At 38.7% G+C, this 72,089-nt stretch overlaps 4 protein-coding genes and 1 pseudogene across 5 annotated transcripts; 3 read left to right on the top strand and 2 right to left on the bottom strand.

The window, feature by feature from the left end:
• The first annotated feature begins 7,541 nt into the window (after nucleotides 1-7,541).
• Nucleotides 7,542-9,017, top strand: LOC120111166. The gene is made up of 2 exons (XM_039127744.1): nucleotides 7,542-7,646; nucleotides 8,670-9,017. The coding sequence occupies exons 1-2, from the start codon at nucleotides 7,542-7,544 to the stop codon at nucleotides 9,015-9,017; spliced, it is 453 nt and encodes a 150-aa protein (XP_038983672.1).
• A 1,711-nt stretch (nucleotides 9,018-10,728) lies between these two features.
• Nucleotides 10,729-12,473, bottom strand: LOC103716468 (UDP-glucose:2-hydroxyflavanone C-glucosyltransferase-like). Its single transcript, XM_008804476.4, has one exon. It carries the CDS (start codon nucleotides 12,334-12,336, stop codon nucleotides 10,939-10,941), a length of 1,398 nt encoding a protein of 465 aa, XP_008802698.2. The 5' UTR covers nucleotides 12,337-12,473; the 3' UTR covers nucleotides 10,729-10,938.
• An 18,409-nt stretch (nucleotides 12,474-30,882) lies between these two features.
• Nucleotides 30,883-34,597, top strand: LOC103716469. The gene is made up of 3 exons (XM_008804477.3): nucleotides 30,883-31,223; nucleotides 33,331-33,519; nucleotides 33,942-34,597. The coding sequence occupies exons 1-3, from the start codon at nucleotides 30,984-30,986 to the stop codon at nucleotides 34,017-34,019; spliced, it is 507 nt and encodes a 168-aa protein (XP_008802699.2). The 5' UTR covers nucleotides 30,883-30,983; the 3' UTR covers nucleotides 34,020-34,597.
• A 3,624-nt stretch (nucleotides 34,598-38,221) lies between these two features.
• On the bottom strand, nucleotides 38,222-39,749 carry LOC120111147 (annotated as a pseudogene).
• A 3,439-nt stretch (nucleotides 39,750-43,188) lies between these two features.
• On the top strand, nucleotides 43,189-57,695 carry LOC103716470 (ribulose-1,5 bisphosphate carboxylase/oxygenase large subunit N-methyltransferase, chloroplastic). Of its 2 annotated transcripts, XM_008804479.4 has the most exons (13): nucleotides 43,190-43,640; nucleotides 45,406-45,569; nucleotides 45,699-45,782; nucleotides 45,868-45,925; nucleotides 46,233-46,286; nucleotides 46,516-46,587; nucleotides 46,991-47,071; nucleotides 53,624-53,796; nucleotides 54,428-54,530; nucleotides 56,150-56,281; nucleotides 56,630-56,752; nucleotides 57,007-57,104; nucleotides 57,236-57,695. In XM_008804479.4, the coding sequence occupies exons 1-12, from the start codon at nucleotides 43,266-43,268 to the stop codon at nucleotides 57,091-57,093; spliced, it is 1,506 nt and encodes a 501-aa protein (XP_008802701.2). In that variant the 5' UTR covers nucleotides 43,190-43,265; the 3' UTR covers nucleotides 57,094-57,104; nucleotides 57,236-57,695. The 2 variants fall into 2 exon arrangements, with proteins under 2 accessions (XP_008802702.2, XP_008802701.2); XM_008804480.4 differs by lacking the exon at nucleotides 46,233-46,286 and having other exon boundaries at nucleotides 43,189-43,640.
• The last annotated feature ends 14,394 nt before the right edge of the window (nucleotides 57,696-72,089 follow it).

Genomic DNA, 72,089 nt, shown 5'->3' with positions numbered 1-72,089 from the left:
CCTTTCCACCGAACAAGGTAACGTTGGTAACCACCACTCCTGGTTGAAATAACCTGCTCATCCAATATATGTTCTATTTGTTCTCTGCGTGCATGAACTTTGGGAAGTGGTGGCTCAACAGCAGGTAATTGGTCAGGGTGTCCAACATGGGTAGGTATATCAATAAAGGGGTCAGAAGGCATGAATATTATCTTTTTGTATGGGACCAAATCTTCAATATTAAATGTCGCACTAATCCCATAGTCATCAGGAAGATCCACAACATATGCATTCGAACTGATTTTCTTTAAGATTTTGAACGGTTCTGCACTACAAGTTTGCAATTTCTTAAACGTATCTGAAGAAAATCGTTCAAGCCTAATTCTTATCATGACGTAATCTTTTTTCACTTAACTCTTTATAACGTCTGTGTAAATCAGCAAGAAATTTATATTTTAAGTTATTAAAATGACTACAATTGCTGATTTCTTGATGCAATGAATGTGGATGTGAAGCAATTGATTGTGCAGACTCAAAGACTCTATACTGATGAGACATGAAAAACAGGTCTATGGGTTGCCTAGGTTTATAATCATGCACCACTTCGAATGGATTTATGCCTATGGACTTATGAACCGAACTATTATATGCAAACTCAACTGTCGGTAAAATTAAATCCCAAGTCCTAGCATATGCATTTGGGTTGAGCCTATGATGTGGAAGGTTGGGCAGAAATACTCCGGAAACTAGATCAATTGCGTGTTGGATATCACGCATCGGAGAAGTGCATCCGGAAGATCATCAGAGACTACATTATTAAGCTCCTCTAGAAGGGAAACTACTATAGGGGAATGTTCAAGATTGGACTCCACATGCGTATCTTTAGCTACAAGTGCCAATTCAGGTGACTGACTCTCAATATCTGTCACTATCTCTTCCACAGTAGTGATGTGAAATGACTTGGTTGTACTTAGATCAATAGTCTCCCTTTGGAAATCATTTTGGACAAAATCTAATTCTATAGGTTCGTCTTCAAAGTCTTCTTCATAGTCTTCTATATTTGGTTCATAGACTTCTTCGACATATTCGACCTCTTGGCTCCTAGCTTCTGGTTCAGTACTCAGGTAGGTTCTAATGGAAAATTGGGATGCTATGTGGTCGAATTGTTGACATCTTGAGCATTGGGTTTGGTGCCCAAGAACACGGGGAAGGATTACAGGTGGTGCAACCAAACCGATTTTAGGTTGGGCTGCAACAAGGATTGGCGGTGTAGGGGTCCTAGAATTTTGCATGAGCTCACGGATCTCTTGTGTGAATTCCTTGTATCCAGCCCGCATGGCAATGATCTGTTCCTTGATAGACCTCAAAATGTCGGAATTCATGGTAGTTACAGGGGTTTTGGGTTGACTGAAATAGTACTCCATATCACTACAGGTTGACTTGCAATGATGACACTAGGTGATGATGTGAAATGCAGTGTCACTAATGAAACCCTAATAACTATGATGTAGGACCAAATTTGATGCAGGACAACCTACTAATGCAATCTATTATGATTTTAGAAATCAGCAAGTCTTCACAATAATAACTTAAAATTTAAATGTTGCTGTTTTTTACTTCGGTTATTCAGAATTAAGGATTAAGATTATTCAATTTAAGAAATTAGATTGCAATCAAGTAGTACAGTTGTTCTGATCCTAAATCAATCTGATCGAATAATGTTGAGAAACGTCCTGTTACTAGGGTGTGCTAATTTAATGTCAAGATTTAAAGGGTAATAGGACGGGTGCGGAAGTGAAAGGTTCAATGTTCTGAATTATAACAGCAATATAAGTTTTCAAAATGTGGCTATCATGCAAGAGAACTAGAACATAATTAAATGAAAAAGCCCAAGAAAAGTGGAAACCTATCACCTGTCGTGAAGTAGTCGACCAAAATTGTGTGCTCGTGGGCTGGGATGACGATCGGTGCGCGGCTGCAGCTGATGGACCCTTCAATTGGCTTCAACTTAGTTCTGATCATAATAATTTGGCGGTCCGTGGGTGGGACTTCGAAGTAGTGGGCGGCTTGAAGGGTGCTGGGCCGCAAGTGGGTTGCTGTGGCGGACTAGTTGGGCCCTGCGGTGCGCGGATGTGGGCGCAGCCCATGGATTGGCGCGGGAGTGGGGAAGGGGAACGGGTAGATGGGAACGATGGGGCTCGGGTGAAGTCCGGAGCTCGGATGAGGTCTGGCGGTGGCGCAGATGGAGGATGGAGAAGGCGGCGCGGCTCGACGGTGGAGCTCGTTGGGGCTCGGCGGCTGTCGGCCGCGGGAAGGGAACGGTCGAAGGAGGTGGTGCACGGCGGGGAGGCCACGGAAAGAGATCGGCGCCCGGCGACGGTGGTGGCGGCGAAGCGGAGACAGTGCGATGGGGGGGGGAAGCTCGGCGGCATGGCGGAGGCGTGCGTAGGCGGTGCGGATCGGCGGGGAGGGCGTCGCCGGGGATCGGTGGCGATCGGCGTCGATCGTCTGCGGTCGACCGCAGGAAGGAGGCGCCCGAAGGAGGTGTCGCACGGCGGTGGACGTGGTGGCGCAGCTCGGCGGAGACGCGATGAGGGGCAGCCGATCGGGGAAGATGAACATGTAAGGTTTTTTTTTTTTTGCACGCACGTGCAGTCACGTGCAAAGATTTTTTCTTTTTTTTAGGGGGCACGTGCGGTCACGTGCGTCTTCTTTTTTTTTTGTTCTTTTTTTTTTCCTCTGGAACAGATCTAGGCTAGTGGGGCAGGCTAACGGGTCTGAGACTTACCCGTTGCCCCAACCTTCTTCAACCTCCCGACGGATTCGGGAGGGCGTCCCGTACTTCGCGGTGGCGGCGGCGGGGCGAGCTCCGATGGCCGTGGCGGAGAGCGGTGATTTCGGCTGCGGCTCCGTGGTCTGCGGCGACGGGCGGCGACCGGTGGCACGAGGGGTCTTCTCCGGCTGTGGACCGTGTGGTTGGAACCCTTGGCGGCGTTCCTCTCCCGTATCCGGCCACAGACGGTGGCGGCAGGTCGCGGCCGAAAGGGCTTTCCGTCGGACCAGGGGTGGCGGGTTTCCGTGGGGATATGGATCCTCCGACGGCGGGCTCGGGCCTTCACTAGATAGCGGCGGCGGCGAGGACGTCCGACAGTGGCTTGGCGCTGCTGGCGGCGACTGGTGGCGGCGGTGGGCGCAGGTGTGACGACAGGTGGGGTGGACCTGGCGAAGGGATTTAGGGCTTGTTCCTTGTGTGAGAACCGAGAGAGAGGAAGAATGTTGTTGGATCGGGGCTTTGGCAATAGAAGCAAAACCAACCTGGCTCTGATACCAAGTTGATGTAGCACTAGTGCGGGGAAAGAGGAGAAGAAGGAAGAACAAGAGAAAGAGAAGGAAGAAGAGGTTGTAGAGACGCAGGAAGAATAGAGGAGGAGAGGACAAAAAGAGAAGAAAGAATGTAGGGGGAAAGAAATTCCAAATCACTTCATTAACCCTAATCATGAGAATAGTCCCTTTTATATAGGGCCCAAATACACAATTTGCATAAACCCCCTTACACAATAATAAATCCTAATAAGCCCACAAATAACACAAGTAAACCACAAATAAGCCCTAAAATGCAAATAAAACCAGAAATAAAATAAACCACAAATAAATCCCTAAATGCAAATAAACTCAAAAATAAAATAAAATAAATATGCAAATAAAAGGGTCTGACTCAATCCGGGGGCTCAGGATCATCTGGATGAAGGGCTCTGATGTCCCCATCATCCACTCTTCACTGCTTTAAGGTCACACCCTTCTCCTTCCACGATCTCTTCATTGAGAAGGAATCCTCTCCTGGACCCTAACCCTAACCCCGACCCTAGCCATGGCATCGTCCCCAATCCCTCCTCCCCCATGCCTATTGTCCTCCCCCCCCTCTCTCTCCCCCCCGCATCCCCTTCCCACCATGCCCTCTTCCTCCGTTCCCATCTCAAGCCATCCTTCACCCTTGCCGACCTACTCCACCTCCTCCTCCACCGCCTCCGACACCACCTCGGCCTCGCCCCCTACATCCTCGACGTCTTCCTCTGGCCGCCGACGTCGACTCCTTCCATCACGATCACTCCACATATGAGTGGATTGTCTGCACCCTTGCCGCCACCGGTCGCCTCGACCCCCTCCTCCGCCTCCTCCACTCCCACCCCTGCCCCTGCGCCGACGGCGTCTTCGCCTACCCTTGCCTCGAGCCCATCTTCCACTTTGCCCTCCATACTTTTTGCCGTGTCGGCTGCTCAGCCGACGTCACTGCTGCCGTTGACGATGCTTGCTACTCCCTCAATGGCCGCCCCGCTGCCACCTTCTACGACATTCTCCTCCACGGATTCACTTGGTGGGGTGAGCACCAGAAAGCTCTTGACTTGTTCAACAAAAACAATACGATCCGAACCCGAACCGGATCCAAATTTTTTGGGTCGAGTCTGGGTTATACATGGATTTGACCTGACCTGAATGATCCGTTGGGTCAAAAATTATAGTCTTGGACTTGATCCGACTTGACCCGAATGATCCGTTGGGTCAAAACTTGTAGCCGTAGACCTGATCCGACCCGACTCGATCTTCTATTAGGTTGGGTCTGGGTCTAAAGTTAGGATTTGAACAAGGAGCCGAGTTGGGTCGGGGTCACTCATGACCCGACCCGAGCCATTTGCACCCCTATTCACCACCAATCCCCTCCCCTGCACTCTTTCTATATATTATTTATGTTTTTAAACCTAAAAATTGATGGTAAAGATTGGAAAATCTTATTCTGATGGACAATCGAGCGGGACCTTTTAAAAATATTTTTATTTGATGAATGATATATATTTAAGACATTAAGCTAATACAATTATTTTTATGCTCCGTGTTGTTACTTTTTCAGATCCATGACAGTTGAATAATTTGATTCTACTTTTTTCGAAAAATCAACATTTATAGTTTTATATTATATGTCCACTTTTGTAATGAATTTATATATAACATTTCTCAGCTCTAATATGCTTTCTTGTGATCGAGAGTTTAATCTTTGATTTTGTCATGTGGAAACACACCTAACAAATATTTTTATATTTCTTGGGCAGAAATTAGTATTTCTTCCTAAAAAATTTCTAGATTCTTCTTCTCTTTTTTTTTATGTTGATGCAGAATAGGAGATCATCGTTAATTGTTCGAATGAGATGAAGGCTCAAAAGACTTCGGAAGCACATGACAGTCCAAGAAAATTCGGAAGAGGATGAGGCTGAATAATTTCTATTTCTGTTAGTTGAATATTTGCTGAATATTTTCCGTTATCGTCTCATTTCAGAGTTCCTATTTAGTTTCTTTTTTTTTTTAGTTTGTTCCAGCTTCCTATTTCAGAGTTCTACTTTAGTTAGGACTCTAATTTAGCAAGGTATTTCTGTAAACCCTGTTAATAATGTTTAGAGTATGGAGTGGGGAAGTGTCAGGTTTTAGAGAGATCATCTTTCAACCGTCAATAAAATATGTTTCAGAGAGATTTTTGAAAACTTTGAGTTCTCTAAATTTTTATGGTTCAACATTGGTTGAATCCAATCTTTAACGCTTTCACTACGTCAATTGGTATCAAAGCAAGAATTTGTCTGGCTCAATGGCCAATAACGGAGGCAAAGGAAGCAACCCCAACGACATTGCTCGTGGGCAAGATACTATATGGGCGGCGATTGAAGAACAACGGTAGTTCATGGCGGAGCAATGTCAACAGATGGCGAAAATCCGTGAGTTGCTCGTCGGCATGGGACTCAACGCCAGTTGCAACCGATACAACCCTAGATTCGGAGCCGAACGTTTTGCCCGAGGCCATCAAGGAGGAAGGTATGAGAGGCGTGATGACGAACGCAATGCCCACTTTCAGCATCAGCGTCAGTATGAGGAAGACGAATCAGATGAAAAAGAAGAGATCGGTGAATGCGGCCAACAGGGCGAACGATATAGAAGGTACGATGACTACGGATCGAAGGTGGACATCCTAACTTTCAATGGGAATATGCACATTGAAGACTTCCTCGACTGTTTCTGAAGTAGAACGATTCTTTGAGATGATGGAAGTCCCTGAGGGGTGGATGGTGAAGCAAGTAGCCTTCAAACTCAAAAGCAGAGCAGTTGTTTGGTGGGATACCCTGCAGAGAAGCCGGCAACATCAAGGGAAAGCACTAGTTTGCACTTGGAGGAAGATGAAGCAGTTGCTGATGGAAAGGTTTTTGCCACCTGACTATGAGCAATACTTATTTCAGATGTACCAAAACTGTATCCAAAGAGGTAAGTCCGTTGCTAATTACATCGTTGAATTCTTCAGACTTTTTGCACGGAATAATCCGAGTGAAACGGAGACACAGAGGGTAGCATGATGTCTGAATAGCTTGAAACCGAAAATTCGTGAGAAGATTGGATTGCAGGTGCTTTAGTCGGTGGACGAAGCTCACAACATGGCGTTGAAGGCAGAACTAATGGAACGGACAGCGGGGAGGTTTCAGTTCACACCAAGAAACAATGCTGATGGCGGTAGTTTCACAGGAAGGGGAAAAATGCCAGAGTCTGCAAAGTTACACCAGCTGGACCCGAGAAGTGCACGGAGCAAGGATGGCAGTAGCAGTGGAGGTACCAGAGAAAAACAGTCCATCGGAACCAGCAGCAAGGAACCACCCAAGTCCTCGAACCCCTACGCAAAGGCCGCATTGGTGAAGTGCTACAGGTGTGGTAAACTTAGCCACCGTTCTAATGAGTGTCCAATGAGAAGACCTGTGAAACGGGTCGAACCCGAAGAAGAGTCGGAAGAAGAAGAAGGACAACTAGTCTATGACACTAGTGTGTATGAGGTTGGGAAAGAAACCCGGGGTGAGCAAATCAACTTGATTCTACAGAGGGTTCTGTGTTCAGCCAAGCAGGAAGTACTATCACAGCGGCACAACATATTTCATTCCTTATGTACTATCAACAATAAGATTTGTGACCTTATTGTTGATAACGACAACTGTGATAATTTTGTGGCAAGGAAGTTAGTAGATCATTTGAGGCTACCCACCGAGGCACACCCTTCACCGTATTCTATAGGTTGGGTAAAGAAGGGCCCAACAATTAGAGTAACTAAAATATGTAGAGTACCAATCTCCATCGAAAGGCATTACAGGGACGAGGTTGTTGGTGATGTGATCGATATGGATGCTAATCATGTTTTGTTGGGAAAGCCTTGGCAATATGAGATGGATGCAACCTATAAAGCTAGGGATAATGTGTACCTATTTACCTGGAAGGGCCATAACATCGTCATTATCCCCATAGCAAATTCTAACAGAATCTCCAAAGCCACTAGAATTGAAGGAAAGTCGTTCCTTACGCTGTCCAGAACTGAACAGAGTTTTGACTCAGAAGCAAAGGGATTACAGAAGATTCATGTAATGGTGGTCAAGGGTCTAGTTGATAGTTCAGAAATTTATGTAGTGAAGGCAAAGCCTAGAAAAGTTCAGCAACCATTTGAAGAATTTAAGGAGTTGGTGGCTGATGATTTTCCCAACTAATTGCCGCCAATGAGGGACATTCAGCACCATATAGACTTGATACCTGGGGCAAGCTTACCGAACCTTCCTCACTACCGCATGAGTCCAAAAGAGGATGAAATTTTGAGGCAAAAGGTGAAGTCACTGAGAAAGGGGTTTATTCTAGAAAGCATGAGTCCTTGTGCTGTTCCGGCCTTACTAACACCAAAGAAAGATGGGAGTTGACGGATGTATGTGGACAGCTGATCCATAAACAAAATCACAGTGAGGTATAGATTTTCCATACCTCGCTTGGATGATATGCTGGATATGTTGGTAGGATCTAAAGTCTTCTCCAAAATCGACTTGACGAGGGGATATCATCAAATCAGAATTCGGCCTGGCGATAAGCGGAAGGCCGCTTTTAAAATGAAGGAAGGGTTGTACGGGTAGCTAGTCATACCTTTTGGGTTGTCTAATGTATCGAGCACCTTCATACGGTTGATGAATTAGGTACTGTAGCCTTTCATTGGATGATTTGTTGTCGTCTATTTCGATGATATCTTGATTTATAGCTAAGATGAATTGGAACATTTGACCCACTTGAGGGAAGTATTGGAGGTGTTGGGAGAAAACAAGTTATTCATTAATTTAAAGAAGTGCAATTTTTTAACAACTAGGTTGCTGTTTTTGGGCTATGTGGTGAACTTTGATGGTATCCATATTGATGAAGAAAAGGTGAAAGCCATCTGCGACTGGCCTGCTCCCTAGACAGTGATGGAAGTACATAGCTTTTATGAGTTGGCCACCTTCTACAGAAGGTTTATCAAAAATTTCAGCATTATTGTTTCATCTATTACTGAATGTTTGAAGAAGGAAAAGATCAACTAGGGAGAAGAAGCAAAAAAGAGTTTCTCTTTGATCAAAGAGAAATTATGCAGTGCACCCATGTTGGCTTTGCCGAGTTTTGACAAACTTCTTGAGGTAGAATGTGATGCCAGGCGGAAGTGGTCCACATATGATTAGAAATTTTATGCGGTTGTGAGGGCTCTGAAACATTGGGAACATTACTTGGTACGGAGAGAATTTATCCTATATACTGATCACCAGGCATTGAAGTTTTTGAATAGCCAAAAGCATCTGAACAATATGCATGCTCGATGGTCCACATTTTTGCAGAAGTTCCCATTTGTTATTTGGCATAAATCAGGAACTTCAAACCTTGTAGCTGATGCATTGAGTCATATGGTTGCATTGCTTGTGACCGTGAGCCAAGCAGTAGTTGGGTTTGAGTGTCTGAAAGAATTGTATGCTGAAGATGACGATTTTAAGCAAGTATGGGCGGCATATTCAGCAAGACAACCAGCGGGTGATTATCATATTTTTGATGAGTATTTATTTAAGGGGAATCACCTATGTATTCCTAGAGTCTCTTTGAGGGAGAAACTCATTAGGGATCTGCATGGAGGTGGTCTCAGCGGCTATTTGGGAAGAGATAAGACCATGGCACTTCTTGAAGAGAGGTAAATCTGGCCTTAGCTGAAGAGGAATGTGGGAAATCTATTGAGAAAGTGCTATGTTTGTCAAACAGCAAAGGGGCAAGCACAAAATACAGGTCTCTACACTCTTTTACCTGTTCCTAATGATATTTAAGAGGATCTATCTATGGATTTTGTGCTCAGACTTCTGCATACACAACGAGGGGTCGACTCTGTGTTTGTGGTGGTCGATAGGTTCTTGAATATGGCCTATTTCAATCCTTGCAAGAAGACATCCGATGCATCCCATATTGCGAGATTGTTCTTCTGAGAGATTGTTCGGTTCATGGAGTTCCACTATCTATTACTTCTGATAGGGACTCAAAATTTCTAAGTCATTTTTGGATTACTCTATGAAGGATGTTTGACACCTCCTTAAAATTCAGCAGTATGACACACCCTCAAATGGACAGCCAGACGGAGGTGGTGAACAGGACACTTGAAAATTTAATTTTTAGCATATGTAGGGATAAGCTAAAACAATGGGATCATGCTCTACCCCAAGCCGAATTTGCATACAACAATGCCGTTCATAGTGCTACCGGTAGATCCCCTTTCTCACTGGTTTGTTTGAAACAACCTAGACATGCCGTTGATCTAGTATGTCTGCCTAAAAGTCTAGGACGGAATATGGCAGTGGAGAATAAGGCAGATCAGGTCCGATCTGTTCAGGCAGAAGTTAAACAGATATTGGAGGAGACTAACACTAAATATAAGGCAGCTGCAGACAAACACCGTCGGCATAGAGAGTTCCAAGAAGGGGATATGGTGATGGTGTTCTTATGCAAAGAAAGATTTCCAATTGGGACTTACAACAAGCTCAAATTGAAGAAATATGGTCCTTACAAAGTGTTGAAGAAAATCGGCAACAACACCTATGTCATTTATATGCCTGATGATATGAAAATTTTGAAGACTTTCAATGTTTCAGATCTGTATCAATATTACTGTCAGGAGGTGCCCTTGTATTCGAATACTAACTCGAGGGCGAGTTGCTCTCAAGTGGAGGGGACTAATGCAGAATAAAAGATCATCGCTGATCGTTCGAATGAGATGAAGGCTCAAAAGACTCCGAAAGTGCATGACAGTTTAAGAAAATTCGAAAGAGGATGAGGCTGTATAATTTCTATTTCTGTTAGCTGAATATTTTCTATTTCTGTCTTATTTTAGAGTTTCTATTTAGTTTCTGCCTTGTACTTTAAAGAAACACAACCCAAACAAATATAATCTTATGATATCCCCGCCCTTCATCAGTACCACCTCACTAATCTCCTTTGAAACCAATTAGCCAATAGAATTAAGCTCCTCACCTAACCCTTATAAATTTGTATTAAATTGTGACTCAAAAGTTCCACCTCGACTCAAAAGCCACTCACCTTAGCCTGAAGGCTAACCTGAACCCAACCAACCCGATACAAACCAAACCCAATCCAACTCGTTGCATAATTACATAAATAATTCACATCTATATTTTCAATTTGTATTTGTGCTTCCTATGAATTATTTATATGCTGATACTATTATATATTTAGTTGTATTAAATTACATATAGATATACTATTAAAATTAATTGATGAATGGATGAGACCTCTCCCGCTTTTTGTGAGCCCATGAGATTACAGGTCTCCCCAATCGTAGAGTGTAGCGGACAAAGCAAGATAGCATTTCAAGCATTCTCGACGGTTCAAAAACATCCCATCTATGCTTTTAACAGTTTAAAATTTAAACAAATATATATTGTTGCCGAGGCACGATGTGAATACAAGGGAGAACACCAGTTTGTCAAACACAAATAAGAAGCGACGCCAAATTCCAAATTAATGTTCTCAAACAAACAGCCACATTATTCAGAACAAAGACCGAGCATTCATCACACTATCGAACTTCCCCATGGAACTCCTCCTCCTCCTTCAAAGCTTGCCGATGAACTCTGCCAGCCCTTTACCGGAGCTCCCATCCACAGCCACAGCCTTCACAGCCTCCTTCCCCAGCCTCGCCGCCGACGCCCGCAAGCCCTCGTCCTCCATCAGCTCCCTCACGCGCTCGCCGATCTCCTCCCCTCTCACCACCTTCTCTTCGCCCTCCCAGCTCCACTCCTTCACCCAAATCCCAAGCCCACCCCTCGCCATAACGTCCGCATTCACCCTCTGGTCCCCTAACCTCGGCCACGCCAAGATCGGCACCCCGTGCAACGCCGCCTCGGTCACCGAGTTCCACCCACAGTGGCTAAGAAACCCACCGACGGCTACGTGCCCCAGGATCTCCTCTTGCTCCACCCACCCCTTCACCACCAACCCCCTCTCCCTCACTCTTTCCAGATACTCCTCTCCTAATAATTCCTCCAACTCCACCTCTTCCTCTCTGTCCACCACCTTACTCTTCACCACCCACAAGAACCTACACCCACTCCTCTCCAACCCAGTTCCCAGCTCCTTCATCTGCTCCGCCGACATGGCGGTCCGGCTCCCAAAGCTCACGTAGACCACCGACCGTGCCGGCTGGGCGTCGAGCCAGGGGAGCGGCGAGCCTCCTTCGCAACCTATCACCGGTTTCAGCGGTCCGATGGCAACCACCGGAGGAAGCCCGGCGGGCACCACCTTCCCCCCGTTCAGCGCGTCCAGCGCCTCCTGCTCCAAGGCATGGAATGTATTGATCAAGATGCCGCAGGCTTTCTGAAGTATTCGACCATTCTCGACGAATTGAGTGGTGAAGAGATTGTTCGGGTCGTGGAGCGGCAGCGGGATGGAGGACTTGGGCACTGTCCGCAGGCCGGGGATCTCGACGTCGCCGACGCCGGCGGTGGTTTTGGCGGCGATGTACGCTGGAAAGTGTGCACAGAGGGAAAGCATCGCGGCGGAGGCGGTGAAGAGAAGGTAGCACGGAAGGCCGACGCCGGCGAGGACGGGGAGGAAGGTGGAAACCAAGGAGATGTCGACGACGACGGCGGAGACCGGCGGGGAGGCGGCGGCGAGGAGAGCGGGGAGGAGGTGGGCGGAGCGGCGGATCGCCTCGAAGCGAAGGAAGAAGGGGTCTGTGGAGGCGAAGGCGGAGGGGTCGAAGTCGGCGAGGCGGAAATCGAGGGGGCGGAGGCGGGGGAAGGCAGCGAGGAGGGCGGCGACGCGGCGGGACTCGGCGGAGGAGACGGTGGGTTGGACGGTGATGAAGGAGACGTCGCAGCCGCTGTCGGAGAGGGCGACGGCGAGGCGGCAGAAGGGGGTTAGGTGGCCCATGCCAGCGCTGGGGAGGAGGGCGATGTGGGGGGCTCCCCGGCGGGAATCGCCGGAGGTTCGCATCTCCGGCGGAGGCATGGTAGAGGGGATTCGGGGGCTGGTTTGGGTTTTGTACAGCGAGTTGGGAAGGCGCGGAAGGGCAGATGGCTGCCCGAGGGTGAGGTAGCGACCGGATTTTATGAGATCGCGTCTCTTCTGCAGCTACCTACCTCCATTAAGTGGCATTTGGCTTTTATTGGATGCATGTGGATCCGCTGAAGGCCACGGATGGATTCGATGTTAGGTTTTTCTTTTTGTTATAGCTTGGTAAAACCATGAGCATTAGATTTACTCGATGGAATTAAAAGATCTCAGAACTAGAGAATATAAAGTGGTCTGTTATTCAGATCCTAATTTGAACTAAAACTAGTCGCAGACCCGTACATTGCACGGAATTTACTATGTGTATATATATAGAGAGAGAGTTTATAAATATCTATAAATTTTGATTGAATTGTATCTATGTGATTATAAAAAATAGCTTTTTACTGTAAATTATTAGTGTAACAATATTTTCATGTTGTATGAAGTCGTGTCATAAATTAATGCTTGAACAGCTACGGAGATGAATAATTGTAGTGTGTGGCTACAGTTGCAAACCTGAAAAAGCATGAAAAGTATAGCTAGCATCAATACTTTATTAAGATAATAAAGTCAAGAAAGCGAAATGTATCAGTTGCTTTCTAATGCAGTGAAATGAAGAATCATCGGCAGTATATAATTGATATCAATTATCGATGATTATTTCCACGATGGATCTGCAGAAACTTGAAGTTTGTTAATATATTTCATTTTAATTCAATAGAATAATTATAATATATATAGAACTTTATCTTATTGTATAATTCTTATGTCTTTGGGAGATTATTAAAAATCTCCTTGTACACTATAGTGCATCTAGGAAGTATATCATCATTATTATCTATCCAGATTTTAACTCCTTGAGATCTTGAGACAAAGTGGCATATAGTTGTCTATGATTGAAAACCAGTTTTCGCAAGTATAAGCCGACATGGTTTCATGTTTGGCCTCATCTTCTGTGTTAGAATTATACCCTCAGAAACTAATTTGTAAAACAATTTTGATAATTATTGAATTATTCATTTCTCCTTTTCACGTATATGTTTATTTGTTTATTGGGTATTTTATTATGACATGAGATGTTCACATGGTATATATGTTGAGTAACATTATAGAAGGACCACACCGATGATTATTGAATTATAGGCGCGGAGTGGTGGTTTTTCGGTTCCTTGTTAACTCATATTGTTCTAGGCCGAGCTATATATTTTAGGCCTACACTTGTTGTGCCGCTATATAAATAGGATGATAGGCTCTGTCATTGAGGTAGAGACCTTAAGCAGACGAATGGGTGCACTATAAGAATACATGTACTGAATTGGATCTAAATATGAATACCTTCTAGAAGTGATCACTGATGTTGAGAAAAGTATTCAGCACAATTAGTTTATATGTCATTTGACTTGAGAGGTCTATGCAGATATATTTGGTGTATTCTTGTCCTTTGATTGAGTCAATTATTGATGGTCTTCTCAAAGATCATATATACAGACAAAGTTAGGCTTTGAGTGCACTAGATAAATTTGTATAGATGCTCAATAAGAAATCCACTAACCTTAATTTGAGGTAGTATATTCAGTATGTCTGTATGAGGTTAGACCAAAAGAAAAACTGGCTAGTAAGATTGTTGCCCAAGAAGACAATCCAAGGGGGGGCGGGGGGGGGGGGGGGGGGGGGGTGAATTGGGTTTTAAGTAATAATTGCAAATTAAAACTTAATGAGTAACTAATTAATATTATTGCAGGCTGATTAATTAGATTACTAGTTGTAGTGAGTGGAGAGGATGGAAGAGACAATGAACCAATTACAAACACAAGAGGTTTTATAGTGGTTCGGAGCTAACCCTTGCTCCTACGTCTACTCCCCAAGCTTCACTTGGGAGTTTACTATAATCCCTAGAATTACAGCCGGTTGTTTTACAAGTTCACAACCCAACTTGTTGTTTTCACGAGATCACAACGAACTCAGTCGGTTTTCACAGACTCACCGACTAGAACCACCCGATTGTTTTTCCGGGATCACAATCGAATCCTTACACCGTTGGTTTTAACTTCGGCTCACCAACAAACCTCAACAGCCTTGATTCAATCCCCTGATTGAATCAAGTAACAAGAAAACAGTTTGTAAAGAGTACAGAAAAAGCTTCTTAAAAAGCAAATATGAACAATATAAATAATGTAGAGTTAGAAGCCCTCAAACAGATTTTGGAAGAAGAAGAAGGGGCTTCTCGAACTCTGAGTCTCCTCTTTGAATGCACTGATGATCTGATGTCAGAGGAGAGCCTTGAATGCGAGGAAGACGTTTGGAGGATGGACTTCAATGCACTTCTTCCTTCTTTCTCTTGTATTTACTCTTGAGAGGCTTTGGTAGGTGGAAATCCCTTTTGCTTTGAATGGAGTCTCTCTCTTGATGTCTATTACTGTTTACTCTGGCTATTTAAGCAATCCCCATCGAAAAATAGCCGTTAGACACACTTTTAGAGCCGTTCTGTACAGTCTGCAACTCCTGACATAGTGTCCGTTGGAATCGGAGTCGACTCGCTCGATCCGGAGTCGACTCGGCTGTTGCTGGAGTCGACTCATGCTTTACGGGAGACGACTCGCCCACTGTTCAAAATTTGAAATAAAGTGCTGTCCCGTTCTGGAGTCGACTCGGCCAAACTTGGAGTCAACTCGCCAATGTCTGGAGATGACTCGGCCCTTCGGAGACGACTCGTTCTCAGAGTTCCAGAGATTTGTTTTTCTGCATTTCTTTCTCGAGTCGACTCGGATCATCTTGGAGTCGACTCGGCTCTCAGAGCCCGAAAACTGATCCTCTGTGTTTGGAGTTGAACTGCCTCGGAGTCGACTCGCACTTTGTTGGAGTCGACTCGGCTCTCAGAATCCGAAAACCGATCCTCTGTGTTTTGGCTTGAACTGCCTTCTAGTCTTGCTTTCCTCTGAGAGTCGACTCGTACTTAACTAGGAGTCGACTCGCCAAACTTCGGAGTTGACTCGTAACCTTCTGGAGTCGACTCGGTTGCAGGGTCTGAAATACATTGTTCTGTCTTTCTTCTGTTACCCTTTGGAGTCGACTCGGAAACGTCGAGAGTCGACTCGAACCCTTCTGGAGTCGACTCGCTGACAGGGTCTGAAAATCAACTTTCTGTCTTTCTGTCAGTTCTCAGTCGGAGTCGACTCGTAGTGTACCGGAGTCGACTCGAGCATGTGCCAAAACTTCTGAAACACTTGGAGTCGACTCGTAACCTTCCGGAGTCGACTCGAGCTTCAGACTTTGGTTCAAATTGAGTTCCATACTTAGCCAAAATGTATTGAACCAAAGCTAGAGACACTTAAACATAAATTCACAAATATTTGGCTGAAACACTAGATTGAATTCATTAGTATAACATAAGATATACTCAAATGTTTTGAACTCATCAAAATCAAATAGGGTTATAATCAATCACTCCACAATCTCCCCCTTTTTGATGATGACAAAACATTGAGTATTTGTAAAGTGAATTGCTCAACCAAAAGAAGATTTATAATAAAGTTTTGAAATGAATTCAAGCGTCTAGTCATTTAATTTATCCAAAATTGAAAGGTGTGAAACAGTAAATCCTGAAGTTAAAGCTCCCCCTTTCATTTGGAATTATATAAGCCTTCATGTCATACAATCAATTGTTTGGCTTATATGTGTTTAATGAATTTGCTTTCTTAAGATTTCAGATTCTCCCCCTCAACATATGCATTCAATTTTATTTAGATTCTCTGAATTTTCTTTTAATGTCTTGAAGCTTTTGAGCTTAAATTTTTGGTTTTAGAGGAAAAATCTGACAATTTATTCTTGAGTATGATTCAACTAATCTCCGAATATCCCTTGAATAGATTTTGGAGATTACTCCTTTAGGAGCCCCAACAGAGAGATAATGAGCCTCGAGGTATCGAATCCACTTAGAACAAATTACTTTTTGCTTTAAAAATTTTCTTTTTAGTGATTCCCTTTATATTTCAATTCAATATATTTTCTCCCCCTTTTTGTCATCATAGCAAAAAGGCAGAAGGCACAGAAAAGTACAAGCACTCAAGAATGCACAATTTTGAAAGAAAATTTCTACTCATTGTATTAAATTCAAATTTGAGTACAAGTGTGATCACATATCAAAAGAAGTCCTCAAGGGACTGTACATCACAAAAACAGATAAAAAATACACTAATTCTTCTTTGTAGTGGAGGATGTGGCTCCCTTACTTAGTCTAGTGTGTTGGATGACCATGCTTAACCCCTCATTGATGTTCCCTAGTTGTTCGAGAATCTCCGAGGTGGTTCTAGACCGAGTCAAGGAAATATTGTTCACACTCTCCTGAAGTGTGTCCAACCTGGAGATCAAGGCCTAGGCTAACCTCTCTGCGCCCTGGCTCTGGCTGCCTAGCTCCTGTCGGATGCTGTCTCGCATCTTCTTCGTGTCGTCCTTGACGTCACTCATGTTCCAGTATTGAGCTTGGACCAGGCTGCGCACATTGGATATCTCCTCCCTCAGGTGCGCAATCATTTCGGCTACGGCTGCCAGGGAGGAAACTAGCTCGGTGGAGGGAGCACTCTGAGGACCTCGGAGCTCCCTCAGTAGATCATCTCTCAGTTCCCTCACTATCTCCTGCCGCAACTCTCGGAGCTGCTCAAAAGATATCCGAACCTCCAGGGGCTGCTGCTGAGAAGGTGGGGCAGTGGAGGTGGAGGGCTCAGTATAGGTAGGAGCAGAGGTGGAAGGAAAGGTGGGAGGAGCTATGTCATGGTCCTGATCATGATCGGGACTAGGTGAGTGATGAGTGGTAGGGTCAGAAGGTGTGGATGTGGATGTGGATGGTTTCCGTACCCAGACTTCCCCAACTCTATGGAAACCCATCCGATGGAAGGTCCCCTCACCCATGCGATCTGTAAAACGCAGTGAGCGAGAGGGTTCCCCCTCAGGAATAGGGACCTCTAACTCCCTAAATATAAAGGTAAATAGCATGCCATAAGGAAGGTAGAGCCTAGGTTTATCTAGGGGTTCACACATGTACTTGTAGATGAGCTTGGGAAAGTTGATGGGAGTGTCTTGGAGGAGATGGTACATCAGTGCTAGGTCTCTCTCTGAAATAAAGTCAAACCTACCCGTTTTGGGGAAGAGAGTCTTAGAGATGACACTTAGGAGAGGCCGCATTTCAGCCGAAAGCTGATTTGCGAACACCTCCTCTATGGGGGACAGAGGTGGACTCCCTAAGATGGTCGTAAGGGCCTCTGTCCTATCGGAGGGGTGTGTGGGAACAATCTCCTCACTCGAGAGATGGAGGACTCGAGCAATGAAGTCCTCCGAGATGAAAATAGGGACACCCATAACAGTTCCCTGGATACCCCCGCTAACCCGTGCGATAGTACCATAGAATTTCCTAACCAACCCTAGATAGGTAGGGAGGTCAAGTGTGCAGAAAAACTCTAAACCCTGGGCCCTAAGGTGATGCCCTAGGTTGAACCCTTCCTGGGAGAGGAAGTCAAAGTTGACTTGCCTCCCGGTAGAGACAACCTTCCCGGCGCATGAGCGCGAGGGAACCGGCCTAGGCGGGGAAGGAACCGGAGGTGGTGGCCTCGCCGGTTCGTTCCGAGCCTTGGACCGTCGCTCGGCCCCACTCGCGGAGATGGGTCTCTTTCGGCTCGGGACAATGACCTTCCTAGGCATTTTTGACTTAAAAACGGGGAAGGACACGGAAAATAGGGGGAAACCTCGACGGAGATGACCTAAAGTGGGTCGGAGACGGCTCTAGGATTTTTGAACAGTGGCGGCTGAAAATAGAAGTACAAAGAAAAACATTCCGCTTAGGGTTAAAAGTCAGATTTTCGATCTCGAGTCGACTCCGGTAAGTCGCGAGTCGACTCGACCCCGAGTCGACTCCCAAATATGCGCGAGTCGACTCCCCTATGAGCCGACTCTAAAATGTATCCGAGTCGACTCGAACTCTGGCACACAACCAAAAATCTTGTTATTTTCGTGCCAAATGAGAGAGTTATGGACTTATCTAGGATTTAAGAAATGATTTGATGATCATAGATAAGAAATCCTATGTCCAACATAAACTAATTCTCAAAATCAATTAACTAGAGAAGAGTATCACTAGAATGGATCAATCACTCCTAACCCTCTTCTAAGTATGCAAAATCGATCTTCACTCAAAGGTTTTGTGAAGATATCAGCTAGTTGATCATCAGTACAAACAAATTGAAGTGTCACATCACCATTCAGTACATGATCTCTTATGAAGTGATGTCTTATCTCAATGTGTTTAGTTCTTGAATGCTGAATTGAATTTTTAGTTAGATTAATGACACTTGTATTATCACAGTTAATGAGAATTTTATCTTGTTTAATGCCATAATCTTCAAGTTGTTGTTAATCCACAAGATTTGAGCACAACAACTTCCGACAGCAACATATTCGGCTTCAGCCGTAGATAGTGCAACCGAATTTTGTTTCTTGCTAAATCAGGAGATTAGATTTTCTCCTAAGAATTGACATGACCTGCTGGTGCTTTGTCTATCAAGTTTGCAACCAGCAAAGTCTGAATCAGTGTACCCTATTAAGTTTATGCTCGAATCTTTAGAGTACCATAAACCTATGATTTTTGTTCCTATTAAGTATTTAAAGATTCTCTTAACAGCAATTAAGTGTGATTCCTTAGGATTAGATTGATATCTAGCACACATGCATACACTAAACATGATATCAGGTCTACTTGCAGTAAGATATAATAAAGATCCTATCATACCTCTATACATCTTTTGATCTACTGATTTACCTGATTCATCTTTATCTAGTTTGCATGATGAACTCATGGGTGTGCTGATTGACTTGTTTCCTTCCATATCAAACTTCTTAAGCATCTCCTTGATGTATTTTGCTTGACAGATGAAGATGCCTTCTTTAGATTGTTTGATTTGGAGCCCAAGGAAATAGTTCAACTCTTCCATCATGCTCATTTCAAATTCACTCTGCATTAGATCAGCAAATTCTTCGCAGAGGCGATTGTTAGTAGAACCGAAAATAATATCATCTACATAAATCTGAACTACTAACATATCTTTGTTTTTCTTCTTTAAAAACAGTGTTGTATCAACGTTCCCTCTAGAGAATTCATGGTTTAACAGAAATTTGCTAAATCTTTCATACCATGCTCTAGGAGCTTGTTTCAAACCATAAAGTGCTTTGTTTAATTTATACACATGATTGGGGTATTGATGATTTTCAAAACCAGGAAGTTGTTCTACATACATCTTCTCATTAATATACCCATTCAAAAAGGCACTTTTTACATCCATTTGAAATAATTTAAAATCTTTAGAGCATGCAAATGCTAGTAACAATCTAATTGCTTCAAGTCTAGCTACAGGAGCAAAAGTTTCATCAAAGTCTATACCTTCTTCTTTATTATAGCTCTTTGCTACTAGTCTAGCCTTGTTCCCAATCACGATTCCGTTTTCATCAAGTTTATTTTTATATATCCATTTAGTTCCTATTATTGAGTATTCAGTGGGTCGTTCAACTAGGTTCCATACCTTGTTTCTAGTGAATTGGTTTAGCTCTTCTTGCATTGCATTTATCCAATTTACATCATTTTCAGCTTCTTCTATGTTTTTAGGTTTAAAGTGTGAGACAAATGCTAGATGATTATTTAAGTTCCTAAGAGATGCTCTAGTTCTAACAGGTTGAGAGGGATCATCTAAAATTAATTCTTTAGGATGACCATGAGCATACCTCCAAGCCTTAGTCAGCCCATGATCCACAATTACCTCTTGGCTTGTTGATGCTTCTTCAATTTGCTTTGGTTCATCTTCTTGTAATGTCATCTCATCAATCTTTTCTTCAAGAATTTCTGCATCATCATCAAGAGCTACTTTCTTGCTAGAAGAGATATCATTAGTATCATCAAAAACAACATGTATAGACTCTTCAATAACAAGGGTTCTTTTGTTAAAGACTATATAAGCTTTACTTGATGTAGAATATCCCAAAAAGATACCTTCATCAGATTTAGAGTCAAATTTACCTAAGTTATCTTTGCCATTATTATGAATTAAATACCTACATCCAAAAACATGAAAATAGTTTATTTTGGGCTTTCTATTTCTCCAAAGTTCATAAGGTGTTTTCTTTATAATAGGTCTCAATAAAACTCTATTTAAAATATGACATGATGTATTAATGGCTTCTTCCCAAAAGTACTTAGGGAGGTTACTTTCACACAACATGGTTCTAGCCATTTTCTCTAGAGTTCTATTCTTTCTTTCTACAACTCCATTTTGTTGTGGTGTCCTAGGTGCAGAGAAATTATGAGTTATCCCATTTTTACTACAAAATTCGTCAAATAGATGATTTTCAAATTCCGTTCCATGATCACTCCTAATAGCTATAACTGAAGCATTTCTTGAATTAGTAACTTCCTTATGAAATTTCTTAAATACTGAAAATGCTTCATCTTTATGAGCTAAGAACATGACCCATGTATAATCATCTACAATAACAAGACCATATTTGTTTCCACCAAGACTTGTGGTTCTAGTTGGTCCAAATAGATCCATGTGTTGTAGTTCAAGAGGTCTAGAGGTAGAGACACAATTTATGGATTTAAAAGAGCTCCTAGATTGTTTGCCATATTGACATGCTTCACAAATTTTATTTTTCTCAAATTTTAGTTTTGGCAAACCTATTACAGAATCTCTTTTAACTAACTTAGATATTGTATCCATACTTGCATGACCTAATTTACGGTGCCATAACCAACTTGCATCATCAACCTTAGTATCACTAGCTACTAAGCAAGGACTATTTTTAGCAAGGTCTTCAAGATCTACTACATAGACGTTACCACGTCTAATTCCTTTAAATACTAAGCCATTGTCAATTGAGTTGGTTATGATGCATAAAGATGGCTTAAACAAAACATCAAAATCTCTATCACATAATTGACTAACGCTAAGTAGGTTATGCTTAAGACCATCTATAAATCGTACATTATCAACGAAGGTTGAAGAGGTGATTTGTACTTTACCTATACCAACGATGTGACCTTGGTTATTGTCTCCAAATGTTACAGCACCTCCCTTCTTAGGCTCTAAGGTGAAGAATTGCTCCTTGTCACCCGTCATGTGTCTTGAGCAGCCACTATCCAAATACCAATAATTTTTGTCGACTTTGGCTGCAAGACACTCCTACACAAGAAAATCATACAATTTTAGGTACCCAAGTTTTCTTGGGTCCTTCAAGGTTAGTAATGTTGGTTCCTTTTGGAACCCAAACCTTTTTAATTTTTCTTTTAGCTTCTACTTTCCTATGGTCACACATATTTGATTTATGTCCTACTTTTCCACAGCAAAAATAGGTTATATTCTTAGTTTTACTTTTTCCTGCTTTCAGAAATAATTTTTTAAGGAGCTTTTGCTTATTATTAGGTTTATACCCTAAACCAGCTCTATTAAACACAGCTCGTTGGTTATTAAGTATCATTTCCAATTTTTCAGAACTATATGTAAACTTTTCAACTAAAGGTTTGTATTTATCAAGCTCTTTTGTTAGCTTTTGTTTTTTTATTTTTAGTATGTTTAAGTCTTTTGTGAGATTATCTCTTATAGTTTGTTTATCGTTTTTAAGTTCTGAAATTTTCTTGGTTAGTTTTTCGTTATCTTTAAATAAGGTATTAGTTTTTTGAATTAACATTTGGTTGCTTGTTTTAAGTTCTAAATTTTCTTTAATGATAAAATCTTTATCCTTAATTAATTTATCGTATTTATGGAAGTAAGATTGATTGGTTAGTTTTAGCTCTTTATTCTTAAGATTTATTGTCTTATATTCATCCATTAATTCATTAAACGCATCATACAATTCATCAAAGGTAAAATCTAAATGCGTTTCAGATGTTACCTCATTTTCATTCGCCATGAAGCAGAAGTTGGCCTTTTCCTCTTGTTCCTCATCCGATAATGATGATGATGAATCGGAGTCCGACAAAGTGGAGACGAGGACTTTCTTTTTCTTATATTTGCTGCCCTTCTTAAGCAAGGGACAGTCAACTCTGAAATGTTCTGGCTTCTTGCATTCATAGCATCCGATTCCTTCATTTTTTCTTTCCTTACCTTTATCCTTGTTGTAGGAACTTGAGGAACCTCTCCTCTAATGAAAGGACTTCTTTCGGTTGATGAATTTTCTGAACTTTCGCATGAGAAGAGCCTCATCATCATCTCCCTCATTATCTTCTTCTTCGCTGCTGCTACTGCAAGATAAATCCTTGTTAGAAGAAGTAGATTTGAGGGCTATTACCTTTTTCTTATGAGATGATTCTTCTTCGCTGTGTTGTTTCATTGTGAGCTCGTGCGTCATCAGGAATCCAAGAAGCTCCTCAAGTGGTAGCTTGTTCAAGTCCTTGGCTTCTTGGATTGCCGTTACCTTGGCCTCCCATGACCTTGGCAAACATCGGAGAATTTTTCTGACAAGGTCACTGTTAGTATAATTTTTGCCAAGGCTTTTTAGGCCATTGATAATATCAGTAAATCTAGTAAACATGCAAGTAATAGTTTCATTAGATTCCATCTTAAATAGTTCATATTTATGAACTAGTATGTTTATTTTAGATTCTTTTACTTGATTCGTGCCCTCGTGGGTCACTTCAAGTCTATCCCATATCTCTTTTGCAGAATTGCAAGTAGAGACTCTATTGAATTCATTACGGTCTAATGCACAATAGAGCACATTCATTGCTTTGACATTTAGTTGTGCCTTCCTAATATCATTGTCATCCCAATCTTTTTCAAGTTTGGGTATAGTAACACCCTCTACAAAAATTGATGGGATGTATGGTCCATTAACTATGGTGCTCCAAATCTCATAGTCTTGAGCTTGGATAAATATCCTCATCCTAGCCTTCCAATAGGAGTAGTCGGTTCCATTGAAGAATGGAGGTCTATGGGTGGATTGCCCCTCAATATGAGAAGATCCAAATGGGGTTGTCATTTTGATCTTTTACTCTTTTGATAGAAGAGTTCCGGCTCTGATACCACTTGTTGCCCAAGAAGACAACCCAGAAGAGGGGGGGGGGGTGAATTGGGTTTTAAGTAATAATTGCAAATTAAAACTTAATGAGTAACTAATTAATATTATTGCAGGCTGATTAATTAGATTACTAGTTGTAGTGAGTGGAGAGGATGGAAGAGACAATGAACCAATTACAAACACAAGAGGTTTTATAGTGGTTCGGAGCTAACCCTTGCTCCTACGTCCACTCCCCAAGCTTCACTTGGGAGTTTACTATAATCCCTAGAATTACAGCCGGTTGTTTTACAAGTTCACAACCCAACTTGTTGTTTTCACGAGATCACAACGAACTCAGTCGGTTTTCACAGACTCACCGACTAGAACCACCCGATTGTTTTTCCGGGATCACAATCGAATCCTTACACCGTTGGTTTTAACTTCGGCTCACCAACAAACCTCAACAGCCTTGATTCAATCCCCTGATTGAATCAAGTAACAAGAAAACAGTTTGTAAAGAGTACAGAAAAAGCTTCTTAAAAAGCAAATATGAACAATATAAATAATGTAGAGTTAGAAGCCCTCAAACAGATTTTGGAAGAAGAAGAAGGGGCTTCTCGAACTCTGAGTCTCCTCTTTGAATGCACTGATGATCTGATGTCAGAGGAGAGCCTTGAATGCGAGGAAGACGTTTGGAGGATGGACTTCAATGCACTTCTTCCTTCTTTCTCTTGTATTTACTCTTGAGAGGCTTTGGTAGGTGGAAATCCCTTTTGCTTTGAATGGAGTCTCTCTCTTGATGTCTATTACTGTTTACTCTGGCTATTTAAGCAATCCCCATCGAAAAATAGCCGTTAGACACACTTTTAGAGCCGTTCTGTACAGTCTGCAACTCCTGACATAGTGTCCGTTGGAATCGGAGTCGACTCGCTCGATCCGGAGTCGACTCGGCTGTTGCTGGAGTCGACTCATGCTTTACGGGAGACGACTCGCCCACTGTTCAAAATTTGAAATAAAGTGCTGTCCCGTTCTGGAGTCGACTCGGCCAAACTTGGAGTCGACTCGCCAATGTCTGGAGATGACTCGGCCCTTCAGAGACGACTCGTTCTCAGAGTTCCAGAGATTTGTTTTTCTGCATTTCTTTCTCGAGTCGACTCGGATCATCTTGGAGTCGACTCGGCTCTCAGAGCCCGAAAACTGATCCTCTGTGTTTGGAGTTGAACTGCCTCGGAGTCGACTCGCACTTTGTTGGAGTCGACTCGGCTCTCAGAATCCGAAAACCGATCCTCTGTGTTTTGGCTTGAACTGCCTTCTAGTCTTGCTTTCCTCTGAGAGTCGACTCGTACTTAACTAGGAGTCGACTCGCCAAACTTCGGAGTCGACTCGTAACCTTCTGGAGTCGACTCGGTTGCAGGGTCTGAAATACATTGTTCTGTCTTTCTTTTGTTACCCTTTGGAGTCGACTCGGAAACGTCGGGAGTCGACTCGGCAACCATCGGAGTCGACTCGAACCCTTCTGGAGTCGACTCGCTGACAGGGTCTGAAAATCAACTTTCTGTCTTTCTGTTAGTTCTCAGTCGGAGTCGACTCGTAGTGTACCGGAGTCGACTCGAGCATGTGCCAGAACTTCTGAAACACTTGGAGTCGACTCGTAACCTTCCGGAGTCGACTCGAGCTTCAGACTTTGGTTCAAATTGAGTTCCATACTTAGCCAAAATGTATTGAACCAAAGCTAGAGACACTTAAACATAAATTCACAAATATTTGGCTGAAACACTAGATTGAATTAATTAGTATAACATAAAATATACTCAAATGCTTTGAGCTCATCAAAATCAAATAGGGTTATAATCAATCACTCCACAAAGATTTATGAAAATTATTTTTATTTTATTTTATTATTACTATAAATAAAATATTTATTTGTGAAATTATTTTAGAAATAATTTTTGGGGTCTAATTGAATTACAGAATAAGAATTAAGAATTATATAAGCCAGCAATCTACTCAGTAATATTTTTTCGGTCTTATTGGCTTATGTGGAATATAGTATGGTAGAAGGATAAATACACAAATTTGTAAGCAAAGGGAATTTCACTAAATTTAATCTCCTTTTCTCAGGGGTCAATTGCAAAGTGTTGATGGACATTTTTGCAAATTGCAGAAGCCTATAAATTTGGAATTAAAAAAATATAAGGGGTTTTGTAAAAAAAATATTTTTTAGTGATCCTACGGCTAAGAATAGAGATCCCTAAGAATTTCATGCATATCATTGCCTAGGATTTTGTGATGGTTATAAATAGCCAGGGTTGGCCATCAGAACCATAAGTCACGTAAAAGTCGCGAGAGGCACAAAAACTCAGCGAGAGACAGTGAGCATGGGTCTCTGAGGAGGCAACCGTTTGGGTTGCTAGTGGTGAGATCTATGTTTCTATCATCCTGTTCGTTGTTTTGCAGGATTGTTTTCTTGATTTTCTTCTGCTGCGGGGAAAGAATCCTGAATTTTCAGAAAAATACATCCTTCATTCAGTTAGAATCACCTATTTTTTGGAATAAATTATCATTTTGATTATATAGAAGACAATATTATTCTTGGCATCAGAAACTTTGCTCCAATATTTGAACATGTGAATATGCCTTCCTCTACTATCAAGGTCTCTTAGTTTATGTATATCAATCTTGCGAGAGCCACAAAAACTCAGGAAGAGGTAGTGAGCATGGATCTCTTGGGAGGCAAGACGTTGGGGTTATTAGTGGTAAGATATGTATTTCTATCACTCTATTTGTTATTTTGCAAATTTTTCTCTTAATTTTTTTTCCGCTGCAGGGAAAGGATTTTGAATTTTTAGAAAAATACATCCTTCATTCAGTTGGAATCACCTATTTTTTCAGAATAAATTATCATTTTGATTATATAGAAGACAATATTATTCTTGGCATCAGAAACTTTACTCCAATATTTGAACATGTGATTATTCCTTCCTCTACTATCAAGGTCTCTTAGTGTTTGTATATCAATTTTGTGCCATTGCATATTTCCATGTTGGATTTAAATTTCTTAACAGACACACCTACTTTAAATCTAACTTATGATTTGGTATTTCTAGGAATTTAAGAGAGTTAAGAAACTCCACCGGATATAGCAAGTCTTGATCAGCAATAACAAATAAAGCTTTGCATACTGGGTCAGGGTTTATATATATGTGTATATATATATATTTATTTATTTATTTATCACATTGGAGCCATTGAAATATGTAGTATTTTATTTCATCAATCATATCATTCTTTGGTATCAGAATAGTTCTTTTCTTGAGATAATTTGTATTTCCTAGCATCTATTGAAAGGATGGGCGTGTGTTAGGTACTAATTTCTCTGCTCGATTTACGAAATCCTGAATAAGATATTGCCATGGTAATTAATTTAATCCATATTTTTTCTAAATCTCCATCTTTTGCTGCAACTTATGCAGTTCCATGTACGATATCCAAAAGCTATTTGTTAAATTCAGATAATGAATCAGTTGAATCGTAATTATCTAAATTTTGATTCACTCTCATATTTTTCATGAGGAGAAATAGTTTGTAATTTTTTAGTGAGGACCCATGCGGACGTATGCTTAGTCTCACATCGGTTAGTTGCTGGATAGATCTTGGATACTTATACAGGATCAAGGAATCCAAATAATACCTTGCGGCTAGCCATTTTGGATGAGATCCTGGATTGTTACAAATGGTATCAGAGCGGACCCGGCCCATAACCTATGTGGACTAGGGGACATTGCAGCATGGATCTATTGGGGCTGACTACGGGCCAATCGTGGTATTTGTGATTAGATTTGAATAGATATGAACTCTTAGCCTGACGAGGACATCAGAGATTGAACGAGGGGAGTATGTGAGGATCCGTGCGGGCGTGTGTTTAATCCCACATCGGTTATTCGCTGGGTAGATCTTAGGTACTTATACAGGATCAAGGAATCCAAATAATACCTTTCGGTTAGCCATTTTGGATGAGTTCCTGGATTATTACATGTCCCATATATGTGATTTATTTTTTGAAGCTAAAATAATATCATCTCTTTTACCTTCTGATAAAATATGCAGTATACATCTAAAATCTCCTCCTAAGATAGTTAATCTTATCATCACATGGTTTGTTACTGCAATCTTAGTTCTCAAATCTTAGTATGTCCCTGAAAGTTTTATCAATAGCTTCAAATGCATATCTATGGTCTATTAGAGATTAGGATAGTTATTTTACGAAAGCTTCATTGCATAAAGTTGGATTTTTCAGTTGTAGCTTTAACGTAATTATTCATTTAATATGATAAACCAAACAAGAGGAGTGTGGATGACTTATTGACCTTCAACCTACATTGTCCATTCCTAGTTCTATTAGTTGATTTTTAGTATTTATTTTTGTAAAGGTAATGCATCAATAGCAACAAAAAAAGCACTCTTTATATTTCTACTTAACATAAAAATGACAGCAAGTTGGAAAAAAAAAATGAACAGTAGAAATATAAAATCTACTTCAAGTATTGCTTTATACTGTAATAGAATATGAGAAAATTCATTATCTGTCTACAATTAGATTGAAATCTATCTTGTCTCTGTTTGGGTTGGTATAATCCTTTTCATATCTTTATATTGATTACTAATGTTCATTAAGGTCTTGCAATACTTGCTCTTTGTATGTTGTCCACAATGCAAATGGCGTCTACAAATGGAAAAATGAAATTGACATGAAGTTGAAAATTAAATGAACAAAATAATTGAAAAATTTACTCTAATTATTGCTTTGTATTATAATAAATTCTGAGAAAGCTTATTATTTAATCTAATATTAGTTGATCCATCAAACGAATCTAACTTTCTATTGTAGATAGATGGATGTTGAGCTTAAATTATTTCATTGGGATTAGTAGATGGTAATATAGGCTAGTAGCTCCTTCATGGAGTGCTTATGCATGGGAAGAACGTAATGGAGATGAAAGGCTACTAAGTGTAGGTAACAATATATTTTACTATATTGGGTAAGAGATCTTGAGATCCATGCTCACTGCCTCTCTCTGAGTTTTTGTGGCTCTTGCAAGATTGCTACTAAGCGTAGGTAGCAGTATATTTTACTATATTGGGTAATTTTGGCCCCTCGGCCTTATTAGTTAGTAAGGCATGGATGTGGATCAATGGCATATTTACTAAATCATGATTTTTTTTTTTTGCCTACCACTTAACAAAGCATGATAAAATAATTTTCATCTTAAAAATAATAAGTTAAACATAATGTTTTTATATGATAAATTAAGAAAGACAAGATCTGTTAAAGTGCAATCATCTACTTTTATTTGTTGCCCTTTTAATCTTCATTCTTCTAATGATGATGCAACAACAACAATTGGCATAAAAACTATTTATATTTAATATAAAATTATCAGGAAGTTGAAAATAAAATGAACAATAGAAATGCACAATTTACTCCAGATATTGGTTCATATTGTAACAAAATTTGTGAAAATTTACCATGTCTAAAATCAGATTAGAATATATATCACCTTTCTCTATCTCAGTTAGGGCTAAAATCGGGTCGGATACTAATATATTCATATCTATATTTGTTTTGTTTGACGAATACATATACAGATATTAATCGGATGCAAAAATTTATATCTGTATTTGTTTTAAATGGATACAGATACAAATTAGATACGAAAAATATGGATATAAATTAGATAATTAAACTTTATGACCACATAATCAAAAATATTACTAAGTGGATGATAAATTAAATTAGTAGCATGTTAATATAGTCACTTACCTTCTTTAAAAGTTTATGAATACTATATATAATTAAATAGGGTTACAAATGGAACCAAATATTCGGATACAAATCAGATAGTTATTTATTGATATCCATTTTTCTACGATGGATACGGATATAGATATCAATCGGATACTCAAATTTCTATTCATATCCGGATATATTTGGATACGAAAAAGGAAGGAAACTTTAAAGGCAATTGTGACCTTATTTTCTTAAAGTTATAGATATTCTTGGAGACATTGGAAGAATAACAAAACACACCAAACTTGATATGATGCTATTGCTAGAAATAATGTAGAGAATCATAATAGAAATTGCCACCTCAAACATGTTTCAACAATTCACATTGCCCTTTTTGAAGCCGTGACATTTGTCCACACCAATAAATGATTGAATGTGAATAAGCAGCCAAGAAAGCAACAAAAAATCTAGCACATGTAAGAAGATTACAATGAGCATCATTGGCAGATTTTGTCATTACGTTAATCAAGCTGTTCACCATGGTAACCAAGTTAAAAAAAGCACACCACTGTAGAATGCCATGAGATATCAAGATTAGCCCACATCTTCCTTGAAGCTTAGAAGCTTAGGTAATAGAAGCGGACCACTTCTGAACTTTGATAAGCATGTAAAACACCACCTTTCCCAACACCTAAGTGCTTGCCTCTCGCTAAAACATTCAACCGACGCCATGCGACTCTCCATGTCGGTATTAGTTCATCAAGGTGGGTTAGAGTGGGAAATTGGGATTTCAAACTATTAATTGCTCTTAGGGCTCTTTTGGTTAGTATATGTTAGATTATAGAATAATTTGACGATTCTTAAAAATTATTTATCTGGAAAAAAATGATTGCAGGAGAAAATAAATTTTACTGTATTTGGTTGATGGAAATATTACTCCAGAAAATAATATCAAAAAAAGATCATTATATTTTGTTGGAGGTAATCTTATGTGGGAAGTTGCCACATTTTTAATAATGCTCTTGAGTAGACAATTCAAGTAATAATATTTTTTTTTTCTCAGTCCATTTGTTGGCTATTTATGTCCTACTTACTATATAAATACGGTCAATATCAGCTATTTCGAATATTAAAATATATTTACATGAGTTAATAAATATTTTTAAATTAATTATATGCATTAAAATATATTTCTTATTATAAATAAATCTTATTATGTTTTAATATATAAATAAATATATTAATTATCAATAAATCCTATGTTAGATTTATTGATAATTCTTGATTCTTATAGCTTATTTATTTGTTCTAACATGCATTACGGATATTTATCGATAGATAAGGACTACTAACTGGCTTGACCTATAAACAAAATTATAAATTATTAGATGAAGAATACTCAATCCTAATTATTACATGGAGATTGATGTTGGAGATAGCATGTGCACAAAACTATTGATATCTTATGTTTTTATTTTTATATATATATATTTTTTAAAAAATAAACCTTTGCTTCTTGAAGCTCTATTTTTTTAAAAAAAAATTTAAAAAATAAAAATGTTTTCTCGTATATATTTATTACTTTAGTTTATTTTTCTCTTGGCGGGCCTTAAACCACTGGCCCGGACAGGGCGGCCCATGAGCGAGGTTTAAGTTAGACTGGAAATAAAGAATCCCCTAATGGTCTGGTCTGGGTTTGGGTGGAGACTGGAGACGGAGAAGCGAGTCCGGGTTGGGTGGAGGAGGAAAAGCGAGTTGATCTGCGAACGCACCAGGTGTTCGACCGATGCTCCGGTCGTTATTGCGGGCCCGAAGGCCGATCCGCGCGGCGTCGGAGGGCGCGCCGGGTGACCTGCTGAGGTCGCGGATCGGGGAGCGGGAGAGGGCGCGGCGGCGGCGGCGGGACCCTGCACGGGACGAGTTATTTGTGCAGGTGCCGGAGTCTAGCTCCTGGCTCGACACCGCCTCCATGCCCATGGTCCTCACCGCCGTCGCCGTCGCCCTCTTCGCCAAGGTCCTCATGATGGTATGTAATTGTTAAGCAAGTTCTGAATTTGAAAAAAAGATTGCGTTTTGGTTACCTGATGCGGTGCTAGGGTTCTGTCTTCGTAATCTGAGTCCTAACTATGACCCTAATTAAATCTTCTGCTTCTTTTTATTGTTTATTATAGCCAACATATTTGGATTGCTATCTTAATTTTCTTAACTGCTTACTTCTTAATTTCGTTCGGGGAAAAGCGTACATGAGGTTTTAAATTGCCAAGGATTCCATGGAGAGGTTACGGTTGTCCGTGCAGATGCAAGTTATTAGGGAGGGTAGGGTTTTAATTCTGCTATGATTATGAAGACATGTTTTGTGTGCAGGATTTTCTGTGAAGCGTAGTTTTGCAAAATAGTATTGTTATCTTCGCTAGAAGGGATTTCCATTAAGGGGAATTCTAAGTGTTGAAAGTTGCTGTATTCATTAATTCGCTGTTTTGATTGTGTTATGAATGGACGGGGCTAACAGTCTCAATACTTACAATCCTTTTTTTTTTCCTTCAATCTTCGTTCTTTCTCATATAACAGTCTAATCGAATATATGTACATGACAAAACTTGCATTAATGTGCTTACTGTATCTGTAGTGGGGAACTGAGCTTATGTTAAGAAATCAATCTGCCTCTTATCCAACTATGAGGTTTCCTAGAAATCAAATATGTTGCCGGTCAACTGGTTCTCCTGGACTTCACAAGCCAATGTCATGAAAGTGATCAATGTTAGATTTTTTTTACTTTTTTTTCAATAATTAGAATGTGAAAATCTACAGTATATTAAAAAGAACACATTTTTGAATTAGTAGCTGGATTTTTTCATTTTATTGTTCACAACTATTATTCATAACTTGCGAATTTTTCCAATAAGTGTTCTATTATCTAATAAGATGTGCATATAAACATTTAAAATCCATAACCTCCCTCTTAACACCCTCTATTCTAATCTTTTTGAAACTTTTTACCTGTTACCCTGCATCCTCTTTCCCGTGGCTCCCTAACTTGATCAAGTCATCTGCCTGTCCTACCATTTCATAATGAATCTCTGTTCTCTGGCTATTTGGGTTTTGATGGTAAGAATTCAAAGCCTAGTGTACATATTGGGCAGTTCCTTTAGATGACTGTAATTTCTCTTTGAAAATTCAGTGGTGTTTTGTTCTAAAAGGCGGTCGGCATGGTCTTACTTTTCATTAAGGTTATCACAAATTTTCTCTCAATCCAATGTCTCTCAATCATGTATCATACTTTCTCTTAGTAATGATCATAGATATGAACTCTCTTATCATATCCAGGGAATGAGATAAGCTAGATAATGGCGGATCCAAGCATGATTGTTTTTGTATCATTATTGGTTGGATTTGCGACAGAACATAAAATAGAACCAAGCATCTAAATTCTTCTTTTTTCCCCTTCAATGCTCATCATCGGAGGACAATATAGAGGAAGATTTTCATATCATTCTCCCCCATTTCTTTATGTGCATGTGATCATTGTTGCAATGAGAAGAAGGGGAATTCTCCGTCCACCCCCCAACAAAAAAAAAAAAAGAAGTTCTGTTGTCAATCCATGAATCAAGTATCATTGCATTTAACTTTGAATTGTATCAAAGCAAAGACACAGTAGTTCTTATTGTTTAATGACAATGTTTGTGTGCATGACTTTATTCTAATACCTTTAAACAAATTTGTATTTGATAAATTTTGAGTCTCTCTCTATCTCTCTAAGTAAGTTAAACTATCTGTGAATTCATATTATCTAAGAGTCAATTTTTTTACTTTTATAGTATTTTTAGATTTGGACTGAAAAAAATAACAATGTCTATGTCTGACAGATTTGTAGTGGAGAATTTTTCTCTATATTGTGATATTGCTCCATCTAGCTAAAATACTTGAGGCGGAGGATGTATTATATTTAGAGCTTTCAATGTTTCAGTTATTGATTGGTAATATCATCTTTGCATTGGAGCATGCATTCTGCATTTATTCACTTGTCAACATAAAATATACTGTAGACTCTGCTTCTCTTTTCATGGTTTTCGAACCCATTTATCTATGTACCAATTTTATGAATTTCATTCGGTATTGCTTTTATATTTGGGCAGTATGATGAATCCAAAGCACAAGAGAGGCTGGAGCGCAAAATACAGAAGGCTCCTCCTGGAACAGGGACAGTGAGAATGCTTACTCGTGAAGAGTGGGATGAGATTCAGGAAATTAGGCCAAGAACTCCTTTTGAGTCTAAGCTTGCTCGTCCAAATGCACGTATAAGAACTGGAGAACCAGTCCACTTGGTTAGTTTCTATAGACATTTATATGTAACTGGTTGGTTTTATCTAGTTTATTGAGTGCATAATTTATTCAACATTCTATTCTTTTGTACATCAAACCATAATTGTGGGACCTTCCAAAGTCCTCCTTTTTGCCTTATTTCAAATAGTCATATGTCCTAATCTTTATGAACTAGAGTATCTTTGATTTACTTGATTGCTTTTGAAATCTGTGTTATCTTTCCATATTGTTTTTAAAAGTCGTAAGAGAATTTATTTGGCAGAAAGACACCGAAATTTGGGTGAACTTTTTTTGTTTAATATCATCTTATCTCCTATTTGGAGTTGGAACTTAATTTTCGTTTTCTTTTTTTTCCCCCAAAGTGTCTATTAGTTTACTTGGTTCGTCTGACAACTAAACTGCAGATGCATATTTTGGTTTGTAGGAGGATGTGAAAGATTGGGCGATAGATGTGTTTTCCGATGCTCTTACAAGAGTAGAAGAAAGTGCCAAGCAAAGGTGACCTGTGGGAACTAAAGAGCAACAGTACTCTTATGTGGTTCGTGTAAAGTAGTGGATTCAACCAAGAAATTCAGGTGTAAGAGTTGAGCTGGCAAACATGCTGAACCTATTTTTACAGTAGTATCGTGCAGATCATGGAACCACATTAATACTAAGGAGAGTTGGAAAAATATGTTTCTTTGGAGAAAACTACAGAAATGGTCCACTTGTGAAATCATGCTTCAGAATTCTGGATTTTATGTCATTTTTAGTTAGCTACTATTCTCTCGCCATTCTCCAGGAAATCTAATTCCCTTGGCACTTCCTGTTTCGCTGGTATTCTAATTTGCTAGTCATGGTAACTGTGGTGCATTATGAAAATAAAAGTAAAACAATGTTGTGGAAAAAAAATTCTCCCTTCCTAAGTGTCTCCATACAGAGAGGGCCAGACACTTGAAGACAGCTGCATTCTTTCTTGGGCTTAAACTTTACGGTGTATTATGAACCTTTTGTTTACTAGTAGTTGGGCTAGTAAAATTAATACGAGCCTGAAGTGTTTAATGGATTGGGAATTAAATTTTATTGTTTGGTCTGTGTGTTTTGGACTTTGCAAAATCTGAATGTGTGAAAACTGATGAGTAGTTAATAGCATGCAAGCATAATATAGAAGTGTTATGGATCAAGCATTCATGGATTTTGTGAATTATGTCGGTGCAGTTGGTGGAATCATAGTGCATGTCATTGCTTATTATTTTGAAAGTTGAATACAGTCTTTTGATTTCGGACGCGCATATGATGTTGCATTAGCAGGACTCTATTGGAGGTCTTGCGTTGGTTTAATATAAACCAGATCTTGCATGAGTTATATGGGACTACGGCTGCTCTATTTTTCCTAGTTATAACTTCAAAGTAGAAGCATTTAATTTTGTGAGGAAGTTTGATTCTGGGAAGGGGAAACGATGTAGTTGTCTGCTGGGATCTACACTAGATGAATGATATTTTGTTGTGGTTTAAGTGCTCGCTTTGCCTTTCATGAATATGCACATGCTTGGGTATCTGGGGAGAAATATTTTGTTCCTCAAAGATTAGATGGAATAACAATGCATGCTGCCTTTTATTTGGGTTATAGAATTTATAATTGCAGTCAAATGTTAGGGACAGAGGAATATTTATTTGCACTTGATCTTTTTCTTTTCCTCCCAATATGGAAGTAAGTGCACCTTATACTCAAATAATTCGATTAAATCTAGTTGTGGATAAAAACAAAGAATATGTTTGATTTTATTTTTAATCGAAGTTAACAACATTATTAGACTAGTCTAAACACTAAATCATAGAATAAAATAAATTAGAAATGAGATTCCTTGTCGAAAAAAATACTAATTTGTTATCTGTATGTTTGCTAAGCATAGCTGATGCAAACCTGCAAGGATTAGATCCTTAGAACCCACGGACAAGATAGTATTCTAACCCCAAGAAAGCAAAAACTAGAGTTTTGGATGATCCACTAGAACTCTTGAATATGATGAAACAAGGACCCAAAGTGCTGAAATGCCACAAGGTTGATCAATCCTTGATAAGTTTAGGCAGTTCAATGAAGAATATAAGAGAAAGCTTCTCTCAAATTTGAAATTCAGAATAAACTCATTGTTTTTATTCTCTACATAACCTCAAATATAAATACTAGTTTTGGAACACCTCTCCAAGCATGGAAAACACAAAGCATTAATTAACTACCTTGAAACACCTCTCCAAGCATGGAAAACACAAAGCATTAATTAACTACCTTGAAACATTCCTCTAAGCATGGGAAAGACAAAGCAACTAATGAGAAATTTCAAATGATGAAAAGTTTTCATAAATACGTGCAGCCCATTAAATGAAGATAAAAACACCATGTTGAGTTCAAATGAATGAAGTCCAGGTTCAAATGAATCAGCCCATGTATGAAATTCAGCAAGACTTCTTCATTTATGGTAGATTTGGCCCAAGTGTCATCAACAGCTCCCATCTTCTATTTGAATGACATTGATGACTGCTTGTGAATTGCTCAAACCCAGCTTTATATTTGTAGATCCACTTGAAGCTTGCCTAGCCCATATGTTTAGAACAAGCACAACCAGAGCTTCTCTAAGTCTTTTAACCTTGGACCTTGTAATAGGCCCACTTGAAATGTGTAAAGGATCACTTGATATACTTGACTCAGTTTGTTCCTCTTGATGAGTTGCATCATTCCCCCTTTCCTCAAAAGGATTCATCCTTGAATCATGACCTATATCAAAGGGATAAAGATCAGTAACATTGAATGTAGCCCTAATGTTATACTCACCTGAAAGATCTATCTTGTAAGCATTGTCATTGATCTTCTCAAGAACTTGAAATGGACCATCTCCTCTAGGATTCAGTTTGCACTTTCTTTGTGCTGGAAACCTCTCCTTTCTCATATGCACCCACACCCAATCATCTGGCTCAAAAACAACCTGCTTTTGTCCTTTGCTAGCCTTAGATGCATATTGCTCATTTTTCTTCTCAATGTGCTGCTTAATACGTTCATGAAGTTGCTTCACCATTTCAGCTTTCTTCTTCCCATCAAGGCTAACTCTTGCATCAATAGGCAAAGGTAGCAAATCCAAAGGAGTTAGTGGATTAAAACTATAAACTATCTCAAAAGGTGAATATGCAGTAGATGAATGCACAGTTCTATTATATGCAAACTCAATGAAAGGCATGCAATCTTCCCAACTCTTCAAATTATTTTGAATAACAGTCCGAAGCAATTGAGTTAAAGTTTGATTAACGATCTCAGTTTGACCGTTATTTTATGGATGATAAGCTGTAGAAAATAACAACTTAGAACCAAGCTTTCCCCACAAGACCTTCCAAAAGTAACTAAGAAACTTTACATCCCTATCAGAAACAATACTTTTATGGCAAGGAATAAAATGAGCCATTTTAGAAGAACAAATCAGCAATATGAGCGGCATCATCAGTTTTATGGCAAGGAATAAAATGAGCCATTTTAGAAAACCTATCAACTACCACAAATATTGCTTCCTTACCTTTCTTTGATCTAGGCAGTCCTAGAATGAAGCCCATTGAGATGTCTACCCATGGTTCACTAGGTACAGGCAAAGGCGTATAAAGCCCATGTGGTAAGACCCTGGATTTAGCCTTCTTACAAGCGATACATCTATCACAGATTCGTTCTACATCACATCGCATCCTAGGCCAAAAGAAATATTCAAGCAAGATTGCTAAGGTCTTTTTGACACCAAAGTGCCCCATTAACCCTCCCCCATGTGATTCTTTGATAAGCAATTCACGCATAGAGCATTGAGGCACACACAACTTATTTTCCTTGAACAAATACCCATCAACTCTATAAAATTTACCAATTGCTCCCTTTTCACAAGCAACAAACACATCGGCAAAGTCATGATCATTGGCATACAATTCCTTGACATATTCAAAACCAAGCAACCTTGCATTTAGAGAAGTAAGAAGAATATACTTTCAGGATAAGGCGTCTGCAACTATATACTCCTTACCTTGCTTGTATTTGATGACGTACGAAAATATTTCAATAAATTCCAGCCATCGAGCATGCCTTTTGTTCAACTTTCCTTGACTCTTAAGATGCTTCAAAGATTCATGATCTGTGTGAATGACAAATTCTTTGGGCCAAAGATAGTGTTGCCAAGTCTCTAACACCCTCACAAGTGCATAAAGCTCCTTGTCGTATGTTGGATAGTTCAAGGCTGCCCCGTTTAGCTTTTCATTGAAGTAAGCAATAGGCCGCATCTCCTGCATCAAAACAGCTCCTATACCAACTCCCGAGGCATCGCACTCAATTTCAAAAATTTTATCAAAGTTAGGTAACGCTAATACAGATGCAGAACATAACCTATCTTTAATAACATTAAATGCATGCTCCTGTTCATTGCCCCATTTAAAACGAATAGATTTTTTAATGACTTCAGTGAGAGGTGCAGCAAGTGTACTAAAATCCTTGACAAAACGCCTATATAAACTAGCTAAACCATAAAAACTTCTTCCCTCTGTTATGCTCTTAGGTGTTGGCCACTCTTTAATTGCCCTTACATTCTCGTCATCAACTTCTATTCCTTGTGCACTTACAATAAAACCAAGAAAAATAACCTTGTCCATGCAAAAACTACACTTTTTATGGTTAGCATACACTTTTTCTTTCCTTAGCACATCAAGTACACATCATAAATGACGCATATGTTCATCAAAATCTCTATTGTATACTAAAATGTCATCAAAGTATACCACAATAAACTTCCCAATGAATGCATGCAAAACATGATTCATTAACCTCATAAAAGTGCTCGGTGCATTACTAAGTCCAAACGGCATTACTAACCATTCATAAAGTCCATGCTTAGTTTTGAATGCGGTTTTCCACTCATCTCCTTCCCTCATCCTAATTTGATGATATCCAGACTTCAAATCAATTTTAGTGAATATACTAAATCCATGCAACTCATCTAGCATATCATCTAACCTAGGAATAGGATGGCGATACTTTACCGTTATGTTGTTCACAGCTCTGCAATCAATGCGCATCCTCCAAGAACCATCTTTTTTAGGAACAAGAAGTACAGGAACCGCACAAGGACTCAAACTCTCTCTAACATATCCTTTTGCCATGAGCTCTTCAACTTGCCTCTGAAGTTCTTTTGTCTCCTCTGGATTACTTCTATAGGCTGGACGGTTCGGAATAGCAGCTCTAGGAATGAAATCAATCTGATGTTCTATGCATCTAATGGGAGGTAACACACTAGGAACATCCTCAGGAAACACATCCTCAAATTCCTGCAACAAAAAAATAGCAACACTAAGAAGAGAAGGGTTAAGGTCATTAGCAACAAAACAAGCCTCTTTGTACACAAGTACAAACAAAGGCTGTTTAGCAAGATAAGCAACTTCACATCACTCTCTTTTGCATAAAAAATTACCTTTTCCTTTTCTTTTCTCTCCTCTCTTTCTTTTTCTTTTCTCTCCTCTCTTTCTTTTTCTTTTCTCTCTTGTGGCCTTTCTTTTTTTTGCGCCACTTCGTTCTTTTCTTTTTGAATTTCTTTTTTTGAATTCTCAGTCTTACTAATATTTTCACTCTTTTTTTTTTAAAACTCTCTACCTCACTTTCTCTCTTCAACTTCAATTGGTCTTCATAGACCTGTTTTGGAGTTAATGGTACAACAGTAACCTTTTGGTTATCTTTTACAAATGAGTACCTATTCTTAAACCCATCATGTATCACCTTTCTATCAAATTGCCAAGGTCTTCCCAATAGTATATGACCAGCATGCAAAGGGACTACATCACACAGCACTTCATCACTATATCTACCAATTGAAAAAGCAATCAAAACTTGCTTGTTAACCTTAACTTCCCCACATTCATTCAACCACTGCAACTTGTAAGGTCTAGGGTGTTTAATGGTATAAAAGTGTAATTTCTCAACTAATGTAGTGCTTGCAATATTTGTGCAACTTCCCCCATCTATAATCATACTGCATACCTTATTGTTTATATGACAACGAGTATGGAAGATGTTCTCCCTTTGTTGTTCCATGTCATCTTCTTTAACTTGGAAATTCAAGGCACGTCTAGCCACAAGTGACTCTCCCTCCACTAGATATTCAATCCCATCATCACTAGCATCCTCAAGTAAAGGCATTAATTCATCACTCTCACTGCCGGTCAGCACGTCCCCATTGTCATACATGTGCAGGGTCCTTTTGTTTGGACATTGTGAAGCAATATGTCCTGTTCTCAAGCACTTGAAATATTTCATATCTCTATTTCTAGAGGGTTGGGAGTCAGATTTACCTTTATTTTTGGCGGAAGCATCATTTGTACCCTTGAGTGTTTCCGTAGGAACAACTTTGTTATTCTTCTTCCAATTCAACCTCTAAGATGAACCAAAACTCGAAGTATACTTTGCTGCCCTCTTGCATTTTAACTGCCTTTCCACCTTCATTGCCATATGCACCATATCTTCTAACTCCACATAGTGCTAAAGCTCTACTACATTGGCTATATCTCTGTTTAACCCGGTCAGAAACCGAGCCATCGTAGCTTCTCTATCTTCTTCGACATTAGCCCTTATCATAGCAACCTCCATTTCTTTATGATAATCCTCCACACTTTTTGAACCTTGTGTAAAGCTCTGTAATTTTTGATAAAGGTCCATGTAATAATGACTAGGTATAAACCTTTTCCTCATTAGGGCCTTCATTTCTCTCCAAGTTTCTACAGGTCTCTCATGATTTCTCCTCCGATTTGACACCAAATGAACCCACCATATGATTGCATAATTAGTAAACTCAACTGCTGTCAATTTCACCTTCTTTTCTTCTGAGTAGTTGTGACATTCAAAAATCAATTTCTCCTTTTTCTCCCACTCCAAATAAGCTTCAGGGTCATTTCTACCTTGAAAAAAAGGTATCTTCATTTTGATGCTCCCAAGGTTCTCGTCTACCTCATCTCTGCCCCTAGGGCCATTTCTTCAATAACCCCTTCCATGCCTAGCTTCTCTAGGCCTATTTCTACCCATTTCAAAATCAGATTCATAATCCTCCTCATTCCCACTTCCTGCTTCATCATCAAATTCATCCACAAGTACAGGTTCTCGCCTTGCAGGTCTTCTAGGATTAGGATTTTTATTAGGCTGCCCTCTTTGTAAATTTGCAATCACCATGTCTTGCCTATCCATCCTGTCCCTGAATTCACCGAAAACCACATTTAAACATTCAAACTGTTGTTGCATGGCATTTATCATAAATGCCATATTTTGTGTATCTTCCTAGTTAGATGTGGCTTCATCCCTATGAGACATTGTTAAAGCTGCAAGAAAATGTTAGTGAAAATAAACCTTAATACACTCCCTCACATAGTTACCCTCAAAAGATATCTCTCCACTCTTAGCTTTCTCTTGTAGCTCTTTAAGGAACTGATCAACTCAAATAAAGATTTACTCAACCTTGCAAGATTGAATTCAACTCTTAACTTTAAGGGACAAAATCAAGAACTTTAATCAGAAAGCAATCGATCCCCAAAGGAACAATCAAATTCAATATCACTTGTGCCTGCGATTACAATGGTAAATTCCACCCCCCGCCCCCTTTTTTTTCTTTTTTTTTCTTGAATATGTATATATATATATATATATATATATATATATATATATATATATATATATATATATATAACAGACACTCAAAAATTCAAATGAGAAAACAGAAATTGAAGCTGATGGATAAAGATAAAAACAAGATGAATTAACTCACTTGATGTTTAAGAAGAAAATAGACGAAAGAGTATGATGAACAGATGAAAATAAAGGATAGTAACATGATTTTAGGGCCGAAGCTCTGATACCAAATGATGCAAACCCACAAGGATTAGATCCTTAGAACCCACGGACGAGATGGTATTCTAACCCCAAGAAAACAAAAACCAGATTTTTGGATGATCCACTAGAACCCTTGAATATGATGAAACAAGGACCCAAAGTGGTGAAATGCCACAAGATTGATCAATCTTTGATAAGTTTAGACAATTCAATGAAGAACATAAGAGAAAGCTTCTCTCAAATTTGAAATTCAGAACAAACTCATTGTTTTTATTCTCTACATGACCTCAAATATAAATACTAGTCTTAGAACACCCCTCTAAGCATGGGAAATACAAAACAATAATTAACTACCTTGGAACACCCCTCCAAGTATGGAAAACACAAAACATTAATTAACTACTTTGGAACATCCCTCCAAGCATAGGAAAGACAAAGCAACTAATGAGAAGTTTCAAATAATGAAAAGTCTTCATAAATTCGTGCAGCCCATTAAATGAAGATAAAAATACCATGTTGAGCTCAAATTAATGAAGCCCAGGTTCAAATGAATCAGCCTATGCATAAAATTCAGCAAGACTTCTTCATTTATGGTAGATTTGGCCCAAGTGTCATCAACAGCTTCCATCTTCTACTTGAATGACATTGATGACTTCTTGTAAATTGCTCATACCCAACTTTATATCTATAGATCCACTCGAAGCTTGCCTAGCCTATATGTTTAGAACAAGCCTAATCAGAGCTTCTCTAAGTCTTTAAGCCTGGAATCTTATAATAGGCCTACTTGGAATGTGTAAAGGATCACTTGATATACTTGACTCAGCTTGTTCCTCTTGATGAGTTGCATCAATAGCCATAACTAATTCATGTAATCAATTATTGCAACTAGAGTTGCTTAACTTCAAAAACTTGAAGTTCCATATATGATTAATTCCCAAGCTATGTTTCTCTAGTCCAATTATATTTCCTTTTATGTGAAATGTGTCTACTTTGGGCAAAAAACATGGACTTAACACTTTCAACAACTTAGTTCCCAGATACAACCTTCTCAATCTACAATTAGCAAATAAAAGCATGAATGAGATAATATCTAGATTTCATTTAATGACATTAAGTTTAAGAAAAGTTTTTTAAAATATACATATAAAATTAAACCGCGAAGACTGACTCAATATTTCTAAATGAAACTAACAAAAGAGCAGATCCGAGGGGTGGATTCAGCTGCTGCTGCCGCCATAAAAAAATCATAAAAATATCCTTTTTCAGTAAATAAACAGTATCCGTATCAATAATTTTGATTTTTATATATAAATAATTATTTAATATTTTGTTCATTCGCAATAAAATATTTTTTTTTTGTGCATCGGTAAAAAATATATTTTTTTGAAGACAAAGATTTTCACTAATCGAGTCGTGGATATCTGACATATTCATATTTAAGAATTTTTTATAGAGCGGTGATGAAACATATAATTTATACAAATCTTTCGACCTCGATTATATTTCATTAAAAAGAGAGACAGAGTTGCAAACTACAAAAGGTACATCTAAAAAAATTAAAATACAATTATTATTTCATTCATTTAAATAAAAAATTTGATAGAAAAAACTTAAAGTTCAAAAACTTCATCAGTTCTTTATTCAAAAAAAAAAATAAATCATCAGTTGATAGATCTAGTTTTACTCACTGAATACTCCCTGATTATGTATAAAACAAGACGCAAGATGTGTATAAAATAGACAAAAAAAAACTAAAGAGTGGGCAATCCACCCTTCTCCCGCCATAGAAGTAACCCAAAGAAATCCTAACCATAAAAATTAACGGATAAGCTCCTCCCCCATCCGAAAGACTTCCCTCGTCTCTCTCTGTCGCTTGCCATCAATGCCATGGCCCAACTCTCTAGGGTTCTTCACACCTCTGTGCTCCCCCACTTCCCCCAGAATCCATTACCTCCCTCCAGCTACAACGGCGCCTCTCCTGCAGTCCCCTTCCGCCACAGGACTCGCTGCTCGATCTCCAGTACTCCGTCCACCACCTCAAGGGCCTCTGAGGCCCGCCCCATCCCATGGGGCTGCGAGATCGAATCCCTAGAGAGTGCCTCGGCTCTGCAGCAATGGCTCTCGGAGTCCGGCCTCCCCCCTCAGAAGATGGCGATCCAGAGGGTGGATGTTGGAGAGAGAGGCCTCGTCGCCCTCAAGAACATCAGGAAGGGGGAGAAGCTCCTCTTTGTGCCTCCCTCTCTGGTTATCACGGCTGATTCGGTAAGGTTATGCAGTATTTTGTGTTTTTTCTTATTCTAGGAGACTGATGGAGGTGGTTATAGCAAACACAATTATTGAGAAAAAAAGAAGCTTGTTTATTTGTCATTTCTCTGCACAGAGGATTTCACAAGTGGCGTAGAATGAGCATTTTATTGGTAACTTGATTTCTCTTGATTCATTTTAGTTGAATGTGAAATTTTCTAGGCTAGAGAATTTGCTGTTTGGCTTGATTAAGTGTTTAATTTTACCAAGGATGACAAAAAAAAAAGGGAAAAGAAAAGAACTACACATTGATCCTCTGATTAAGTGAAATCTGAGACCAAATTTAAAGCGAAAATGTCATGGTCCACAAGAATGATATTTAGAGTCGAGGCAAAGTGTTAGATAACTGCATATTAGGCTTGGGTGTCATGTTTGATGGGTGAGAAAATGAGATTTTTCACCCTTTTTGAGATGGTTCAGACGAGAGGCTTTCATTTCATTTAAAAAAAAAAGGAATGTCCACAGAAAGAAAGATATGCAAATTCTTATGATCAGGGCATAGAATTAAAGCTGTAGGTATCTCGTGGAACTAGGCATTTAGGTTTTGAGATGTTAGGTTTAAGATGCCACTGTTGAGGCATCTATTTCCCCAGACGCATGCATGTTTTCTCTTGGACGCTTGTATAACTTCTTCCGCTGATCCATGTAAAACAACTTATTTTTATTTTTAAAAAGAGAAGAAATCTAACAAACGTCTTACTTGTGTTGCACAATGATATATCCTGCAAATAACATATTGCCATAGCCACTAAATTTCTTTAGTAAATTTTTAAAGACTAATTCAGTAACTCTACCAAAAAAAAAAATCAATAGCAAAAATTGAATGTATGGATGATCAAGAATCATTAAATATAAAATCCACTGTGGGGCTTACTGTTGCCATTTACTTTGATCTACCTTGAAGTGTATACAGATTGAGCATATAATGCAGGATCATTTAGAATTGTCAAGTTTTCTTATGGGCATCCCCATTTCACAAATATCTAATTCTGGGAAACTTATTGGTAGAAAAAGTTGTTAAAAGATGTATGATGCACCAATTGTGACACATGATGCAACGTTTGAGATCTGCAACTGGATTCTGACCTGGTCATGTCTGGGACAAGCAGAGTTGTGGGGACCATGTCTTTATAAAACCGATATGAAAAATTATAAATCTTGAATGGTTTTCGAATCATCAGTTGAAGCTCAGGCAACTAGGACAAAACAACTCAAGGTTTCAGTGGACTAGAAAAAAGCCTAGATGAAAGGCGACATGAAAATTGGGACCAAGAATTCCATTTATCCCTTAACCATGTATAAGCAAATGAACTGATTGAATACTGTTCCCTACTATATATAAATATCCTCCCTAATAAATTCAAACCCATGTATATGGGAATGGCCTGTAGGTTAGAGAGTATTTCACTTCAGATAAATGTATGACAGAAATGAATAGTTGAGATGATTTGTAAAGCATCTTAGATCAACAGGATGAGGTTGTAGGTTATGATTATGCTTGCATTGACATGCCTTTTCATTTTCAAAATAATCTTGAATCCAACCATTGGACTATGCATCGTAACTGATAATTTTCTAAAGTATCTTATTACTTTGCAATTTGTGTTCTTATGCACATTTTTGCTGTTTTCTTCAATGTGGAGATTCTTTATAAGATCTACTCAATTAATATCACACTGATGTTATCTAGTAGACTTTTTAGATTGTGTATTTTTGTTCATAGGACTGGAGTTGCCCTGAAGTAGGAAATGTTATGCGGAGAAATTCTGTACCAGATTGGCCATTGCTTGCAACTTACCTGATAAGTGAAGCAAGTCTCTTGAACTCTTCAAGATGGTGCAGTTATATATCAGCCTTGCCTAGACAGCCTTACTCGCTTTTGTATTGGTATGTTTAGAGCTTCAATTGCCTGTATGTGAGGTTGTGTGGCCACAAGAACTGCAACCTTTCTTGCTCCCATGGTTTTTTGGGTATGTTCTCAGATTTCTTCTCTACAGCATTTATATGTCATTGCAGGACACGCTCCGAACTAGACACATATTTGGTAGCTTCACAGATCAGGGGAAGAGCAATTGAAAGGATTACTGATGTTACGGGAACGTATGCATTTTCTTTCTCTTCTTTCTATTACTATTACTTGGTTATTTTTGTGTGTATTATCGTTTTCTTTGTTCCAAAACTGCAGGTACAACGATTTAAGAGTCAGGATATTTTCTAAATATCCACAGTTATTTCCTGAGGAGGTACCTAAAAATGAAACTCTTTCTCTTCATGCTAACAGAATCATGGAACAGTTTTATCGACATTTGCTTAAATCATAGATATAATAATATAGGAAACATTTCCATCCAAATTCAAAAAGAAATCTAAACCAATTTGAGTTGCCTCCGAGGCTGTAGGATTGTCCATTTCCAAGCATATGAAATACTACATCTTTGTAAATCATTCTTTCCCTCTTAAGCCTTACTGTTCTCTTCTGATTGTCATCTCATGTTTGCTTCCTCATCAGATTGATTGTATCTGATAATGGAATGGAATGTCTTGTTTCAGGTATTCAACATGAACACATTTGTGTGGTCCTTTGGCATTCTCTTCTCACGTTTAGTGAGTGAAACAATTTGCTGAGTCCATTGTGCTTTGCTATGTAAAACTACCTGCTTAATTATGTCGTAATATCTATGTAAAATGATATTATATATATATATATATATATATATATATATATATATATATATATATATATATATATATATATATATTTCAAATGGATTTTCTAGTTCACTACGATCTACTTTTAGATCGATTTCTGATTGATGAAATTTTGACATCACAGGTTCGTTTGCCATCAATGGATGGAAAAGTTGCATTAGTTCCTTGGGCAGACATGCTTAATCATAGCTCTGAGGTATCTTACTCCATAATATGTGATTTTTGTTTCTTTGGTACATTCAGTTCAACTCTGCCCATATTACATAGTCTGCCACTTCAAGTTATTTCTATATGTTATTCATTATTTGGTGTGAATAATATCTGTTGTCCTGCATGAGACCCTCACTTTGATTGATGTTGGTTTGTACTAGGAAATTATTTGAGAAAGACCGGCATATCTTTTTTAACATGTATGCATATAAGAAAGTGGATCCATGAATTAATCCACTTGACAGTCTTCACCGTCTTTCAGGAACCTTGTCCTGTAACGTACTCAAAAAATCTATGATATGTGTATCCTGAACAGAAGTTTAAACAAATTTACCTTTTTGTGTGGATTGGACATTTCATCAGAGATATCTGTGCATGAATTTTTCCAGGTGGAGACATTCTTGGACTATGATAAATCATCTCAGGGAATAGTTTTCATGACTGACAGGTCATATCAACCAGGTGAGCAGGTAAACAAGTTCTCTAGTTTACTTATCATATAGCTTTTATTTATTTAGTATTGGATGTAGTTGATAGAGTTTCATGATACCCTTGAAAGAAGCTAATAGGTAGAAACATGCTAGAACTTTATCAAAGTTGGTTTATTTTGTGGCAGTTTCTAGACTAGATGTGTTGGCTAGATTTATAGAATTTAATTTGCAATCCATAATTTTCTTGTAGAAAATATTAAAAGATCAAGTTTGTCACATTTTTCCATTACATATAAAGTTTTTTAGAATTTGTAAAATTTGTCTTTACAGCCTACTGGTAAAAGGTCTAGGAAGCTTAATTATCTTGCACCATGCTATGACATTAGAAAGTAACATATAAAAATAGTGACCAGGTAAACTTTCCAATGCCACCAAAACAAACAGCAATCCAGTTAGATGGTGGATGACTATATGGAGAACTGTCCTTTCTTTCTAATATTGTTTTTCTTCTTTTGTTCCCTCTAGAATCATTCTGGGAATGCTAGTCTATATGTTTAGCTATCTTAATTTGTAAGAACCATAAACCAAGTTTAGAATAATGTCCTTCTGCACATATTTAACTAAATAATATAAATATCAATTTTCAAGAAAAAGAAAAAGAACCTAAGACTTTTTCAGATTTGTCCAATAACTTCATTGATAAAGATGAGTAATTGTTCTCAAGTTCTCAAAGGTAAATCTTCATGTGAAACAACTGTAAAGCATCGAGTAGGCTTTATATGTTGTGTAGCAACTTGTTGGTTTTACATATATTGTGGTGTCAGCATTTTGTGGTTCTAACTCAAATATTCAAATTTCTGAAGATCAATTTGCATTTTTTTAACACCATATGTACGATCTGTCTTGCTAGGTCTTGTGCATAACCACAACTTGAAAAACTCCACTTAAAATTCTTCACTGTACTGCCAATCTAAATACTACTATTCCTCCCTCAACAAGTCACCAGTGTAAGAAAACTGGGTCATTACTGTATAGGGGAAACATAGGGACCTAATGAGCACCAAACTATAATACAGTTAATATTGGAAGATTGGGGATTACTTGTCGTCTTATTTCTAGATGTGATATGCATGTGGAAGATTGTAATTTGTACTTTTATTCTTTGCTAATAGTTATACTAGTCGAGACTTATCCTGCACCATATCCCCTTGATCTGGATATCATGTTTTTTAATTTTTGATAAAAAGGGTAGCTAAAATCCACTCGCTTAGAGAAACAAAACAAAGGACGTTGATGCAGTTATACAAGACATATCCTCCACCATATCCACTTGATTTGGCTATCATGACTTTTTCTTTTCTAGATAAAAGGGGTGGTTAAGATCCACCCGCTTTATAATGAAGAGAATAAAAAAAAGGAGGTTAATGCAAGATCAACCAAAGAAACAGTGCAATCTGAAACAAAATCAAAATTACAAGCTTTGACCCTTGCAAAAACAAAACTCTTGTTTTACTTAGCTTGCACTAGTATCTCCCAAGAGAGAACAAATTCCATATCACGTGTATTAGTTGCATCACTTATCTGGATTGTTGGATATTTTCAAAATAAAAAAAGGATGTTTTATTTTAAAACATAACCTGCCAACTGTTGTTGTGGTTGGTTGGCTGGCCCCTTTTCCAAACAGGCATTTGTTTGAGTCTCTTTTCAAACGGCATCTAGCGTATTTGAGAAGGAAAGTGTCCGTTGGGATGTGTCCGATGGAGGGATGCATGCTTCTGGAGAAAATGTGTATTCCCAAAAGAAAGCATCTATCCTAACAGACATGGACTACTCTATTAATAGCTAATTAAATCCCTGTATCAGAACACAACAACACACCATAATACACCATTATTATCAGATCAATTTGATTCTGTAGACATTGGTGGATGCTCATTTGTTTGCCTTGTTAGTGCAAAATGTGATCAAACATTGTGCTTCATTGTATCCTAAAGGCTTAAAGCACATTCCCCTTGCAAACCTGATTGGTAAAGGGAAAGCCTTAAGGAAAGTGGCAATGCTACATGCCTTGAAGCCATCCTCTTTTTCAAGCTTTCCATTTTTCTTCCCCCTTTGCTCCAACATGCATTAATTAGTAAAAATATTGGCATTGTGTTCCATCCAAATGGACTAAGTGGCAGCCAGCAAGTTGGTCCTAGATTTTCTAATCCATCTAGCTATCATTTTTTCACTCCAATCTTTTTTTTATTTTGCTCCTTCAAAATTTTGATATCCAAAATCCTGTTATCAAATCCGTATGGAAGTTCTTGAACAAAATTTTACATGAACTCAACCAAAACTCTATATATGAAACAAATTTTTAGGGTTGGACATTCACTTGAATTTGACTCCACATTTTGAACTATTCTCAGATTGTCCCTTTATACATGCTTCTATCTAAGTCTAAGCTCAAAGGGGCACCTGCAATTCTCTACCTTCTCCCTATCCAGCTCCTGCAGAATGCTAGCCACCTCACCATACCCAGCAATCTAGTGGAAAGCGGGGTGGCAGGCGGAGCTAGGGTTTTAATAGAAGAGGGAGAGGGTGCTCTGTAAGATTCAAAATCAATGGTGGAGATGAGGCTCTATGGCAGCAGATGAAGGGATCAATGGTGGCATTGTATCCACCTAGAAGAGTCCATCATGATCCATGAAAATCTTCTAAATGCCAGCCATCTGATCTTGATCGAGTGATAGCGGATAGACCCCAGAAAAAGTGGTCTCTTTTTCAGGTTCCTCTAGTAACTATTTTGGATCGGCATGTTTGTTTTTTGCTGGACGCATGTGGATAAACACATAAATTTTTTATTCCAAAGTAAATCCACATAGTAATCTTACGCTGATGGCCTAATAGGCTATTCACACTTAGGATACTTTTGGTTAAGTGGCCACATGGATGCTCAAGACCCAATCCATCTATTCACCCACATGAGCCCGAGAAGTCAGATGGAGTGGGGGAACCCCAATGCCTTATTATGATGATAGCCTAACATGCAGTGGGCTTGAGCTAGCTTCATCCGAGGTCTGGATGTATGGGCTATTGGGCCATAGTAGGCAACTATTAGGAAGCCAAATGCAAGATAATCCAGTCTCAGCCTGCCATGTCCTAACCCGATGGCCTGAGCCCAGTACGTGATAGACGACCATACATCCATAGGGTTTAACCCCATGGGACATGCAAGGCCTGCCTTTTGATTTATACATATTCACATCAGTCCAAACTCATACAGTGGTAGAAATAAATAATCTAATATAATTATTTAAAAGAATTAGTCCACAATCACTTAATAAGAATAAGTCTAATAAATGTATCCAAAAAAAAAATAATCAAATGTTTTCTAGATCCTAAGCTTATCAGTGCTCGATCCCAAGCCCCATCTACTCTTCTGCATCTGAAAAAAATAGAAGAGAGAGAGAGATTGAGCTTTACAGGCTCAGTAAGTTACCAAAATCTCCAGTTGGATCAAGTATATTACACAAGAAATATAAATATTAGTTTGCATGATTTTTCATAAAAGCATGCCAATGAATGAAATATATCATATCTATCAATATAGAATTCAAGATATATAATGCATTTGGCCAAAATAAATTTCCAAAACAAACATGGATGGATCTTCCATTCTCACTCCCTTAGTCCTTACGACTGTGGCCACGATGAGCCCATGGCAATCCTCGAAAGAGACTAAATCTTGACTACAACATGCCGTCCATTGATCATGCACCAATGATTGTCCCATTGGAGGCCCAGACGAAAACTAGCTTTGAAATCATATGGAAAACATGCTTCTATCAGCACGTGCCAGCAATCAGTCCGACTGGCTAGGGCTGAAAGAAAACTAGCTCCTGACTGCACCACATTATCAGTTGGCATGCGCTAGTGCTTGCACTACTAGAGACTCAAAAGGAGACTAGATCCTGAGCCCGTGTGATCATAGTCGGACTACATACTAGTAAAATCAACACATAACATATATGATAGCAACATATTTATCGATATAATAAAATATAATTCATGCCCAAGTAAATTATATCATACTTGATCCAATATTTTACAAATTATTTTCATGGAGCATGCATATGATCCTTAACTTAAACATAACATAATAGCAAAAGATTAATTTCCAAATAATATAGATCAAACCACGTGCATGATAAAACACTAGGGGTAGAGGTAACTTGCATGTTTTGCTCTAAAATCTCTCGAAATTCACCAATTAGAAAAATCTTCCAAAAACCTAAAATAATTAAGTATCTTATTAGATTTCAATAAAACATTATATAATTTGAAATATCTTGTGGTAAGGTCCAGTCTACCTCTAAACCACCAAATCTAGCTAACATCCGGGGGTCTTGACTACCTCTTGGATCTAACAATTAATTATAGCCTGACACTAACACAGGTATTTCACAATGAGATGGAGTTCATGGTTACTTGAATGTAAAGGAATCGGTCTTGATCATGCCTCCTTGCTCTCCGGATCCGAGTTTCCACCTGATCAAATTAAAGTTTCCGAGTCAGATCTAATTTATCAATGAAAGAAAAATTAGACTAATTAAAGGAGATTTGACTTAGTCTGGGTCAACCAACAAAGATAGAAAAGAGAGATAGATTCGGTCTAGGTTCAATCAGAGGCCTAGGTTTGATCTGTTGCTGACATGGGTAAATCATGGTACCAGGTGCACAAGTCAGAGAAGAGAAAATAACAAGTACGGAGAGAAAAAAAGAGAATTTATAGAAAATAATAAATGAAGAAAAATAAGAAGAAAAGAGAAAGAAGTTAGAAGAGGAAGATGAAAATGGAAGGAGGATGAAGAGAGGGAAGAGAAGAGGCTAGGGGAAGGTGAAGATGGCTGGGTTGTGATGATTGTGGAAGGCTCAGTGGTGGCGGGCAGTGCTCTACGGGCGACAGTCAACAGTAGCTGGTGGCAATGCAGGCCAGCAGAAATGGGTTGAACATGAAGAAGAAACAGTCATGCAAAGAAAAAAAACAGAGAAGGGAAGAGAAGAGGGGCAGCACCCCTAGCTCCCTTACTGGCCAACGGCAGTGGATTCCGGTGGGAAGAAGACAATGTCATGGAACAGCAAAATAGGGTTTTGCAAGGAAAAATAGGGTTTTGGGGTGGTGGAGCTTGGTTGTGGCAGCATGGCGGTCGCCAGAGATGAGGAAGAAGGATAAGGGGAGAGGAAGGGTTTAGAGAAGGGTTTTTGACGAGATAGGCTCGGCTCAGTGAATGGATAAGGCCGGCTGTTTGTCAGTTGGCAGCGGTCCCAACAACCGGTGCCCGTTCCTCACCGGTCTGCATGGAGTCCTCACCGGCCATGCCCTGCATCCATATTCCCACGGCGGGAGCTCTGGCAGGGGATCGCGATTTCCTTGTTTCAATTCTATTTTTTTTTTTTTTTGAATTTGAATTGAAGTCGGCTTGGTCTGCCAACTCCAACTTGAGACAGACCCCAATTTGGGCCGATTCTCTCACAGCCCAAATCCATTTGCTAGTTCCCATTGTTCCATTGCCCACATCCATCATACCACAAGTCTAGAATCATAACATTATACTATTATTTTAGGATATGTAAGGAATTAAATAAATATTGACATATTTACTAAGAGGAAAAGAAGAAATCAGATCATAGCATATATTTTAGGCATTCACAAAATACAACGATAATCTGCTACTAATAAATGAATATATGATAATGTCATGATGATTTATTACAATATATTGCTTTATGAACGAAAGAAATATGTCTCACGCTGTTATTTTACAAGTTACAACCTTTTAAAGTAAAAAGAACTGTGGAAGGACACTGAATATAATTTCAGGCTTAAGAAGTTGAAGGTGATGATTTCCTTGCTCAGCATGGCATCCCGTAGCTCTCAAACCATAATACAAGTAAAACTTGATAAAGAGGCACCTGAATTTAATGAAAAAGTATTTAGTTATAACAGTGAACATCTAAATTAGAGTTGGTGCAGTTTTCTCTTCCATGAAATCCTTCCATGAAACATATAAAGACTTCTCTGAACAAAGTTCAGACAAGAACAAACAACATCTGTTAATTTCTGGACCGACTTTTGAAATTAAATTATGATCATACACAAATTTGTCTCCTGTGCTAAAACAGACTGCTCTTTGTTTCCTGAACAAACTCTACTTCTTGCTATTATCAAGTTTAATCTAACCAAGTGACTGTTGACCTATTTTTCATGATGTATATTTTGAAGTTTATTTCTATGTGCCACAATAGGGAGTACAACTTGACAGAACATCTCCATCTCTTTATTTTTGTGAAATGAAGGTACAAAAAGGAGCATGATTTAGGCTGTCATATAAAAAACTCTGTATTTTGCAATTTGCTTTATGGTTTATTAATAACATGAGAAAGACCTTGTTTTAAATTTCTTCGTGTAGAATCTTGTTCTTTTAATTTAAAATTGTTTAGTCCTGATGATAATCTTTGACATTCATAATAGCTTATATCTTGAATGGATAACTCATTATAAGGTGTACTCTCTCTCTCTGCTATGATGCTTAAATATTTCAACAGGTATTTATATCTTATGGCAAGAAATCCAATGGAGAGCTTTTGCTCTCATATGGTTTTGTTCCGAAGGAGGGTGCAAATCCAAATGACTCAGTTGAGTTGTCATTGTCTCTTAACAAATCTGACAAATGCTACAAGGAGAAACTGGAAGCCTTGCAGAAGTATGGTTTGTCAATGTGAGTACTGTATACCCATCAATGAGTACAGTTGGAACCTGAGTATATAAGGAAAAAAAAAAGATGAAAGAATATAAAATAAGTTGAATAATTTAAGCAAACTCATATTCAACTTTAATGAAATAAGAAACTATGTGAAATAAATGACTCTTCATTCTTAGAACCATTTTTCACATTTTGCTATCTGAAAGAGCTCTATTTTGTTGGTCATTGTACTTGTTAAGACAAACTGTTTGGAAATCATTAATTACTATTTCTGCACCATAACTGGAATATCTTATACTAAACTACTTCGCAGAGCAAAGTGAGCGAGATAAATTGAAATTTCCTGAAACTGGAAATGTTCATCTTCATAATGAGGTTGCAATTTCAATTTATGTTGAGTTACATGTAGTTGCCAGTGTTGCTTGTCATTAGCATGATCATATCCTGAAACTTACTCATCCTTTTAAATATATGTTTTGTTTGAAATATGTTATTTGTGAATGATAATTTACTGGAACAAAATGCTGACAATTAAAGATCACTAATTGTCTATATTATTTTAAAAAGCATATTTACTTTGTTCATTATATTATTTTGTAGGAAATATTCAAGTTTATGTCTATGGTCATGATTCTTTTTTGAGCAGGCCTCAGAGATTCCCTTTGCAGATCACTGGCTGGCCACTGGAGATGACAGCATATGCTTACCTTGTGGTTTGCCCACCAAATATGAGTCAACAATTTGAAGAGGTTTGACAAATTTATATTATAATAGAAATATGTGAATAACTTCTTGAATGTCTCTATAATTATTCTTATTGCTTGTAAGGTACAATAATTGAAATAATATGATTGTCAGTTAGGTTGGAGTTGACTGCTCTTCTTTGATCTGTTTTCTTTTTTGCCAACCTTTAAATTCAGAAATATAAGATTATTAGGAAACAAGGTTGGCGGAACTGTCCCAAACCATCTAGTTCGGGGCGTCCCGAGCTGTACCAATAGCTTATCAGGACAGTTCCAGCAAAGAATCTGAAACGCCGCCCTGGAGAAGGAGAAGAGAAGAAAAGAGCGAGCGAGCGAGAGAGGGAGGGAGAGAGAGGGAGGCCGGCGGAGGGTGGCGGAGGCCAGCGTTGGTGCAGGTGGTGGAGGCCGTGGCCGAACCCCTGTTTCGTTCAAGTGGAGGAGGGAGGGAGAGGGAGGGAGGCCAATGGAGGGTGGCAGAGAACGTCCGCACCAGTGCCGGCCCGATTCGCTGACTTCACTTAAAAATTGCAAAAAAATTTACAGTCGGACCCCTGCTTCGAATGAAAAAGGAGTTCGGCCGCGGCCTCCACCGCCCGCATGCCGGCCTCCCTCCCTCTCCCTCTCCCTCCCTCCCTGACTCATTCTCTCTTTTTCTCTCTCCCTCGGTTTTCTGTGTTGGTACAGGCCTGACACGGCATGGCGCGGGTCCGTTTGACTCGTGTTGCCGGGCAACCGGTACGGTGCTCGGTACCGGCACAGCAGACCCTGGCAGGAAAGAACCTGAATTCAGAAAAAAAATCAATATAGTTCCATCTTCTATGTGAACGATGTCTGGTTTCATAGTTTTATGCCAGATGGTGGAGTTTACATATAGCCACTCATAGAAATAATCCTATGCACTAATTGATTTCTTTTGACACTCATCTATTCGTTAGAAACTTGTTTCTGTTTTCTGGTAGAAGTTCTAAACTCGAGGACATCCAATATAATAGACAAGTTAGTTGCCATATTGTGTTTGAAGTTACTCCTATTGTATGTGGTGACAAAAATTCTGAGAGATTATGCAAGGTGGAGAGAAATGAATTAGTCTTCAACAAGTATAAATCTAGACCTCTGGACAATATTTGATGCTCTTGAGTACTATGTTTTTATTTATTAATTATTAATTATTATTTTTAATAAAGGTTCCAACTGAGAATATAAAATACATGAATAAAACCTGGATATCAGATCCTGTATTGTGCTTATTCTTTATAGGTAGCAAGAGCAATGTGCTTAAAACTTGGTCAACAACCTTGTTTTCCAAGGATTGGACTGGTTTATGACAATCCTGATGTTTTCGAAAAGACAATTTTCTTTGAAAGGCAGATTTTGATACATTTCTCAAATTTTGACAGCCTACATCTGATGGTAAAATTTACTGGAAAATGTTAAGGAATATGGGCTCTTATCAGTAATTCTGTCACATCCTTCATTGGCAAAAAATGATTGTGAATATCTACTGGTCTTGCATTTTTTTCTCATATATGATCATATTGCAGTTTTCACTGCCTTGTTTTCCACCTTTGATAAATTTGAAGTAATATGCTTAGTTGAGAATTATCCTGCCACTCATGAATTAACAGATGGCTGCTGCTGCATCTAATAAAAGTAAATCTAAGACCGGAATCAACTACCCTGAATTGGAGGAGCAAACTCTTCAGTTCCTATTGGATTGCTGTGAATCAAGTATAGCAAAGTACACCAAATTCTTAGAGGTAGTGAGTTTGTCCCATGACTCCCATCTGTTCTATAATTTCTAGTAGCATTTGATAACTGAGAGTATAAGTTCTCCGTACTGGTCTTCTAATTCTTGAACCAAAGCTTATTTTTCCACTTCCTTCATTTAGAGATTTCTCTCAAGATAATTTTACATGCCTTTTTACATTAATATCAATCACTTTATTTCATTTGCACTACATCTTCGGTTAAGGTTTTCTAGACTCATGGATAGGGTAGATAGGGTTGCCACTGAAGCTTGTGCCTTTTACTTAATGAACTGATCCTTCCAGTCAGTTTCTTGGTTCTTGAAAGGCTTGACCATAACATGTTTTATGAACTTCCAGGGTGGTGGTGCCCCTGATTCAGTTCCAACAAATGCAAAGCAAGCCAATCGAAAATTGCTATTGAAAAAGCTAGCAACCGAGCTTTGCACCAGTGAGCGGAGGATCCTATATCGTTCACAATATGTAAGCTGCAATAGCTACCGAACTCTACCTTAAATGTGATTCTTATTCTCCAATACAGATGTAATCTGCCAATTTACAGCCACTATTATGAAGTTGTTTTCCACAAGATAGCGAACCTTCTATAAATTATGCTTCAATATACTGTATCCATAAACTCTTTCAAATGAGCTGGATGTAGTCACCCTGATTGATTAATACAATGGACATGATATATCACCAAATTAGTATAATAGTAACTTCTGTTGCTTTTGTAGGTATTGCGAAGGAGGTTAAGGGATATGAGGAGTGGTGAATTACGGGCATTAACTCTATTTAATGGATTCAGAAAGCTTTTCAAATAGGGGAATGTGAGGTACCATGTTGTTCTGTAGCCAAAACATGCATGCTTCACCTTATTTTATTTCACATGCAACAAGTGGTATTCCTCTCTAGTTGACTGGTCTTTCCTATAATCTACATTCATCAAATGCTGAACTGATGCAGGTTGATAGCGGACAATACTGCAGTTGAGAAAATTGTTTGTTGTGGAGTATGTCAACAACCAGATCGTGATCTTTATTCCATTGTCATCCGCATGGAAACTCCTGAAATTTCATGAGGAATTAAATTGCAACAAGATACTGGTATCATAATATCTGGTGCCAAGTCACCTCTACTGACATTTAGTTAGACCATGTTATTAAGATATAAGTCATTTTGTAACCTGATAGCCCAATGGACTGCCTTCCACAATCACCATTCCCTTCTTCCGTGTAGTCCACATGAGATCTCTCGGATATGGCTATAGCTATTGGTCGCTCCAGTGGAACTTGGGATTGTTGCAATTTGTGATGTAAAACTTAGTTTTCAGGAGTTTCAAGGATGTTACAGGTGTGGTGGGAAAAAAATATTTATATATTATATCTAAATTGGAGATAGCTTATGTGGAGTTCTTCATTCGCTACATGGACACTAGTGTTAGTGATGCCTATAGTGTTGTTCTTCGGTCATTATTAAAGTTCATTGCTTAATATGCAACATATATTAATGATATTGGTATTAATATACTCAGTCATTATTAAAGTTCATTGTTTAATATATAATAAAAATTTGGTTATTGAAGTATTCTATTTATTGGAAAAATTGTATCCTGTACGTCACACGGGTCCGGTATTAATAATGTCGGTGTCATGGTGTTTTTACTCTGTTATAATTAAAGTTCATTATTTAATGTGCAATAAACATTTGATTATTGAAGTTTTTTTATTTATTATAATTTGTTATATTCTTATATTGCATTTCTAAAATAATTGTAAAAAAGAGAAATATCATACATGCATCGCAGTAGTTACGTACTAGTTGTTAAGAAAACTAACCTTTCTCTCGTGCAAAATATATTTAAAGGAGATTGTACATGGAAAAAAAAGTTAGTTTTTCTATAGTTGCAACTGCCGGAGAAATCAAGCTCCTGTGAAATTTTATTGGACCAACTTTGGTTTGCCATGACCAGGGCTAGACTTGATTTTCCTTATTTTGAGTCAAATATTTGAACACAAATTTGACTAACTAGTTATAGCTATTGAATACAGTCAAGCCTCTGGCTTTGGTATGATTAACCTATGTCCTTTTCAACAGGGGAGCCAAAAAGAAATTTTTTTCTATGGCAATTTATTTTTGATTTATGTCTAAGCAAAGGCAAAAATTTTTTGAACGCCTAAATATGATCTTTTTGCTTTTCCTCACGTTTAGGACTCTTATGGAATGCCAATATATGGTGTTTTTCTTTCTTATAGGATGTCTTCTTCCTAAGTTTAGGATTATTTGTAATTGCTTAAAAAGCATTTCAAACGTGCCTATATAAAAGCATGCCCTATGTTTGTTTTTAGAGAAAATTTATTTCAAGTTTGAGTGAATTAAGGAATTAAGCCTTTGGCTTGTTTTTCTTTTTTTGGGTGTTTTATATCTCTAGGCTTTTCTTTGGGTGGTGAGCGTGTTCTTGCTTTGTATCTCAGAGAGATTATCTGTGAGTGATGATCGCTAGAACTCTGCATTCCTAGGATGGATTTTTTTGGGTGGTGATTTTTTTATTATTAAACTATGTATCCCTTGGGTGGATTTCTTTGGGTGATGAGTTTTTATCTATCAATTGTTCTAGTTCTTGGAAATTTTGGGTTTATCATTATTCTCAAATTCTTGGTTGGTGTTAGAGTGTTCGTTGTTGTCTTTTTCCTCTATTTTTCGGCATCAAATTTGGTATCAGAGCATCCCAGGTTGTCATGGCTACTCGAGGGTGTGGTCGAAGAGGGCAAGAAGTTGAAGGACCAAATCGCGAGCGAGATCTTCGTGATGATGCGAATGAAGAATTGCGGAGAGAAGTGCAGCGGCTTCAACAAAATTTGGCACGTCTTCAAACTTTGAGACATAATATCCCAAATCATGAATCAGAGGAAGAAGAATCATATGATGAGGAAGAAGAGACCAATCCTTTTCATCATGATCATAGCCCAACATCGAATCGTTCTCAAAGGAGTCACAAGTTTCAACGAGAGTTCGACATCAAAGTTGATTTTCTTGATTTTGAAAGAAGGGCGTATCTTGATGAGTTCATTGATTGGTTGCATACGGTGGAGTGCATTTTTGAATACAAAGATGTACCAGAAGATCGCAAGGTGAAAATTGTAGCCATCAAATTGAAGAAACACGCCTCTATCTGGTGGGAGCATTTTAAGAAGTAGAGGGCACATGAAGGAAAAAGGTGAATTGTGACATGGGAAAAGATGAGAAAGGTGCTGAGATAGAAATTTCTTCCAGATAATTATAGATAAGATGTTTTTCTCAAATTTCATAATTTAAGTAAAAAGAATTATCTGTAGAAGATTATACTGCTGAATTTGAGTATCTAATGTTGCGGTGTGATATTTAGAAGCTCGAGGAGCAAACCATAGCCCGTTATCTTGGCGGATTACGTGGTGAAATTTGTGACGTGATACAATTGCAATCTTATTGGACTTCTAATGGTGTGTGCAAGCTTACAGCTAAGGTGGAGAAGCAATTGAAGGAGCATCGTAGGGGAGTTTTTTGCTCTACAAGTTGTGACACTCCATGTAATCGAGAGAGTGTCAGACCTTCCAAGGTTAGTTCCACCAAGGCGTCCTTGTCAAAATCTCTCCTAAAGCAGAAAGCCAGTAGTTGGTTCTAGTTGATGCTTCAAATGCCAAGGTATAGGCCATATTGCATCTGATTGTCCTAACCACAAAATTATTTCTCTTGTGGAGGGAGACGAAGGTGAAGCCGAAGATTTGGATGAACCAACATATGATGAGAAGATAGAAGAAGATGAAGTGCTTTATGCCGATCAAAGAGTATCTCTGGTGGTTTGTAGGAGCTTGAGCGCAGTATATGTAGAAGATGACGAGTGATAGCACTTCTCATGGTAAAGTCTATGATGTGATCATTGACGGGTGGAGCTATGAGAATGTCGTGGCAGCAACAATGGTGGAAAAATTGAAGCTCAAAATGAAAAATCATCCTCAACCATACAAGCTTTCTTGGCTTCGCAAGGATAATGAGGTAAAGGTTCACAAGTGTTGCCTTATTCAATTTTCTATTGGCAAGAAATATTCCAATGAGTTGCTTTGTGATGATATATCTATGGATTCTTGTCACTTATTACTTGGTCGTCCATGGCAATATGATAGAAAAGTGATGCATGATGGGTTCAAAAATACATATTTCTTTGTGAAGGATGGGATGAAGATTGTGTTAGGGCCTACTAAGATAGAGAGCAGTCCCAAGCCTTCTAAAGAGGAGGGAAGTAACCTTTTATCCAAAACTGAAGTTAGAAAGGCCATAGTGAAACTCGTAGAACCTATGCCCTTATTGTTCTAGAGGAGAATGAGGAGAAGCGTGAGTTGCCTCCTATCATGAATACTTTGCTTCATGAATTTTTTGACATTGTTCTCGATGAAATTCTACCTGGACTACTACTTATGAGAGACATACAACATTGCATCGACTTCATACCCGGTGCTAGACTCCCAAACAAGGCAGCATATAGGATGAATCTTAGGGAGCAAGAAGAGTTACAAAGGCAAGTAGACGAGTTGATTGCTAAGGGGTTAGTGAGGGAAAGTATGAGTCTATATGCAGTCCAGCTCTTCTTGTGCCTAAAAAGGATGGTTCTTGGCGTATGTGCGTTGATAATAGAGTAGTGAACAAGATCACAATTAAGTACCGGTTTCTAATTCCACGTCTTGATGACCTACTTGATCTATTACATGGTGCTTCTATATTTTTGAAGATTGATCTTAGGAGCGGTTATCATTGGATCCGAACGAGGCCAGGAGACAGGTGAAAGACTGCATTCAAGACAAGGAATGGATTGTATGAGTGGATGGTTATGCCATTCGGATTGTTGAATGCTCCGAGTACTTTTATGCACCTTATTAATCAGCTCGTCTGCCTTCGATTGGATTTTCTTTGAATCATGTATTAAAACCTTTTATTGGTTTATTTGTTGTAGTTTACTTTGACGATATTTTAGTGTACAACAAGTACATTGATCAGCATTTGATGTATCTTCGTTAAGTTTTTGAGAAGCTTCGGAAACAAAAGTTGTATGCGAACTTGAAGAAGTGTCACTTTTGCACTACTAGCATCATCTTCTTAGGCTTTGTGGTCTCAAGTGATGGAATCAAGATAGATCCAAGCAAGGTGGAGGTGATCACAAGCTAGCCTGCTCCGAAGTCTGTTCATGATATCCGAAGTTTTCATAAGTTAGCTTCATTTATCATCGATTTATGAAAAATTTTAGTACTATTATTTCTCCTATCACTGATTGCTTGAAATGGGGAGTCTTTAAGTGGACTGAAGAAGCTCAGAAGAGTTTTGAGGTTTCAAAGAGAAAGGTAACTGAAGCTTCTATATTAACATTGCCAAATTTCGAAAGCATATTTGAAGTAGATTGTGATGCTTCTAATGTGGGCATTGGTGCCGTCCTTAGTCAAGAAGGTAAGCCTATTGCCTATTTTAGTGAGAAGTTAATTGAGTCTTGGAGGTGATATTCTAATGATAACAAGGATAGATATTATCGTGCGAGCCTTGGATCACTGGAGCCATTATATTTTGCCCAAAAAATTTGTTCTCTTTTTTAATCATGAAGCACTGAAGTACATCAATAGGCAACACAAATTGAACCGACGACATGCTCAGTGGGTAGAATTTTTGTAGACCTATTCATTCACCATTAAGCATAAGTCTGGACTTCAGAATAAGGTGGCTGATACCCTAAGTTTCTATGTGTTGCCCAAGGAGACAACCCAAGAGGGGGGGATGAATTGGGTTTGGATTAATTATTGACAAATTAAAACTTGATTAGTAAATAATTAAACCTAATGCAAGCAAGTTAATTAAGATACTTGATGAGAAGATTGGAAGAGACAAATAGCCAATGCAAACACAAGAAAATTTTATAGTGGTTCGGAGCCAACCCTTGCTCCTACGTCCACTCCCCAAGCTTCACTTGGGAGTTCACTATAATTCCTTAGATTACAGCCGGTTGTTTTACAAGTTCACAACCCAACTTGTTGTTTTCGCGAGATCACAACAAACTCGGTCGGTTTTTATAGGCTCACCGACTAGAACTACCCGATTGTTTTCCCGGGATCATCAAACCCTTATACCGTTAGTTTTAACTTTGGCTCACCAACAAATCTTACAACCCTTGATTCAATCCCTCGATTGAATCAAGTGAGAAAAACAGTTTGGAAAAATATACAAGGAAAGCTTCTTAAAAAGCAAATATGAATCAATATGAATAGAGTAAAGTTAGAAGCCCTCAAACAGATTTCGGAAGAGGAAGAAAGGGCTTCTCGAACTCTGAGTCTTCTTTTTGAGTGCACTGAAGATTTGATGTCAGAAGAAGAGCCTTGAATGCGAAGGAAAAACTTCTAGAAATGAATTGAATGCGTTTCTTCCTTCTTTTTCTTGTCTTTTCTCTCAATGGACTCTTGGTAGTTGGAAACGACTTAATGCACAGATGGAGTAACTCTCTTGTTTTCTACTACTGTTTACTCTGGCTATTTAACCAGTCCCTTTTGAAAAATAGCCGTTAGACACTGATTTGTAGCCATTCTGCACAGTCTGCACCTCCTGACAATGTATCCATTGGGGTTGGAGTCGACTCGCTCGATCTGGAGTCGACTCGGCTGTTGCTGGAGTCGACTCATGCTTTACTGGAGACGACTCGCCCACTATTCAGAATTTGAATTAAAGTGTCGTCCCAACCTGGAGTCGACTCGGTCCAATCCTGGAGTCGACTCGCCAAGATCTGGAGATGAGTCGGCATTTTGGAGACGGCTCATTCTCAGGATTCCAGAGATCTATTTTTCTGCATTTCTCTCTCGAGTCGACTCGGATACTCTTGGAGTCGACTCGGCTCTCAGAGCCCGAAAAACTGATCCTCTGTCTGTTGATCTGAGCTGCCTCGGAGTCGACTCGCACTTTGTTGGGGTCGACTCGGCTGACTTGGGGTCGACTTTCGAATTCTCGGAGTCGACTCGTTCACAGGGTCACTGAGTTTGGTTTTCTGCCTTTCAGTCTGTTTTCCTCTGAGAGTCGACTCTTGGTATGATTAGGAGTCGACTCGCCAAACGTTGGAGTCGACTCGCATCCTTCTGAAGTCGACTCGGTAACAGGGTCTAGAAAACACCTCTCTGTCTTTCTGTTTGTTACTCCTTGGAGTCGACTCGGATCTGTAGAGAGTCGACTTGTCAAGCATCGGAGTCGACTCGAAGCCTTCTGGAGTCGACTCGGTAACAGGGTCTAAAAATCATCGTTCTGTCTTTCTGTCTGTTATCCTTTAGAGTCGACTCGGAACCGTCGGGAGTCGACTCAGCAAGCATGGGAGTCGACTCGAAATCTTCGGAGTCAACTCGGTGACAGGGTCTGAAATTCATCTTTCTGTCCTTCTGTCTGTTCTCAGTCGGAGTCGACTCGAGCTTGTGCCAGAACTTCTGAAACACTTAGAGTCGACTTCCAATCTTCCGGAGTCGACTCGAGCTTCAGACTTTGGCTCAATTGAGTTCAACACTTAGCCAAATTACTTTGAACCAAGGCTCGATGCTCTTAAAGATAAATTCACATATATTCGCCTGAAACACTAGATTAAATTCATTAGTACAACATGAAATATACTCAGATGCTTTGAGCTCATCAAAATCAAATAGGGGTATAATCAATCACTCCACAATGTCCCCCTTTTTGATGATGACAAAATATTGAGTATTTGTAAAGTGAATTGCTCAACCAAGAGATGATTTATAGTAAAGTTTTGAAATGAATTCAAATGTCTAGTCATTTAATTTATCCAAAATTGAAAGGTATGAATCAGTAAATCCTGAAGTTAAAGCTCTCCCTTTCATTTGGAATTATATAAGTCTTCAAATCATGCAATCAATTGTTTGGCTTCTATGTGTTTAATGAATTTGCTTTTTTAAGATTTCAGATCCTCTTCCTCAACATGTGCATTCAATTTTGTTTAAGTCTAGTTCAAGTTTTCTGAATTTTTAATGTTTTGAAACTTTTGAGCTTAAATTCTTACTTTCAGAGAGAAAATCTGATAATTTGTTCTTGAGTATGATTCAACTAATCTTCAAATATCCCTTGAATAGATTCTGAAGATTACTCCTTGAGGAGCCCCAACAGAGAGATAATGAGCCTCGAGGTATTGAATCCACTAAGAACAAATTATATTTTGCTTTAAGAATTTTCTTTTGTTTAGTGATTCCCTTTACATTTCAATTCATCATATTTTCTCCCCCTTTTTGTCATCATAGCAAAAAGGCACATAACACAGAAAGAGATAACAAGTCAAATTGCACAGTTTTTTTTGAAAGAAAATTTCTATTCATTGTATTAAAATCAAGATTGAGTACAAAAGTAAATACATATCAGAAAAGTCCTCAAGGAACTGTACATCATAAAACCAAAAATACACTAGGGTCGTCTAGTAGTGGAGGATGTGGCTCCCCCACTCAGTCTAGCATGTTGCATGACCAAGCTTATCCCCTCAGATACATTCTCTAGTTGTGCAATGATCTCAGAGGTGGCCCTAGATTGTATCTCAGTTAGTTGGATCACAGTCTCCTGAATAGTGTCAAGCTTGAGGATTAATGCATTTGCAAGCCTTTCCACACCTTGACTCTGGCTTTCCATCTATTCTCTGATGCTGTCTCGCATCTTCCTCGTGTCTTTCTTTATGTCGCTAAGGCTTCAGTATTGACCCTGGACTAGGCTCCTTATGTTGGACATCTCCTCCTTAAGGTCTGCTATCATCTTGGATACCGCTGCTGTGGAGGGAATGACGTCAGTGGAGGGAGCACTAAGTGGACCTCGCAGCTCTCTCAATATGTCATCTCTCAGCTCCCTCACTATCTCCTCTCTCATCTCCCGGAGTTGCTCAGTGCTGATCCGGACTTCTAGGGGTTGCTGAGGTGGTGGAGCTGTAGATGGTCCAGCTGAAGTGGATGGGAATGAGGGACCAGAAGTGGATGGAAAAGTGGGAGGAGCTGTGTAGTGGTCCTGGTCATGGTCAGGGCTAGGTGAATGGTGAGTAGTAGGGTCAGATGGTGTGGATGAAGATGTTTTCCTAATCCAGACTCCCTCTACTTTATGGAAGCCCATTCTGTGAAGAGTCCCCTCACCCATATGATCAGTGTGCCTGAGGGAGTGTGTGGGTTCTCCCTCAAGGATAGGAACCTCTAATTTCCTAAAGATAAGTGTAAAGAGCATACCATAGGGAAGGCTTAGCCTAGGCTTATCTAAGGGTTTACAGAGATACCTATAGATTAGCTTTGGAAAGTTTATGGAAATGTCATGTAGAATGTAGAACATCAATGCTAGGTCCTTTTCTGAGACAAAGTCAAACCGACCAGTCTTAGGAAAAAGGGTCCTAGATATGATGCTCAGGAGGAGTCGCATTTCAGCCGCAAGCTGATTTGCAGACACCTCCTCTATGGGGGATTGGGGTGGTCTCCCTAAAATGGCCGTAAGGGCCTCTGTCCTATCTGTAGGATGTGTGGGAGCGATCCCATCGCGAGACAAGTGGAGGATCCTAGCAATGAGATCTTCGAAAATGAGAATGGGGACATTGGCCACTACCCCTTGGACACCACTGCCACCCCTTGTGACGGTCCCATAAAATTTCCTAACTAACCTTGGGTAGGTAGGGAGGTCAAGAGAACAGAAATATTCTAAGTTTTAGGCTCTAAGGTGATGCCCTAGGTTGAACCCTTTCCGGGAGAGGAAGTCAAAGTTGACTTGTCTTCCGGTAGAGACAACCCTCCCGGTGCACGGTTGCAAGGGAACCGTCCTCGGCGGAGAAGGAACCGGAGGTGGTGGCCTCATGGGTTCGTTTCTCGCTTTGGACCGTCTCTCGGCGCCGCTCGCGGAGAGAGGTCTCTTCCGGCTCGGGACAACTATTTTCCTAGGCATTTTTGACCTAATACGGAAGGATGGACTCGAAGGACGGAAAAAAACAAGGAAGAAATGACGGGAAAAAGGGTCGGGGACGATGTAGGAGACGACTCTAGGTTTTTGAACAGTGGCGGCCGAGAATAGAAGTGGAGAAAAAGATATTTCACTTAGGGTTAAAAGTCGGATTTTCGACCTCAAGTCGACTCTGGTAAGTCGCGAGTCGACTCGACATAGAGTCGACTCCTAAATATGTGCGAGTCGACTCCTCCACGAGCCGACTCTAAAATCTATTTGAGTCGACTCGAACTCTGGCACATAACCAAAAATCCAGTTAATTCTGTGCCAAAGGAGAGAGATATGGAAATCTTTAGAACTTAATGAATGATTTGATGACCATAGACGAGAAATCCTATATCCAACATAAGCTAATAATCAAAATCAATGAATTATAGGAGAGTATCACAAGAATGGATCAATCACTCCTAACCCTCTTCTAAGAATACAAAATCGATCTTCACTCAAGGGTTTTGTGAAGATATCAGCAAGTTGATCATCAGTGCAAACAAATTCAAGCATCACATCACCATTTAACACATGATCTCTTATGAAGTAATGTCTTATCTCAATATGTTTAGTTCTTGAGTGTTGAATTGGATTTTTAGTTAGATTTATGACACTTGTATTATCACAATTTATGAGAATCTTATCTTGTTTAATGCCATAATCTTCAAGTTGTTGCTTGATCCATAAAATTGAGCACAACAACTCCCGACAGCAACATATTCGGCTTCGGCCGTAGATAGTGCAACCGAGTTTTGTTTCTTGCTAAACCATGAAATTAGGTTCTCTCCTAAAAATTGACAAGATCCGCTGGTGCTTTTTCTATCAAGTTTACAACCAGCGAAGTCTGAATCAGTGTACCCTATTAAGTTTATGCTTGATTCTTTAGAGTACCATAGACCTATGTTTTTTGTTCCTATTAGATATTTAAAGATTCTTTTAACTGCAATTAGGTGTGATTTCTTAGGATTAGATTGATATCTAGCACACATGCATACACTAAACATGATATCAGGTCTATTTGCTGTAAGATATAATAAATATCCTATCATACCTCTATACAGCTTTTGATCTATTGATTTACCTGATTCATCTTTGTCTAGTTTGCATGATGAGCTCATAGGAGTGCCAATTGACTTGTTTCCATCCATATCAAACTTCTTTAGTATTTTCTTGATGTATTTAGTTTGATGGATGAAAATTCCTTCCTTGGATTGTTTGATTTGAAGTCCGAGGAAGTAGTTCAATTCTCCCATCATGCTCATCTCAAATTCACTCTCCATTAATTCAGCAAACTCTTCGCAAAGACGATTGTTAGTAGCACCGAAAATAATATCATCTACATAAATCTGCACTATTAATATATTTTTGTTTTTCTTTTTTAAAAATAGAGTTGTATCAATATTTTCTCTAGAAAATTCATGGTATAACAGAAATTTGCTAAGTCTTTCATACCATGCTCTAGGGGCTTGTTTTAGACCATAAAGTGCTTTATTTAGTTTATAAACATGATTGGGGTATTGATGATTCTCAAAATCAGGAGATTGTTCTACATAAACCTCCTAATTAATATACCCATTCAAGAAGGCACTTTTTACATCCATTTGGAATAATTTAAAATCTTTATAACATACAAATGCTAGTAACAATCTAATTGCCTCAAGTCTAGCTACAGGAGCAAAAGTTTCATCAAAGTTTATACCTTCTTCTTGATTATGGTCCTTTGCTACTAGTCTAGCCTTGTTCCTAACTACAACTCTATTTTCATCGAGTTTATTTTTGTATATCCATTTAGTTCCTATTATTGAGTATTCAGTGGGTCTTTCAACTAAGTTCCATACTTTATTTCTTGTAAATTGGTTAAGTTCCTCTTGCATAGCATTTATCCAATTTACATCACTTTCAGCTTTTTCAATGTTTTTAGGTTCTAAATGTGAAACAAATGCAAGATGATTATTTAAGTTTCTAAGAGAGGCTCTAGTTCTAACAGGTTGAGATGGATCATCTAAGATTAACTCTTTAGGGTGACCGTAAGCATACCTCCAAGCCTTTGTAAGCCCATGTTCGGCAATTACTTCTTGGCTTGTTGAAGTTTCTTCAACTTACTTGGGTTCATCCTCTTGTAGAGTCATGTGATCCATCTTTTCTTCAATTATTCCTGCATCATCATCAAACACTACTCTCTTGCTGGAGGAAGCATCATTAGACTCATCAAAAACAACATGGATAGATTCTTCAATAACAAGGATTCTTTTGTTGAAGACTCTATAAGCCTTACTTGATGTAGAATATTCCAAAAAGATACCTTCATCAGATTTGGAATCAAATTTACCTAAGTTATCTTTTCCATTATTATGAATGAAACACCTACAGCCAAACACATGAAAGTAGGTTACTTTGGGCTTTCTATCTCTCCAAAGTTCGTAAGGTGTTTTCTTTATAATTGGTCTTAATAGAACTCTATTTATTATATGACATGATGTGTTAATGGCTTCTCCCCAAAAATACTTTGGGAGGTCACTTTCACACAACATGGTCCTAGCCATTTTCTCTAGGGTTCTATTCTTTCTTTCCACAACTCCAATTTGTTGTGGTGTCCTAGGTGCAGAGAAATTATGAGTTATTCTCTTTTTATTACAGAATTCATCAAATAGATGATTTTCAAATTCCGTTCCATGATCACTCCTAATTGCTATAACTGAACTATTTTTTGTATTTGTTACCTCCTTGTGGAATTTCTTAAAAACTGAAAATGCTTCATCCTTATGAGCTAAAAATATGACCCATGTGTATCTAGAAAAATCATCAACTATGACAAGTCCATACTTGTTTCCACCAAGGCTTGTGGTCCTAGTTGGTCCAAAAAGGTTCATATGAAGTAGCTCAAGGGGTCTAGTTGTAGAGACACAATTTATGGACTTAAAAGAGCTTTTAGATTGTTTGCCAAATTGACATGCTTTACAGATTTTGTTTTTCTCAAATTTCAACTTTGGCAAACCAATCACGAAATCTCTTTTAACTAATTTAGATAATGTGTCCATGCTTGCATGACCTAATTTACGATGCCATAACCAACTTGCCTCACCAAGCTTAGTATCATTAGCTACTAAGCAGTGGCTGGTTTTAGCAAGATCATCAAGATCTACTACGTAAACATTGCCACGTCTTAGTCCTTTGAAAACTAAACTATTGTTAGTTGAGTTGGTTATGATGCACATAGATGGCTTAAACAATACATCAAAGTCTTTATCACATAGTTGACTAATGCTAATTAAATTATGCTTAAGACCATCTACAAATCGAACATTATCAATAAAGATTGAAGGTGTGATTTGTATCTTACCAATACCCATGATGTGACATTGGTTATCATCTCCAAAAGTCACCACACCTCCTTTCTTAGGTTCTAGGGCGAAGAATTGCTCCTTGTCACCCGTCATGTGTCTTGAGCAGCCACTATCCAAGTACCAACATTTTTTATTGAGCTTGGCTGCAAGACACTCCTACACAAGAAAATCATATAATCTTAGGTACCCAAGTTTTCTTGGGACCTTTAAGGTTAGCTATGTTGGTTCTTTTTGGAACCCAAATCTTTTTAATTTTTCTTTTAGCTTCTATTTTTCTATGGTCACACACATTAGCTTTATGTCCTACTTTTCCACAGCAAAAACAGGTTATATTTTTAGTTTTACTTTCTCCAGCTTTTACAAAAAAGTTTTTAAGAAACTTTTGCTTATTCTTAGGCTTATACCCTAAACCAGCTCTATTAAACACGGCTCGTTGACTATTAAGAATCATCTCCAATTTTTCAGAACTATATGTAAACTTTTCTACAATCGGTTTTTATTTTTCAAGTTCTTTTGTTAAGTTCAGTTTTTCTGTTTTTAGTAAGCTTATGTCTTTTGTAAGATTATCTTTTATAGTTTGATTACTGTTTTTATATTCTGAAATCTCTTTAGTTAATCTTTCTTTGTCTTTAATCAAGGTATAGTTCTTTTGAGTTAATAAATGGTTGCTTGTTTTAAGTTCTAAGTTTTCTTTAATAATGAAGTCCTTTTCCTTAATCAGACTATCATTTTTATGACTATAAGATTTATTAGTCAACCTCAAATCTTTGTTTTTAAGAGTTAAGGATTTATACTCATCCATTAGTTTATTAAAGGCATCATACAATTCATCAAAAGTAAACTCTAACTGAGTTTCAGATGTTACCTCATTATCATTTGTCATAAAGCAAAAATTTGTTTTTTCCTCTTGTTCCTCATCCGATGATGATGATGATTGATCGGAGTCTGTCAAAGTGGAGATAAGAGCTTTCTTCTTCTTGTATTTGCTGCCCTTCTTCAGCAAGGGACAATCGACTCTGAAATGTTCCGGCTTCTTTCATTCATAGCATCCGATTCCCTCACTTTCCCTTTCCTTACCTTTATCCTTGTTGAAGGAACTTGAGGAACCTCTCTTCTGATGAAAGAACTTCTTCCGGTTAATGAACCTTCTGAACTTTCACATGAGAAGAGCCTCTTCTTCATCTCCCTCATTGTCTTCTTCTTCGTTGCTGCTACTGCAAGATAGATCCTTGTTAGAAGAAGTAGATTTGAGGGCCATTACCTTTTTCTTATGAGAGGATCTTCTTCACTGTGTTGTTTCATTGTGAGTTCATGCGTCGTTAGGGATCCAAGAAGCTCCTCAAGTGGCAGTTTGTTCAAGTCCCTTGCTTCTTAGATTGCCGTGACTTTGGCTTCCCATGACCTTGGTAAAGAGCGAAGAAATTTTCTGACAAGATCACTGTTAGTATAACTTTTGCCAAGGCTTTTTAAGCCGTTGACAATATCAGTAAATCGAGTAAACATGCAAGAGATGGTTTCACTAGAGTCCATTTTAAATAGTTCATATTTATGAACTAGCATGTTAATTTTAGTTTCTTTAACTTGATTTGTGCCCTCGTGGGTCACTTCAAGTCTATCCCATATCTCTTTTGCAAAATTGCAAGTAGAGATTCTATTGAATTCATTATGGTCTAAGGCACAATAAAGAACATTCATTGCTTTAGCATTTAGTTGTGCCTTCCTTCTATCATTATCATCTCAATCTTTCTCAAGCTTGGGTATAGCAATGTTATCAACATAGATAGAAGGGATATGTGGTCCATTAATTATAATGTCCCAAATATCATAATCTTGAGCTTGAATAAATATCCTTATTCTAGCCTTTCAATAGGCATAATTAGCTCCATTAAACAATGGAGGTCTATTGGTGGATTGCCCTTCACTAAAGGAAGACCCAAAACTGGTTGTCATCTCAATCTTTGACTCTATTTATGGATTGGAACACCAATTGATATGAGAGCACCTGCTCTGATACCACTTGTTGCCCAAGGAGACAACTCAAGAGGGGGGATGAATTAGGTTTGGATTAATTATTGACAAATTAAAAGTTGATTAGTAAATAATTAAACCTAAAGCAAGCAGGTTAATTAAGATACTTGATGAGGAGATTGGAAGAGACAAATAGCCAATGTAAACACAAGAAAATTTTATAGTAGTTCGGAGCCAACCCTTGCTCCTACGTCCACTCCCTAAGCTTCACTTGGGAGTTCACTATAATCCCTTGGATTACAGCCGGTTGTTTTACAAGTTCACGACCCAACTTGTTGTTTTCGCGAGATCACAACGAACTCGATCGGTTTTCACAGGCTCACCGACTAGAAACATCTGATTGTTTTCTCGGGATCACAATCAAACCCTTACACCGTTGATTTTAACTTTGGCTCACCAACAAATCTTACAACCCTTGATTCAATCCCCCGATTGAATCAAGTGAGAAA

The sequence above is a fragment of the Phoenix dactylifera genome, chromosome 1 (assembly GCF_009389715.1).
Source record: "Phoenix dactylifera cultivar Barhee BC4 chromosome 1, palm_55x_up_171113_PBpolish2nd_filt_p, whole genome shotgun sequence".
Classification (NCBI taxonomy): Eukaryota; Viridiplantae; Streptophyta; class Magnoliopsida; order Arecales; family Arecaceae; genus Phoenix; species Phoenix dactylifera.
This window is presented reverse-complemented; position numbering and strand designations above follow the sequence as displayed.

Excerpts from the sequence above, each read along its gene's own strand:
- LOC120111166 (XM_039127744.1), top strand. The coding sequence starts at position 7,542 with ATGAGGGACATTCAGCACCATATAGACTTGATACCTGGGGCAAGCTTA. Across the intron at positions 7,647-8,669 it reads ATGAAATTTTGAGGCAAAAG|AAGTTCCCATTTGTTATTTG; the intron begins GTGAAGTCACTG and ends ACATTTTTGCAG.
- LOC103716468 (XM_008804476.4), bottom strand. The coding sequence starts at position 12,336 with ATGCCTCCGCCGGAGATGCGAACCTCCGGCGATTCCCGCCGGGGAGCC.
- LOC103716469 (XM_008804477.3), top strand. The coding sequence starts at position 30,984 with ATGCTCCGGTCGTTATTGCGGGCCCGAAGGCCGATCCGCGCGGCGTCG. Across the intron at positions 31,224-33,330 it reads TCGCCAAGGTCCTCATGATG|TATGATGAATCCAAAGCACA; the intron begins GTATGTAATTGT and ends ATATTTGGGCAG. Across the intron at positions 33,520-33,941 it reads CTGGAGAACCAGTCCACTTG|GAGGATGTGAAAGATTGGGC; the intron begins GTTAGTTTCTAT and ends TTTGGTTTGTAG.
- LOC103716470 (XM_008804479.4), top strand. The coding sequence starts at position 43,266 with ATGGCCCAACTCTCTAGGGTTCTTCACACCTCTGTGCTCCCCCACTTC. Across the intron at positions 45,926-46,232 it reads CACAGTTATTTCCTGAGGAG|GTATTCAACATGAACACATT; the intron begins GTACCTAAAAAT and ends GTCTTGTTTCAG. Across the intron at positions 47,072-53,623 it reads CATATCAACCAGGTGAGCAG|GTATTTATATCTTATGGCAA; the intron begins GTAAACAAGTTC and ends ATATTTCAACAG.